We start from the raw sequence: 52,848 nt of genomic DNA, 5'->3' as shown, positions 1-52,848 counted from the left end.
TATAAAATAGAAGAATGTGGAAGATAGCTTTTCATTTTGCAGAGGCAAAGTATAATGTTAAAAAATCTTTCAAAAAAAAAGAGATGCTGGGGTGTTGGAGATTGTGCACCTCCATGCGTTAGTCTCTAATTTGATCATAATTTGATTAACTTTCAATTTTAAATATCTGATAATTTTAACAACTTTACACGTGACATATATATTTTAATTAAAACCTGAGAAAATATTCTCCCTTCTATCTTGATTTACTTAACTTTTGAGGATTTATCACCATGACATAACTGTCCCAGCAGAACACTTAGTAACCATGAAATGATAAAGAAAAAGTGAACTTTACATTTCACAAACCATTCATCTCATTCTCTCTTATTAATTATGCTTTCATAAACAGCGTTACATCTTAACTCAGTTGCTGACATGGTTTGGGGTTCCAGTCATCCCCATTACACTGGCTATGTTAACTGTGGTAATTATTGCTTTGTACACATTTATCATTACTTCTTGTACTCTGCACCTTTTTTTTATAAACCTCTAAACATTGTTGCTCCTTTGCATGGCTTTATCTATTGGCACTTGCACTTTCAGGGAATTATGTGTTTGTGCCCCTAGGCCTCTCTGTTCACCCACACTTTTCACCATTGTTCCATTGAGTTTGTTCTTGTTGAGATAGGGTTCCCATTTTGTGGGCACTCAGCCCTAGGTTACCTTTCCAATAATTCACTTGGCAGTCCCAATTGGGTATAACAAGGCTTTATTATAACATCAGCAGAATCATCAATACACACAGCATTTAAGCAACAACAACAGAATACATGGTTGGAATCACCTGGTTCCAAGTCCCCTGGACAGCAGCACAGCATGGTCGATCTTGTTCTCTTATGTTGTATTTAGATTTTTTTTGCTTTTTCATTTATACTTTTCCTTATACTTTTGTTGGATACGCCTGCTTTTTGCAATCGCTGAAACTCATCTAATATGCACAGACTGAGTGTGTTTGCTCAATTTGGCTTCAAATGGCTTATTTCATACAATGAAATAAGATTTCAAATAAAAATTGTTGGACTATAACTTGGTGTTGTAAAATTGTTTACAATTATTTCATACAAAGCTGTGTCTTTGTTTGTCTCAATTTGGGTGTGAATTTCCTCCCATCGACTGATCTCATGCAGATTACTGTGTCCTTGTTTAGAGTGAAGTGTGACTTCCCTGTACTTGATTGATCTTTCCCAGACTGATTGTCTTTGTTTGTTGTTTATCAAGTAACAAAGTCAAAGGCCCATAAAGTAATTTAACAGTTAACGGGATTATCTTTGTTTCCTTTATTTGATAAGACAGAGCTGGTCATACTTCTTATCTTATACTTTTTCTCGGGCAAACATGTGGTCTCGAATGACACCATTTGCATCTACACAATGGAAAGTCAATAGCTAGACACGGACATGTTTTGACTTCTTTGGTTTGACAATTACCTTGTACAGACTAACTACAAATTGCTTTGTATAGACTGACCGTCTCGGTGACATCTGTTCCCTGATCAATAGAGATCTCTTATCAGCAGAACTGCCAGTTCTTGTTTTTTACATTCCATTCTTCTATTTGACTCTTTGTGCGCTGGGCACTTTTTAGTATAAGCTAGCTAACTTTTATTCTTTTACATTTTTATCTTACATACGCCCACTCCTTGTTTTCCTTCCCAAAACGTATTGTGTTGACAGGAGGTTACCGGTTATGGTTATTGGCTTAGTACAAAGAGGAGAAGAGTCAATTCTCTCTTAACTCTTAATTCGCTTTATTCACGCCATTAGATCATATACATATAGCTTATACATCTGGTTAGATATAGACATGCAGTTTGCACCAGGTTATAAAGTTTTATACCTAAACTAGGATCTAAACGCACACCCACTAGGTTTCTCTGACACTCCCTGAGTGGTCACAGAATATAAAGGCTAATACCCGAAAAGGAGAGCTGATGCTGGCCAGGCGTTCCGTTCTCTCTCTCTCTCTCAATGTCGTCTCCACGTCCCTGATGTAGGTTCTTCCACTTCGGCGATGGTTGGTCTCCGGAGTCTTCGCTCTGGCTCCACGCCCCAGATTCTTCATTCTTATTCCGAATCTTATCTCTTCAAGCTGTGCTGTCTCTCTCTCCCATTGGTTTAGGCTTGCTCGCCTAGTCTGTGTCTTCTCCTCAATGGCTCTGTCCCAAAGACTTATGTAGCATTACCTCATTACTCCTTTTCTAAATAAGGACTTGTGTCTTATCACATCTCCTTTGTCTTTCACAAAACTTAGCTAATTCAAACCGGTTCCAGCCAGCTCAGGCCAGCGACTGAACTCAAGTTACTTCAGTTCAAAAGTTGATTTTGCCTGTGTGTCAGCAGCTCGGAATCTCAGTTTACTTCAGTTCAAAAGTTGCTTTTGCCTGTGTGTCAGCAGTTTGGAATAAACTCAGTAGTTTCTGCAGCCCCTGGCCAACAGTATTACCTCACACCTCTCCACATTAAATTGATATACGAACATACAAAAAAGATGGGACAGAGAAAGCTCAGCTGGTCCATTTAGTTATGTTGCAACTAAGCGTCATGATCTTGAATGATCCCACCTATAATATCCTGGGAGAGGCAAAAAACAGATCACAAAATAACCCTCGGCCAATTTAAAGGAATTCTGGTAATTTCCTCTCTGACCCCCTAAAGTGATCAAAACTAATCATGAGTTAAGCTATCGCCTTCCGGAGTAACTGCCTCACAATTAGGAATAGATTTTGAGGTTTCCCACCTGGTGGTAATGGGGTGGTAGTGCATTTACCACCCTGTTCCTGCCGTCACTGAAGTCACTGCAAATGTTCCCTGGTCCTACTGCTGTGCAGCTGGAGCGCCTGCCTGAGTCAGGCGGTGGGCCCTTTAAATATGAAAATCTTACTTCAAGCACTTTCGGTACTTGAAAGGAAAACATTTGCAGGGCTATGGGGAAAGGGCGGGGAGTGGGCCTAGCTGGATTGCTCTTGCATAGAGCCGGCGTGGACTCGATGGGCTGAATGGCCTCCTTCCATGCTGTAACCTTTCTATGATTCCATGATCCTGTGACGTACATGGCTCCCTGTTTGACATTTTAGGACAATGCTGAATGATACCGGGGCTAAAAGGGTTAAATTATGAGGACAGGTTGCATAGACTAGGCTTGTATTCCCTTGAGTTTAGAAGATTAAGGGATGATCTAATTGAGATGTTTACAATGATTAAAAGGAGTTGATAGGTTAGATAGAGAGAAATTATTTCCTCTGGTGGGGGAGTCCAGAATAAAGGGGCATAACCTTAAAATTAGAGCTAGGCCGTTCAGGGGTGATGTCAGGAAGCACTTCTTCACACAAAGGGTAGTAGAAATCTGGAACTCTCTCCCCAAAAAAGCTGTTGATGGTATTAAGAGATACGAAACCAAAGTGAGTAGATGGAGTTTAGATACAGGTCAGCCATGATCTAATTGAATGGCAGAAGATGCTCGAGGGGCTGAATGGCCTACTCCTGTTCCTATGTTCCTATGCTGGGCAGAGTGCACTCTGCGGATGCTCCGCCCAGAAACAGCTGGCGTCCAGGAGGAGCCGACATGGAAGTTTGTGGTTATTTTTGTGGGGCCGGGAAGAGCAGGAGTGTTCCTCTGGGCTTCATAGAACCAGCCTGGGCTGCTGTCGCTCTGGGTCCTGACACCTCCCCCACCCCCCATCCTGAGATCAAACCTCACTGCCCCCCTGCCCCCCCCCCCCCCCCCCCGATTAACATACCTTCTTGTACCTCAGAGGCCGGCAGGGCGGCCTGATGTTACGTTGGTCTGGAGCCGGTGGGCTGCCCCAGGGAGCTCCTTTTCCGCCCGCAGCCCACCTGCAGCATGCTAATCAGGCCCGGCCCTCAAAATGGATCGGGCCACCTGCCATAACTTTGGGCAGCTAACTGGTGCACCCTGCTGGCAGGCTGGTTGGCGCTTTCGCTGGCCGATTATCCAAAGTCCGCATGGGGAGAAAATCTCACCCCTGGCGTCACTAGTTATTAGACTGCTAGCTCGTGCAGTGAACACTGAACTCAGTTTGAAACATTTAAAAGAGTAATTTCTGATTCAGTAAAGAGTAAAGTAATATGGTTAGAAGGTTATCATCGCTGGGTTAAAATCCTGGAACTCCCTACTTAACAGCACTGTGGGAGAACCTTCACCGCATGGACTGCAGCGGTTCAAGAAGGCGGCTCACCACCACCTTCTCAAGGGCAATTAGGAATGGGCAATAAATGCTGGCCTTGCCAGTGATGCCCACATCCCAGGAGTGAATAAAAAAAAGGTAAAAAATGGGTAGATTAGGTCTGAAAAAAAGTTTTGCATATGTGAAGGTCTTTGCTCAGTTCTAATTCTTATATTCTTATAGTCTCTCTTTTGTCTGTCTGCCTCTTTCACTTGTTCTCTGTCTGGGACTTTCTCTCTGTCTCAGCTTTGGTTTGCCTTTCTCTTTCTTTCTTTGTCTGTTTCTCTGTCTTTCTCTCAGTCTCTCTTATCTCACTTCACTGACTGAAAAGACGTGATTTTCCCCCACCCCACAGTTTACTTATATTTAGCACATGTAATTACAGGCTCTGTGTGGGGTGTCCCTGTGCTTGTTTTTCAGATATTTGGCGAGCATTCTGCACAGGGAGGAGTTGTTTTATTGCACTAAATGCTGCCTTTCTGTTACACCTGTAATTGAGACTAATAACAGCCATACTAGGCCTCAAAATGAATTAAATTCAGGAAATTGTTACATTAGTATTCTTGCAACAAAAAAAATGCAGTTTGAATTTTAAGAACATAAGAACATAAGAAATAGGAGCAGGAGTAGGCCATACGGCCCCTTGAGCCTGCTCCGCCATTCAATAAGATCATGGCTGATCTTTGGCCTCAACTCCACTTTCCTGCCCGATCCCCATATCTCTTGATTCCCCTCGAGTCAAAAAATCTATCAATCTTAGCCTGGAATATACTCAAAGACTGAGCATCCACAGCCCCCTGGGATAGAGAATTCCAAAGATTCACAGCCCTCTGAATGAAGAAATTTCTCCTCATCTCTGCCTTAAATGGCCGACCCCCTTATCCTGAGACTATGCCCTTTAGTTCTAGATTCTCCAGCCAGGGAAACAGCCTTTCAGCATCTACCCCGTCAAGCGCTCTCAGAATCTTATATGTTTCAATCAGATCACCTTTCATTCTTTTAAACTCCAGAGAGTTTAGGCCCATTTTCTACTCAATCTCTCCTCATAAGACAACCCTCTCATCCCAGGAATCAATCTGGTGAACCTTTGTTGCACCACCTCTAAGGCAAGTATATCCTTCCTTAGGTAAGGAGACCAAAACTGTACACAGTACTCCCTCCAGGTGTGGTCTCACCAAAGCCCTGTACAATCGCAGAGAACTCCAACCATTACAACTTTAAACATTTTATAATCAATGACGTATGGACTGGGTTTCCTACATCGCAATTGTTGCAACAACCAAGCAGATTCAAAAAGTGAATCTTTGTGCCAACATTATTGAGCAAACACGAATAATAACATTATTAGTTTTGCAATAGGCCTCACTACAAAGGTCCTTTCTGTGTTTTCTATGGGCCTAGTATTCCACTGTACCCTGGTTAACTTTTACATCCAGCAATGTTCTTTCCTGACTCTGTCCATATTCTGTTTTACTCTTATTGCGTTTTGTGATACAATTCATAAAATCATAGGGTCGTAGATTCCTTACAGCACAGAAGGAGGGCCATTTGGCCTATCGAGCCTGTGACGGTTCTTTGTAAGAACAATCCAGATAGTCCTCTTTCCCCGTAGCCCTGCAAATTTTTTCTCTTCCTTTTATCCAATTCCTTTTTTGAAAGTCACAATTGATTCTGCTTCCACCATCCTTTCAGGCAGCTCATTCCAGATCATAACGCTGCGTAAAAAAGTTTTTCCTCACATCGTCTTTGGTTCTCTGTTAAATCTGTGTTTTCTGGTTCTTGACCCCTCCACCAATGGGAACAGTTTCTCTTTATTTACTTTATCTAAACCCGTCATGATTTTGAACACGTCTATCAAATCTTCTCTCAACCTTCTCTGCTCTAAGGAGAACAATCCCAGCTTCTCCAGTCTGTGAAAACGCTCCTAATTTTTTTTCCATCGAGGTTGAATTTGGCCTATAAAGTTTGAAGTTACTTTCTCCCCTTTTAACTTTCTTCCTACACCACACTCCATTCCCTTGCTGAGAAGGAAAGTGTGGAGACTGTTCCCACCACTTCACTAGCACCACACTGAATCTGGCTCCCAGGAAGGAGGTATTATTTTCCCCTCTCTTCCTGCAGGGAAGTCTCCAGTGTCTGCTCAGAACCTCACCACGATGCCACAGCAGTACCATGCAGTGGATTTCAGACTCCAGCGAGCTGGGCAATCTCTGACAAACCCAACCTGCGCAGTGGTGGTGGGAGTTGCAGTGACCTTACCTTTATTATTTTATTTATTCATCTGTATCTCACAGACCTTCTCTGGCCTTGATATTGCTTTTTGATCCATGTTTATAAAATGCAGGATTGTTACTGACTGTTGATTGTATTCATACCACCCAGCAGCACGGAATGCTACTTAGATCATCAGCCTGTTAACTGGTACGAAAATAAGTTTTTGTTAAAACACAGCACGTCATCAATGAACTTCACATTGTTCCTTTAACATTCAGTTTTGTCAGTAGGTTGTGGTTATAATGACTGCAGGAGTTCTCTTTTTGAATTCCTAGTGAATTGTGTATTCTTGTCTGGATGCGACTCCTTGTAGTGTAATGAAACAGGCTTCAATCAAAACCTAATCCAAATGCAAGTTCAGAAAAAAAAATGCAACTGTCGGCCTTACACCGTCTGTGGTTTGGTTTCAGTTATTCATTCTATAATAACTCAATTATCATTTGGGAACAAAAGCACTATTACAAAACAAACCCATTTACTGTACCTAAGACTCATCTGACCCATAACAATTGCCAGCTGGATGTTTAATTTTATCATACATTTGCTTTAATTTAAGCAATTTAATAGATAGGCTGTTAATTATTAACAATTTTTTTTCATACCTCATCGTGCTTTAGAAATGAATAGCGCTCAGTGGACTTATTGGTATTCTGATCAAGTGCTGTGTCACAAAATGGCTGTAACTATTCAGTTTCCCTTATTTTTGGCTCACATATATGTATGAAAGTAAAACTAAATAATCCTGCTATCATGTCATTCCATGTGTATGAACAAAACGACTCATCCAAACAATAAAATTACATTTAAGAGCCTTTTAAAAATGATAACTGCGCATTTCCCACAGGCCAGTTGGTGGGTCTACTGAGGATGGTGCGTAGGAGGAATGTAAAATTTGGTCTATACATTCAATGGTGCCGTGCCCGTTTCTCGGGTGCTAAATGGGTGCCTAAGCTTCCAATGTGGCAGGCAGGAAACGCACACTTATTAAAATCCTGAAGTGTGCCGGCCACCATATTGGTGTAGGCAAAAAATAGGCATCCAGGACCCAGGCCTGAAACAGGTGTTAGGCCCTTTGCACATGCATATGGGGCCTAACGCCTGTTTGCTGCCCGCTCCACAATATTGAATTGCCCAATCCCAGGCACTGCTAACCTCCCTATGAAATGGATTCACACACTTTCAGATGATCAGGAAGTAATTGAGAAAGAGCAGCTACAGTTCAGAGAAGCTTAGATAGAACTGAAGAAAGTTCAAAATTTCAGTCACATATAAGCAATTGTTTAAGTGTGTCACTTGTACCTAAGAGAAGCTTCCCTGAGAATAAGGGAAGTAAGATTTGAACTTGCTCCAGTCCAAATATAGCTACCAATGTGTAAGGTAGCCTAGCAGTAAAGGTACTGCACTAGCAACCCAGAGGCTGTGAATTTTAATCCCACCATGGTACATTGACTGACAATCATTATAAGGGAGTCACTGGAAACAAGGGAGATACATAGACTGAAAAAAGGCTAACATGATACACATATTCAAAATGGGTGACAATGCATTCATGGACTCATTAATCTTACTTCCAATGCATGTAAAATAATAGAATTTTTCAGAGGGAAATGTGATTATCTGCACAATAATAACCAAGTAAACTGCAAAATATGCAGATTCAGAGGAGAAGCTCCTACTTGACCAGCATCCTTGACTTCTTATGAGGAAGTGACAATCCAAATGGATTGTGGTAAGTCCTACGACATGGTGTAGCTCGATTTCCAATAGGCATTAGACAAAGTTCCACACAAAAGGCTATCAGTTAAACTTAAAGCTGTAGGGATTCAGGGTAAGCCCTGGGAATGGGTAAGAAATTGTCTGAATGGTAGAAAACAACAAGAGGAGTTATGTCAGGGTGGGGGGAAGGACTGAGTGGGGTGTCCCAAGGCTCAATGTTGGGATCATTACTGTTCATAATTTACATAAATGATTTGGATTCAGAAACTCAATGCAAAGTAATCCAATTTGCAGATGATGCCAAACGAGGAGAAGCAATGGATTCAGAGGAGGTAGCTCAGAAATTGCAAAATGAGTTGGATAAAATATGAAAGTGGGCAGAGCAACGGCCGCTGAAATTTAATGGCGTCAAGTGTAAAGTATTGCACATAGGAAAAAGTTAGTGACACATGTACTTCATGAATGGTGTTGAGTTTCATCGAGTTACATCGAAACTACAGCACAGAAACAGGCCATTTGGCCCAACTGGTCTATGCCGGCATTTATGCTCCACATGAGCCTCCTCCCTTCTGTTGGCCAGAGGCTGCAGAAACCTATTGAGCTTAATTCGAATTGCTGACAAAGACACTGACTTTTGAACTGAGGTGACCTGGAGTTCAGTCACTGGTCTGAACTGGCCAGAACCGGTTTGAATTCTTTCCGCTTCTTACAGGGACAAAGGAACTGTGATGAGACACCAGGCCTTATTTAGAAAAGGAGTAATGAGGTAATGCTACCTAGTCCCTTGGAACAGAGCCAATCAGGGGATGACACTGACCACTCAAGGAATTTTAAGCCAACCGGAGAAGACAGCATCATTCGAAAAGACAGACTTGGAGTTAAAACTGAAGAATTGCAGGCTTGGTGCTAGACAGTGTGTTTTTGAGGGAGACTCTGGAGACTAACCATCATGGAAGTAGAGACCCTACATCAGGGACATAGAGACGACGTCGAGAGAGAGAGAGAGAGAGAGAGCAAATTGCCTGGCCAGCATTATCTCTCCTTTCCGGGTAATATAATATCCTTTCTATTCTGTGACCACTCAGGGAGTGTTAGTCAGGGAAACCTAGTGAGTGTGCGTTTAAATCCTAGTTTGAGTATAGAACTGTACAACCTGCTGTAAACTGCATGCCTATATCTAACTAGACGTATAAGCGGTATGTACATGATCTAATAATGTTAATAAAGCGAATTGAGAATTAAGAGAGAATTGACTCTTCCTCTGTGTACTAAGCCAAAACCGTTAACCGGTGACTTCCGGTCAACATTTCCTACTTCATCTAACCATGTCAGGATACCCTTCTATTCCATTCTCCCTCATGTGCTTATCTAGCTTCTCCTTAAATTTGCCTCAACTACTCCTTGTGGTAGCGCATTCCACATCTTACCCCTCTTTGGGTATAGAAGTATTTCCTGAATTCCCTATTGGATTTATTAGCGACTATTTTATATTTATGACCTCTAGTTTTGGACTCACCCACAAGTGGAAACATTTTCTCTACGTCTACCCTAATAAATCCTATCATTATTTTAAAGACCTCTATCAGGTCATCCCTCAGCCTTCTCTTTTCTAGAGAAAAGAGTCCCAGCCTGTTCAGCCTTTCCTGATAAGGATATCCTCTCAGTTCTGGTATCGTCCTTGTAAATCTTTTTTACACCCTATCTGTTGTGGGAAAAAATCACCACTCGGAGTCAGACTTAAAGATTCAACATGCAGTTTATTGGACAAAGTACTTTGGGAGAAGGCGTCTTTCCCACAGTCACAGAATCCATTTTATTTAATAGTGTCCCTTTGTTAATAGAATCCATTTTGTTTTAATAGTGTCCATTTTATTAGTAGTCAAGTGTTATATTTAAGCCTTTAATTAAGGTTAGTCTAATCTACACAAAGCGCATTTCAATGTGGTTTTAGGGTAAATACCACTGTCGTGTACCCATTAGTCACTTCATCGTTGCCTTTAATTCAACAGTCCAAAATCCACGCTAACACTATCCAATGCTTCTATATCCTTTTTATAATATAGAGCATAATACTCTGTGTGGTCTAACCAAGGTTCTATACAAGTTTAACATAACTTCTTTGCTTTTCAATTCTATCCCTTTAGAAATGAACCCCAGTGCTTGATTTGCTTTTTTATGGCCTTATTAACCTGTGCTGCTACTTTTAGTGTTTTGTGTATCTGTACCCCTAGACCCCTTTGCTCCTCTACTCCATTTAGACTCTTATTATCCAAGCAGTATGTGCCTACCAAAATGCACCACCTCACATTTATCTATATTGAAATTCATTTTCCAATTACATGACCATTCTGCAGGTTTATTAATATCCTCTTGCATTTTGATGCATTCTTCCTTTGTATTAACCACACGCCCCAATTTGGTGTCTTCCGCAAATTTTGAAATTGTACTTCCAATTCCCGAATCCAAATCGTTAATGTAAATTGCGAAAAACAACGGTCTCAACACCGATCCCTGTGGAACGCCACTTCCCACCTTTTGCCAGTCTGAGTAGCTACCCTTAGCCCCTACTCTCTTTCCTATTTTGTAGCCAACTTGCTATCTATTCTGTTAACTCTCCTCTGACTCCACATGCTCTGACCTTAGCCATGAGTTTGCAATGAGGTACCTTTCCGAAGGCCTTTTGAAAATCCAAATATATTACATCTACTGCATTACCCTTGTCTACTCTTTCTGTTACTTCGTCAAAGAATTCAATAAGGTTGAAATAGCCAAGGATGGATCTGAGAGAGAACTAGAAGGCTGAGTGGACTCAATGCTTAACATGTCCAACCAAAGCAGAGCTTTGTTGAACAACATAGCCAAACCAGTACAATACAAGTCAAAGGAAGTCATGACCAAACTGTATAGCATTCTGGTCAGACCACACCCTGAGTACTGTCTCCATTTCTAGTTTCCAAGAAACAAGGGAGGCATTCAAGCACTAAAGTAGTGCACAGAAGAGCCACAAGGCTGATCCCTAGTGTCACAGGATTGAGTGATGAAGAAAGACTGGAAGGACTTGGACTTTTCAGCCTGGAAAGGAAGTGTCAAAGCAGTGATCTTATGGAAGGTAGTTAGGGGAATGGAATAGGTAAATCCAGAATATTACTTTAAATAAATAGTGAGAGTAGGACAAAAGGATACAATGTAAAAGATAAATTTAGGACTGATGTCAGGAAATTCTTCTTCACACAGCGTGATCAACATATGAAATAGACTTTAAGAAAGAGTATTGGAGGTGACCACTCTAGAATCTTTTAAGAAACAGTTGGATGATGAAATGGGGGGACTTTAGGATTTCTCTGGATGGATGTTAAGATGGGCCGAGTGGTTAGGATCTGGAATGCACTGCCTGAGGGGATGGTGGAGTCAGATTCAATCATGGCCTTCAAAAGGGAACTGGATAAGTATTTGAAAGGAAAAAAATTGGAGGGCTACGGGGAAAGGGTGGGGGAGTGGGACGAGCTGGATTGCTCTTGCATAGAGCCGGCGCGGACTCGATGGGCCGAATGGCCTCCTTCCGTGCTGTAACCTTTCTATGATTCTATGATTCAAATGCTTTTCCTTATCTGTAATTATCTTGTGTACAATTAACAGTTGGAGAAAGTATCATCTGGTTGATTAGTTCTAACAGCTTTCAGTCTTGTTGTAAAGGAGCCCTTAGGGAAGAGTGACCATAATATGATAGAATTCTTCATTAAGTTTGGAAGTGATGTAGTTCAATCCGAAACTAGGGTCTTAAATCTAAACAAAGGAAACTATGAAGGCATGAGGCGCAAGTTGGCTGTGGTTGATTGGGTATTAAAAGGTATGATGGTAGACAGGCAATGGCTAGCATTTAAAGAATTAGTATATAATTTGCAACAAATATATATTCCTTTAAGGTATAAAAACCCAACAGGGAAAGTGGTCCAACCGTGGTCAACAAGAGAAATTAAAGATAGTATTAAATCAAAGGAAGAGGCATATAAAGTTGCTAGAAAAAGCAGTAAGCCTGAGGATTGGGAGCATTTTAGAATTCAGCAAAGGAGGACCAAGAAATTGACAAAGAAAGGGAAAATAGAATATGAGAGTAAACTAGCGAGAAACATAAAAACAGGCTGTGAAAGCTTCTATAGGTATGGAAAAAGGAAAACACTGGCGAAGGCAAATGTGGGTCCCTTACAGACAGAAACAGGGTAATATATTATGGGGAATAAGGAAATGGCAGAGAAATTAAGCAAATACTTTTACGGAAGAAGACACAAAAAAACCTCCCAGAAATACTAGACAACCAAGGGTCTGGCGAGAATGAGGAACTGAAAGAAATTAGTATTAGTAAAAAAAAGTACTAGAGAAATTAATGGGACTGAAAGTTAATAAATCCCAAGGAGCTGATGATCTACATCCCTGGGTTTTGAAAGAGGTGTTTATGGAGATAGTGAATGCATTGGTTGTCATTTTCCAAAATTCTATAAATTCTGGAATGGTTCCTGCAGAATGGAGGGTAGTAAATGTAACCCCACCATTTAAGAAAGGAGGGAGAGAAAACAGGGAACTACAGACCTGTTAGCCTGACATTAGTAGTAGGGAAAATGCTAGAATCTATTGTAAAGGATAAGATAACAGGACACTTAGAAAATAATAATAGGAGTTGGCAAAGTCAACATGGATTTATGAAAGGGAAATCATGTTTGACAAACCTATTGGAGTTCTTTGAGGATGTAACTAGTAGAATAGATAAGGGGGAACCAGTGGATGTGGTGTATTTGGATTTTCAGAAGGCTTTCGACAAGGTCCCACACAGGAGATTGGTGAACAAAGTTAGAGCACATGGAATTGGGGGTAATATACTGGCATGGATTGAGAATTGGTCAACTGACAGAAAAGAGAGAGTAGGAATAAACGGGTCTTTTTCAGGTTGGCAGACTGTGACTAGTGGGGTAACGCAGGGATCGGTGCTTGGGCCCCAACTCTTCACAATCTATATCAATGATTTGGATGAGGGGACTAAATGTAATATTTCCAAGTTTGCTGATGACACAAAACTAGATGGGAATGTGAGTTGTGAGGAGGATGCAAAGAGGCTTCAAGAGGATATAGACAGGCTAAGTGAGTGGGCAAGAACACGGCAGATGGAATATAATGTGGAAAAATGTGAAGCTATCCACTTTGGTAGAAAAAACAGAAATGCAGGTTATTTTTCAAATGGTGAGAGATTGGGAAATGTTGATGTTCAAAGGGACCTGGGTGTCATTGTACATGAGTCACTGAAAGCTAACATGCAGGTGCAGCAAGCAATTAGGAAGGCAAATGGTATGTTGGCCTTTATAACAAGAGGATTTGAGTACAGGAATAATGATGTCTTACTGCAATTATATAGGGCCTTGGTGAGACCGTACCTGGAGTATTGTCTACAACTTTGGTCTCCTTACCTAAGAAAGGATATACTTGCCATTGAGGGAGTGCAATGAAAGTTCACCAGACTGATTCCTGGGGTGGCAGGATTGTCGTATGAGGAGAGATTGAGTAGATTAGGCCTGTATTCTCTAGAATTTAGAAGAATGAGAGGTGATCTCATTGAAACATACAAAATTCTTACACAGCTCGACAGGGTAGATGCAGGGAGGATGTTTCCCCTGGCTGGGGAGTCTAGAACCAGGGGCACAGTCTCAGAATAAGGGGTAGGCCATTTAGGACTGAGAGGAGGAGAAATTTCTTCACTCGGAGGGTGGTGAATATTTGGAATTCTCTCCTCCAGAGGGCTGTGGAGGCTCAGTCATTGAGTACATTCAAAACAGAGATCGATAGATTTCTAGATATTAAAGGCATCAAGGGATATGGGGATGGTGCGGGAAAATGACATTGAGGTAGAAGATCAGCCATGAGCTTGTCGAATGGCGGAGGAGTCTCGAGGAGCAGAATGGCCTACTCCTGCTCCTGTTTCTTATGTTCTTATGTTCCCCCATCTAACTAATCTGACTGGTTGATACTATCATGAAAAGAGCTGATTTTGCTTGTAAAATACGGACAAACTGACACATGGGAAAACCACTGATGTTGGCTGAAAAAGCTGAGGGTTTGCTTGTTAGTGTTTTTGATTTGAAATATATGCATATTATGGGAACCGCATCCTTCTCAACCTGTCTGCAGCCTTTGACACGGTTGACCACACCATACATGACCAACCAAGCTTCAAGAATTTCCTCCCCTCTTCCTCCTTTTCCCTGGCTCTGTACTTGCTCATAAACTGTTAAATCTCTAACTTTTTCCAGTTCTGATGAAAGGTCGACCTCAAACGTTAACTCCGTTTCTCACTCCACAGCTGCTGCCTGACCTGCTGAGTGCTTCCAGCATTTTCTGTTTTTATTTCAAGAATTTAGGACTTATGTATCATAGAATCATGCAGCACAGAAAGAGGTTATTCAACCCATCATGCCTGCACCAGCCCTTTGAAAGAGCTATCCAATTAGTCCTACTCTCCTGCTCTTTCCCCATAGCCCTGCAAATTTTTCCTTTTCAAGTGTATAATCCGAATTCCCTTTTGAAAGTTACTAATGAAGCTGCTTCCACCACCCTTTCAGGCAGTGCATTCCAGATCGTAACAACTCGTCGCGAAGCCTGCCAAGGTTTCAGGGTATGTAAGATGTGTGGCCTATGTAGGTAAATAAACAATCCAGAACTGGAAGGATAAGCTTGCACGGGCCAATGTTTTTTTTGATCTAGGACCCCTTAAAAAAAAATGTGGTGGGGGGATGGTTAAGATGTCACTTTATGTTTTAAAACACATCAAATCAAATAAACAGAGTCAAATAATAATTTTATTTTCTGGATTGACAATGCACTCCAGTCCCTGCAGCGCCCACCGATCGTGGAAAGCCGCTGCGTGCTCCTTCTCTAGGGCCACCCCAAAGATCAGGAGTATGGGACTGAAGTGCAGCTAGAACTTGAGGAGCAGCCCCATCAAATAGTGCATGGGCCAATGTTTTTTCCCCTCCTTTTTTTGTGTGTGTTTAGGCCCCCTTTTATAAGAAGTGGGGGGCGGGTTAGGGTGTGTTTTATTTTTTAAAAACCAAAATCAAAGTCAAATAATAATTTTATTATATTGATCAAGGTTGCACTCCAGTCCCTGCGGCGCCCACCGGTCGCAGAAAGCCTCAAGCGTACCGGCAGACAACATATACTCCTTCTCCAGGGCCACTCCAAAGATTAGGAGCATGGGACTGAAGTGCAGCCAGAATTGAAGGAGCAGCCCCATCAAATAGTGCATGGGCCAATGATCTTTTTTGTGTGTGTTTTAGGCCCCCTTTTATAAGGGGGGGGACGGTGTTAGGGTGTGTTTTATTTAAAATAAATCAAAAACCAAATAATAAGAGTCAAATAATAATTTTATTAGAACGATCCAGGATGCACTCCAGCCCCTGCGGTGCCCACCGGTCACGGAAAGCCTCAAGCAGACACCACGTGCTCCCTCTCCAGGGCCACCCGGGCGCGGAGAATTCCGCGGAAGAGAGGCAGACAGTCCAAGCGACCGCCTCCACAGGCCATGACCAACCTGGACCTGTGGATGGTCAGCTTGGACAGGCCCACAAGGACGTCCACCGACCTGCCCGCCCCCCTCCTCAGGCTAAAGATCAGGAGTGTGGGACTGAAGTGCAGCCAGAACTTGAGGAGCAGCCCCTCCAAATAATCAAACAGGGGCTGCAGTCTCCCACACCCGGTGAACAAATGAAACACCGACTCGTCCAGGCCACAGAAATTGCAGGCGGCCTGGGAGTCCGTGAAATGGGGTAATCGCCTATTGGACGCGACTGCTCCGTGCAACACTCTCCACCCCAGATCCCCAATGGCACACTGGAGTAGAGAGCCCTCCACTGGGGAGCCCCCGCCTCCACCGGACGGCAGGATGGTACGTCCGGGCGAGAGACGAGGGCGAGGAAGTGGAGAGTGTGCAGGAGCAGCTCGTACAGGAAATCCCTCCGCGCAGAGTGAAATGGCACAGAGGGAATTTCTGAGAGACGGCTCAAGTTGTGAGGCACAGCCCCCCGAGGGAGGTTTTGGGGCCTGGCGCCGATGAGGAATTCCAGGGCCAATGTTTTTTTTTGTTTGTTGTTTCTTTTTTTCTCTTTTTGTGTTTTTAGGAAGGGGGGGGTTTAGGGTGTGTTTATGTGCAAAAAAATCCCAAAGGAAACCAGAACAAGTATCAAATCAAAATTTTCAAGAGCCAATTTTTAAAAACTTTTTTTTAATATAGTTTTTGCCTCTGCTCTTCTGCTCAGAGCTCTGCTCTGACCTGACCTGTTTGCATCAATTTTTTTTTGTGTGTGTTTTTAGGCCCCCCTTTTATAAGTGGGGGGGGTTTAGGGTGTGTTTATGTAGAAAAAAACCCAAAGAGAACCAAAACCAGTGTCAAATCAACATTTTATTATTCTTGTCCAGGATGCATTCCAGCCCCTGCGGTGCCCACCGGTCGCGGAAACAAGGGCCAATGTTTTTTTTTCTTTTTTGTTTCTTTTTTAATTGTGTTGTATCAAAAACAGCTTTTTACTTTTTTCACCACTCCGCTCAGCTCAGGAGTGTGGGATGGAAGTGCAGCCAGGTTTTTTTCAGCGACTTTCTTTTTTTTTGTTTTTAGGCCCCCCCCCCTCCCCCTCCTTTTATAAGGGGGGTGGGGGGGTTTAGGGTGTGTTTATGTGTGAAAAACCCAAAGAAAAACCAAAACAAGTGTCAAATTATAATTTTATTATCCTGGTCCAGGATGCACTCCAGCCCCTGCGGTGCCCACCGCTGGAGGAAACAAGGGCCAATGTTTTGCAACCCTGGATGGTCCGTGCACGTGACACCACGTGGCCTTGTTTCCCTTTCTTCCTGCCCTGACGTCACGGCCTCCAGCCCCTCCCCCCTCCTCGCTCTGGGCACGAAGAACCGTCAGCGGCCGGAGCGAGTGCGCAGGCGCGCCGGGCGGGGCAGCGCAGCGCACTTCGGCAGGAGCGCGTGAGCGATGGTCGGTGCCGGGCTGCTGGGCGGCATTTTACTGGGTTTGATCAGCGAGGGAGCCCTCGGCGGCACCTCCTCCGGCGGACTCCCGTTCGAAGCTGCGGGTTTCAGCAGGAGTAAGGACGTCTCACCGACCCAAGGCCTGGCGTGGCGGGGCGGCGGCGAGGAGGTGGAGCCGGAGCCGGAGCCGCCACCGCCGGACGCGTACCGGGAGGATGGGCCTCTCTCCCGTCGGCTGCGGAGAGCCGGGGGCCCGCCTGCTTGGGACAGCGACCCCGCCTGGTGGCTGTCCTCGCCGTCGGTCTCGGAGGAGCTGTCGGTGGAGCTGTTGGTGAGCGAAAGTTGCCGGCACCTGCTGCGAGAGTTCGGCGAGATGTGCGCGTCCCTGGTGAACTGCACCGTGAGGAACGCGCGGCCGGTGCGGATCTGCGAGAAATGCATCCTGCAGTTTCACAGCTTCTGGGATACGTTCGACGACATCTCAGTACGTGCAAGGGGAGCGAGTGTTTCCTCGCCTCAAAAAGTTATACCAAGCCTTTCACTCTGTCTTCCCCCACCCCATACTTCTTTAGTTGCATCTGTATTGCACTACATCCACTGGATTATTATTGCATGTTATTGTGTATCTTTTGTTTAAAATGGTTGTGCATTTCGGGAAAGGAGTATGTAGTCCTGCTTCGCTTCTCCTCAGCCCACTCCTCCCCTTCCCCACCCCCCAGTCCTCGTACTGAGCCTTTCATCGCAAGATGCAAATAGCCTTGAAACTGAGGATGAGCACCAGATAGTAAACATTCTGAATGATTACATCCTCAAAGTATTTGCAAGGGAGACATGAACAACATGTTCTTTCCAAAAATAAGTGTCCCAAGGCAAAATTCAGGACTTTTGATATAAATGAGTCATAGACACACTGAGCACTTAAAACAAACAAAATCCCCAGTTGTATAGTATTTTATAGTGTTATCCCAGAGTGTTGAGATTAGTGTGGTACTAACAATCATTGAGGTAGTCAGTGAACACTAGGGAGGTAGAAGTAGGTTGGAAATATGATGCCCATATTCAAAAAGGATGACTAAATAGTCCCATACAGCTGCAGACTCATTAGTCTTACCACATTTCTGTGAGATTGTGGAATTGATTATCAGGATTAAACTTGAGGACTATCTACAGCAGCAGCATTCAAGGTGGCTTTGGAGGGAAAAGATCCTGATTGACCAACTGCCTTGATTCTTTTGAGGAAATGACATGCCAAGTCAACTGATTAAATCCTAGGACATTGAGTACTTAGACTTTCACAAGGCATTTCATAAAGTTCCACATGTAAGATTAAAGTCAAAGCTGTAGGGATTCAGGACAGAATGTGGGCACTGATCAGAAATTAGTCGAAAGGTAGAAAACAAGTAGTACTGGTTAGAGGGGTAATGTGGGGGAGGTCAAACATCTTACATTAAATATAGCAAATATACATATACTGAGTCAGGTGCTCCAGAGCTCATTGTTGGGATCACCAGTGTTTTTAATTTACATCAATGACTTTAGTTCAGAAATTCAATGCAAATTGGTCAAATTTGCCCTTGATACAAAATTAGGAGGGGTGGTGGAATTGAAACAGGCAGCCCAAAAATTACACAATATGTGCCACTGAATGATAGATGAAATTTAATGCAGTAGGAAGGAAAAGTGGACAATATACATATGAAAGAAAAGAAACTCAGTCCCAAATTGTTCAATAGCTAATTAGTTAGTTTTGAACTGTAGTCGCTGTTGTAATGTAGGCAAATGAGGCAGCCAATTTGCCCACAGCAAGGTCTCACAAACTGCAAATGAGATAAATGACCAGTCAGCCTGTTTGTGATGTTGCTTGAGTGATAAATGTTGACCAGAACACTAGGAGAATGCCCATGCCCTTCTTTGAATAGTGGTATGGGATCTTTTACGCCCACCTGAATAGGCAGATGGGGCCTTGGTTTAACATTTCATTGCAAAAATGACACTTCTGACAATGCAACACTCCCTCAGTACTGTACTGAAGCATCAGCCTAGATTATGTCGCTGCTGACCTATTTGACTTAGAGAGGGTGCAGAAGAGATTTACTAGAATGGTATCAGGGATGAGGGACTTCAGTTATGTGGAGAGGCTGGAGTTGTTCTCCTTAGAGCAGAGAAGGTTAAAAGGAGATTTGATAGAGGTGTTCAAAATCATTAATGGTTTTGATAGAGTAAACAAGGAGAAAGTGTTTCCAGTGGCAGGGGTCGGTGACCAGAGGATACAGATTTAAGATGATTAGCAAAAGAACAAGAGGCGACATGAGGAAACATTTTTTTACGCAGAGTGTTATTATGATCTCTGCGTAATGCACTGGCTGAAAGAGTGGTGGAAGCGGATTCAATAATAACTTTCAAAAGAGAATTGGATAAATACTTGAAGGAAAAAAATTGCAGGGCTATGGGGAAAGAGCAGGGGAGTGGGACTAATTGGATAGCTCTTGAAAGAGCCGGCACAGGCACAATGGATCAAATAGCCTCCTGTGCTGTAACATAATATGACACTATAAATGGTTTTAAATTAGCTAATGTAGAAGTTGAAAGAAATCTAAGAGTTTTATTACACTTAACGTTCAATACATCCTACAAAAGCAAATCAGCAAAGCCAATAGAATGTTGAACCACATAGCCTAAACTGTAGAATACAAGCCATGATGTGGAGATGCCGGTGATGGACTGGGGTGGACAAATGTAAGGAATCTTCCTTTTTATTTTAAAATCACAAGCTTTCGGAGATTATCCCCTTCGTCAGGTGAGTGAATCACTCGCCTGACGAAGGGGATAATCTCCGAAAGCTTGTGATTTTAAAATAAAATTGTTGGACTATAACCTGGTGTTGTGAGATTCCTTACATTTGTAGAATACAAGTCAGAGGAAGTTGTATTCAAACTGTACAGTGCCCTGGTCAGACCACACCTTGAATACTGTGCCCAGTCCTGGTCACTGAGAAGCAGGAGGGATATTCAAGTGCTGGAGCCAGTGTAGCAAAGAACCATAAAGTGGATCCCTAGTGACCAGGATCTGAGCAATGATGAAAGAATAGAGACTTGAGCATTTCAGGCTGGGATAGAGGTGATCTTGTAGAGGTATAAAAAATAGTAAATGGTATGAAAATGGTTAATCTGGAATATTACTTTAAATTAAATAGTGCGAGTAGGACAAAGACACACAAATTTAAACTAGTAAAAGGTGACAAAAGGACTGATGTCAGGAGGTTGTTCTTCATCACACATATTGTGATGAACTGGGCAGAGTGGTGGAGGTGAAACCTCTGGAATAATTTAACAGACAACTAGATTCAGCAGTGGGGTGAGTGTAGAGTTGTTCTGAAAGGATGAATGGGTCAATTGGCCTTCCTCATTCATAGTATTTTTTTGAGATCACAAAATACTTATCTTGACAAATATATTTGGTAGTTGTGATGGGTGCTGGCAATTGCCTAGTCTGAGCAGTGGGTGCTCAGACTAGGGTCTGTGGCATTTTATTTGTCCAGTTAAATCTTTCCTACCATACTACATATGTAAAACTAAATGGGTGAGCATGTAATTTCCATTCACACGTTTGAGCTAGTATTTATTAGAATCTCAGGTTAATATGGTGAGAATTAAATAGGCTAAATGAAGAGAAAGTCAGATCCTAATTTAATGTTGTATAGTAACTTTAACACGTTTTGTTTTCTTGCTTTGAATTACAAAAGCACAAGTAGAGAATTCATGTCCCAGTCCAGGTGCAGCAAGAATAGAAAGCAGTGTGTCCTGAATGTAGGCATGACCAGGGATGAGTTTGATGGCCTTTTTTTTAAAGCTTTTGTTTTCTGCTTTCCCCTATGTTAGTCTCTCTGAACATAAATTTAAAGGAGAATAATGAATGCTTGGGAGTGATTACAATGCAGTAATTGAATCGAACAGTTGAGAAAATTGTGAACAGAATGTGTTTTGAAACAAGTGGAATCTGATACTGTATTGATGCTGTATAATACTCTAGGGTGCATTTTGCTTTTAGATACTTGTATATCTCTTGTATATTAAATTTACCTGGTCAGTCTACTGATTGTGGGTGCCTGTACAGAGTCTTATTGCCAGTATTGTTCATTGTGATTGATCACACTAAATGCTTATTGAATATTGGGTAATTCTATAGCTGGTATCTGCAGTGATGAACGTGTGTGTGTGTGTATGTGTGTATATCTATCTCTTTCTATCCTGCATCTTTTTTCAATATGAGCCTGCTTATTACTATAGGTACAGACTTTCGTAATTATTGCTGTTGTGTTCAGAGCATATTCGTGCACTGATGTTCTGTATTGCAGAGTGGTCTGAAGTACGTTCTATTTCTCCCCATGCACCGTTCCCAATGTCACCTTTTATTGAGGAATGTTTCATCCCTGCAAGATCAAAGTAGGTTCTTGGGGTCAGTCAACAGGATGTATTGTAATGAAATCTTGTGGCTTTTGCCATCCAAACCCCTCAAATTGTGCTACAGCTTTGTACGGCTACAAAGCTAAATAATCTTATTAAATTTTCACTAAACTCAACTGATTTCTACTCTGGCAATTAATTATCCACCAAGTGTTTGGGGGAGTCTGAACTTTGGAGTATCTGTGGGCCTTGTGGGAATTATTTCAGGTGCTGTTTAGTCTGTTTCCGTTGATGATTTTTAACTCGTACATAGCTAGTAGTGCATAAAATTGATTGAAAAAGCAAATAATTGTTCTTGATAAATCCCTAGTTTAATTGCGCTCAGTAAATCCTTGAATTAGTTTTTAAGAGCCAGAATCCTTTTCACAAGTGGGCTTGCTGGGAATTGATGTGTTTGCCAATGATTCTGTACAAAGTCTATTCTTAAACATTTCTACTCTTCCCATGGGACAAAAACTTTGTTTGAAACTGGTTACTTTGGTCATTGGTTCACACAAAAGCAGGTTTGCTTTGTTGCCCTAGAGAGAGAATTGGAGTTAAAGGAAGGCACGTTTTCCCACATTATTTTCAAATGGTCACCTAGTTTCAGTTATAGTCTTGTTAGAATTAACTGTTGCGATAAACATCTGATATTTAAAAGCTAATTTGATTTATTCCAGAAATATGGACTTTTATTTCTTGGGATGTGAGCAACGTAGGCAAGTCTACATTTCTTGCCCATCCCAATCGCCCTAAGAAGGTGTTGGTGGGCTTCCTTCTTGAATAGTTTCAGTGCTCGTGGTGGGGCGGGCGGGGTGGCGGCGGTGTAAGGTGCTGTTGAAGTAATCTTGGTGAGCTGCTGCAGTGCATCCTGTAGATTGTTAGCTAAGATAGAAGCCCATGGAATCGAGGGAAAAGTATGTACTTGGTTAGGAAGTTGGCTGAGCGAAAGGCGACAGAGAGTAGGGATAATGGGTAAGTACTCACATTGGCAGGATGTGACTAGTGGAGTCCCGCAGGGATCTGTCTTGGGGCCTCAATTATTCACAATATTTATTAATGACTTAGATGAAGGCATAGAAAGTCTCATATCTAAGTTTGCCAATGACACAAAGATTGGTGGCATTGTAAGCAGTGTAGATGAAAACATAAAATTACAAAGCGATATTGTTAGATTAGGTGAATGGGCAGAACTGTGGCAAATGGAATTCAATGTAGACAAATGTGAGGTCATCCACTTTGGATCAAAAAAGGAAAGAACAGGGTACTTTCTAAATGGTAAAAAGTTAAAAACAGTGGATGTCCAAAGGGACTTAGGGGTACAGGTACATAGATCATTGAAGTGTCATGAACAGGTGCAGAAAATAATCAATAAGGCTAATGGAATGCTGGCCTTTATATCTGGAGTACAAGGGGGCAGGAGTTATGCTGCAGCTATACAAAACCCTGGTTAGACTGCACCTGGAGTACTGTGAGCAGTTCTGGGCACCGCACCTTCGGAAGGACATATTAGCCTTGGAGGGAGTGCAGCCTAGGTTTACTAGAATGATACCCGGACGTCACGGGTTAAGTTACGAGGAGAGATTACACAAATTGGGGTTGTATTCTCTGGAGTTTCGAAGGTTAAGGGGTGATCTGATCGAAGTTTATAAGATATTAAGGGGAACAGATAGGGTGGATAGAGAGAAACTATTTCCGCTGGTTGGGGATTTTAGGAGTGGGGGCACAGTCTTAAAAATTAGAGCCAGACCTTTCAGGAGTGAGATTAGAAAACATTTCTACACACAAAGGGTGGAACTCTCTTCTGCAAACGGCAATTGATACTAGCTCAATTGCTAAATTTAAATGTGAGATAGATAGCTTTTTGGCAATCAAAGGTATTAAGGGATATGGGCCAAAGGCAGGTCTCTGGAGTTAGATCACAGATCAGCCATGATCTTATCAAATGGCGGAGCAGGCACGCGGGGCTGAATGGCCTACTCCTGTTCCTATAATATGCACTATGTGTCAGTGGTGGAGGAGGTAGATATTGAGTTCAGAGGCAGGGATACTGATAAAGCAAATTGCTCTGTCTTGGCTGGTGTCAAGCTTCTTGAGTGTTGTTTAGCTACACCCATCCATGTGAGTGGTGAGTATTTCATCATACTCCTGACTTGAGCCTTGTAGACAGTGGAGAGGCTTTCCGGGTCAGGAGGTGAATCTCTTGTTGCAAAGTACCCAGCCTCTGCCGTGTTCTTGTAGCCACAGTGTTGCCATGGCTGGCCCAGTTAAGCTTCTAATCAATGATGACCACCCCAAGATGTTGATGGTGGGGCACTTGGCGATGGTGTTGTCATTCTCCTCCTCCAATGTCACTCCTCCATTTTCCAGCTTAGTGGGGTTGCCCTTGCTCGGTTCCACTTTTACCTATCCATTTGTAGCCAGAGCACCTCCAGCAGCGGCTTCTCTTCCTGTGCCCGTACCACTACCTCTGGAGTTCTATCTTTGGCCCCTTTCTCGTCCTTATCTACATGCTGCCCCTTGGTGACGTCTTCCACACATATGCTGATGACACCTAGCTCTATCTCTTCCCCCACCTGTCTCAACCCCTCTGCGTTGTCAAACAGCTTGACTGACATACAGTCTTGGACGAGCTGCAATTTGCTCCAATTAAATATTGGGATGACTGAAGTCATCATCTTCGGCACCCACCAAAAACTCTGTACCCTTCCTGTCAATTCCACCCCCCTCCCCAGGGTTGAACCAGACTGTTTGAAACCTTGGTGCCTGAGCTGAGCATTTGCCTCCATATCCTCTCTATCACCTCCATAGCCCCTCTTGCCATCTGCTGCTGAAACCCTCACCCATGCCCTTGTCACCTCCAGACTCGACTATTCCAGTGCTCTCCTGGGCAGCCTCCAGAATTCCACCCTCCATAAACTTCAGCTCATCCAAAACTCTGCTGCCTGTATTCTATCCTGCTCCTGCCCTGCTGACCCATCGCCCCTGTCTTTTCTGACCAACATTGGCTACCAATCTGCCGTTGCCTCCAACTTAAAATGCTCATCCCTTCATTGCCTCACTCCACCCTATCTCTGTAACCTCCAGTTGCAAGTTGTTGTTGTTTTAGGTCAAGGAGAGAGAGGCTGGACATTCTCTTGTTGGAGATGGTCATTTCCTGGCACAAATGTTACCTGCTGCTTGACAGCTTAAGTTTAGATATTATCCAGCTCTTGCTGTAGGCTGGCTTCATTATTAGAGAAGTTATTAATGGAGCTGAACACTGGAATTGTCAGCCTCACTCCTGACCCGATGAAGCAATGACTCCTTTCATTGATGTGGAGATGCTGGTGATGGACTGGGGTTGACAATTGTAAACAATTTTACAACACCAAGTTATAGTCCAACAATTTTATTTGAAATTCACAAGCTTTCGGAGGCTTCCTCCTTCCTCAGGTGAATGTGGAAATGAAATCCACATTGAAGCAGTGAAGATGGTTGGGGTGAGAGAGCTCCCTTGAGGAACTCCTGCACTGATGTTGTGGAGCATTGAATGCCGGCCTCTGACAACCCTAACCATCTTCTGTCCCAGAATGACTCCAACCACTGATTTTTTTTTTCCCCCACTTCCCCCATGCACTCAGTTTTGCTCGAGTTTCGTGGTGCTATATTCAGTTGAATGCTGCCTTGATGCCGAGGGCAGGGGTTATAGATGTCTTTGTCACTTTGAAAATGATTGCTAAATGCACAGGGATTTCTTAGGCATCTAAAGTCATTTTCTTTACAAAGTTGTTACCAACAACTTCCCTGACTTTGGCAGCAGAGCTGTTAAGTCAACAAGATAGCACTACTGAGTTTCAAAAAGTCAGATAAATAGGTGGTTTTCCAGATGCCTCTTGATGCAGAAACTATCATCTTTTCTGGCTGCGGATGCAATCGTACAGTAATGGCACAAATGCAGTTGTTCCAGTGCTCTCAAACTGCCTGGAGTTATAAGCAGGATGAATTTTATCGCATCAGGATGCTCAGACAATATAAGCAGTTCTACACTACAAGTAGGATGTTAGTCCATTTCACAAGAACAGGAGGAGAGACTTGAGGTCTTGCAGAGTACTTTTGAAATGGGTTGTCGTTCTCCATATGGTATACATTTAGCAACGGAACTGAAACAGTGTGACTGCCTTGATGCTCAGTGGTAGTATGCACTTGCATTCAGGAAGCTGCTTGCGAAGTTGGCAGGCCGTCTCCAGGGTTACATGTATTGCAATAATTACAGCAAGTACATTTTCAGTTTCTGTAATGTAGGCAAACCACATATTGTCTGCGGCTGGTTCTGGAGTTTTAATGTTGAGTTGTGCACTGACTGGTATTTCCACACACAAAAGCAGTCTCGTCCCAGAATGTTTTTGATGTTTACTGTGTACCTGCTGCATGTTAAGTGGAGAATTCCTGTCTGCCTACAGTACAGAAATAAATTACATTTCAATACTTGTGGTGTTAAACCTATTTTGGTAGCTACACTAAATAAACTTTGTCTTGTATTCATCCCATGTATATGTATATGACTTGCTGTCTATTTCTTGCTGTTAACCCTTTTTTCTTAATATTTTTCCAATTTTCCAGAAAAGTTCAGGGAACGTCAGCTGTTCAAAACAACTTTTGAGATCAGACCGTTTGCAAATAGTCCTGAAGATGCATAACTATCTGCAAAAAATTTGGATCGACTCCCAGTGTGATGGTATGTCTGCTTACTTTTAGTTGAATGTGGAACTCGCTACCACAAGGAGTAGTTGAGGCGACTAGCATAGATGCATTTGGGGGAAGCTAGATAAATACGTGAGGGAGAAAGAAATAGAAGGATATGCTGATAGGGTCAGATGAAGTAGGGAGGGAGGAGGCCCGTGTGGAGCATGAACACCGGCATGGACCTGTTGAACCGAATGGCCTGTTTCTGTGCTGTACGTTTTATGTAAGCTATGCAAGATTGTTGGTTTGTTTTAAGATGAGTAACATTGATGATCTAAATTTACAGCTACTTGCATCATTTGTGCCTCTCTTGTTTTTAAAAAAAAAAATGATATTTTGGGATTTCCAGTGCTTTTTGGTGCGTATAGTTGCAACATACTACATGTTGAATGTGGTATGACGTGTGTTTTTCCAGCTTTTTTGTTTGCTTTCTAACCTACCCATGCATTTAATGTGGTAACTCCCTTGCCTCAAAAGAATGGGAGCAGGTTAGAGTGGGTTAAGAGGGAGCCAGAAGTGCCAGTCACAAATGCTGTTTATTTACAATGAATCTTTCCATCATCGTCTTTCAAATCCCGCATTAACCCCTCCAATACACTTGTATCGGACATTAACCAAATTAGTTATGGTACAGGGTAGTTGCAGTAAAAAGCAAGCTGTCCTCTTTGATATTTCCCAATAAATGCTTTTCTGTTTCTCCTTTTATGTTAACCGTGGCTAGGCTTGCTTTGGCCTAATACTGAGGTCTATGGCATCCACCCTACTAATTATTTGGACTGTTGTGTGCTGTCCTGGCAGAGAAAATGGACTACTTAAATTTTTAAAAAAAAAAACATGACTATCTGCAATGCCCAGGGGTGCTAGTGGATGGTGGAGTGTGTTGATTTGGTAAACTCTTTGGACTGAGAAGCTGCCAACCTTCTGAACCTTAGTCATTGTCTCCATTTTATCTTGGGGTACTTGGACATCTTTGCTTGAGGTGGGGGACAGGGGGAGGATTTGGACAGCCACTTCTGTTATGCAGGTTTGTTTTGTTCTGCGGTCTCTTTAGCATGTTTGAGTTGAGTTAGTTTACTTCCTTTTTTGTAAGAGGAGGCGACAGTAATTCTTCACCATGTTGGATCTTATTTTGCCTTATTCATGGTCCATTCAACAATGCTCCATCATGTTGCTATTCATTCTGTCTTGGGCTGTGATTTTTCCTGAATACATATGTCTCTCTATGATGAACTTGCAGAGCTACATTGAATAAAATGTTAGATTTTGTACATGAAGTATTTTGTGGGTTCACAGTGCTACTAAAGTACTCTGGATTTAAAGTGTAGCTGCTTTCTGCTAGGGCAAGAAAGTGCTTTTCAAATTGCTTTGCTTAACTTTTTAACGGCTTTATTCTTGAATACTTAATACTGCATTGGCATAAAACAGCACAAGATTTTATTTTGGATTACAGCAGTTAAAGATGATGCAGTCCTTTTGTACAATCAATAAGCTGAGCCACTCATGTAGTTCACGGTACCAAACCTCCCATATCGGGGAAAAGCTTACAAGTTCTTTAGTATTTTTAAGGAAGTGATAATTACCCAGTAATTCAATGAGGACAGTTAGTTTTGGAAGATAGAACTTGTAAGCTTTCAAGATTGGTGGCATTGTAAGCAGTGTAGATGAAAACATAAAATTACAAAGGGATATTGATAGATTCGGTGAATGGGCAAAACTGTGGCAAATGGAATTCAGTGTAGACAAATGTGAGGTCATCCACTTTGGATCAAAAAAGGATAGAGCAGGGTACTTTCTAAATGGTAAAAAGTTAAAAACCGTGGATGTCCAAAGGGACTTAGGGGTTCAGGTACATAGATCATTGAAGTGTCATGAACAGGTGCAGAAAATAATCAATAAGGCTAATGGAATGCTGGCCTTTATATCTAGAGGACTGGAGTACAAGGGGGCAGGAGTTATGCTGCAGCTTTACAAAACCCTGGTTAGACCACACCTGGAGTACTGTGAGCAGTTCTGGGCATTGCACCTTCGGAAGGACATATTGGCCTTGGAGAGAGTGCAGCGTAGGTTTACTAGAATGATACCCGGACTTCAAGGGTTAAGTTACGAGGAGAGATTACACAAATTGGGGTTGTATTCTCTGGAGTTTCGAAGGTTAAGGGGTGATCTGATCGAAGTTTATAAGATATTAAGGGGAACAGATAGGGTGGATAGAGAGAAACTATTTCCACTGGTTGGGGATTTTAGGAGTAGGGGGCACAGTCTAAAAATTAGAGCCAGACCTTTCAGGAGTGAGATTAGAAAACATTTCTACACACACAGGGTGGTAGAAGTTTGGAACTCTCTTCCGCAAACGGCAATTGATACTAGCTTAATTGTGAGATAGATAGGTTTTCGGCAACCAATGGTATTAAGGGATATGGGCCAAAGGCAGGTATATGGAGTTAGATCACAGATCAGCCATGATCTTATCAAATGGCGGAGCAGGCACGAGGGGCTGAATGGCCTACTCCTGTTCCTAAGTTTGGGAGCTGGCTTCATAAACAACAAGGTTTTGACTTATTAACTGAAACTGTGGCCTGTTACTGTCCTTTGGTTTTTGAAGTGGAGATGCCGGTGATGGACTGGGGTTGACAATTGTAAACAATTTTACAACACCAAGTTATAGTCCAGCAATTTTATTTTAAATTCACAAGCTTTCGGAGGCTTCCCCCTTCGTCAGGTGAACGATGTGAGAGCTGGATAGTCTTTCCTCACATCGTTCACCTGACGAAGGGGGAAGCCTCCGAAAGCTTGTGAATTTAAAATAAAATTGCTGGACTATAACTTGGTGTTGTAAAATTGTTTACAATTGGTTTTTGAAGCTAGTGCTTAGTCTGTAGCTGTTTTGGGGCAAGGTCAAATACACTTTTTCCCTGTTCCCTAGTATTTATAGGGGATACTTAAAATTGAATGTACTAACATTTACAAATATTAACTTCTCTAAAAGAAGTATTGTAGGGTATGGTCCCACAGTTGTCTTCCTGGTTAATTGTTAAAAGTTTCTCCCATTTAGAGTCGTAAAGTATTTTTAAATTTACAAGTGGATATGGTATGCTTCTGTGGCATATGCGAAAGCTGATTTTTTAAAAAACACATATATTCCAACAGCCTATGTACTGATGACATTAAGATTGATTATATTTGTGAGCCTCGTATTATGAATTGCCAGTTATAAAGATGGGGTATTTTTTTTTCCCTATTTGCATTTGCCATTTCATAAAGGCAGGCAAGACAAATGGCTTTTATACATCACCTTTCATGTTGAAAAACTTTAAGGCACTTTGCAAAGAATGAATTTATTTTTGGAATTGCAGTGATTTTTGTTCAAATAATACCAGAGCAGTTCTGCATCAGCAACGTCCCACAAACAGCTATGGGATGAATGGCTGGTTAATCTGTTGGTGGTGATGGCTGAGGCAAGAATGTTGGGGTGGTCACTCGTGCCATGCAATCTTTAAATACAATATTTTGCAAGTTTTCTTTGGTCATTCCAATAAATGTCACAGGTTGTGTGCTGGATAGTCTTTCTAAGCCTATCCCTAATGCATTGTCACCAGTTGCTCCTGTAGCAGACCTCACAACCCCGATAATCCAGGGATCCTGCTACCCAGAATCTAGTTTAAACAATAGCATGACCTGGAGATCGTAACCAACAAAGTGTGTTCTCCTCTCTTTACGGAAGGTGAACTGAAAAGCATTCTATCAAGATGTGGTACAACATCAAACCAACATCTGGATTATTCTATATAAAATGCATGAATAAACAGAATACAGCTTTGACTGAAAACAATTTCATCTTCTCAGTTATGGAAAATGAATAAAGATTCCAACTTACTATCTCTCTAGATATAGGCCCATTTATCTACTAGGCTATTCTAAAACTGCCTGGTTTAGACTTTGTTGCTGAACGCTAGGGCAGAGCTCACCCTATATCCGAGACGGAGAGAGACCCCTCGCCCGCCAAGTCTGACATCGGGGGTTAGACCCACCAAGCTGTCAGTCAAAATCACCACCCTAATTGAAACACCTCCCGACTTCACTTTTCAATCAGACTCTGAAAATTAATGCCAGATTTTAAGGTTTTTAAATCACTGATGTCTTTTTAAAAAGTACAGCCATATGAACAGCTGAGACAAGAACTCCACCTATTGGTTTGGAAGAGTGACACAGAGATGAATTAAGCATCACAAGCAGCAGAGATATACATATCCATCTGGGATGGGAGTGGCGCACAGGTGTGGCAAGTTGTAAGTCGAGCTCCAGGGAATATAATTGTATGTGTTCCCTGAAGAAAGGAAAAGACATCTGCAGAATGAGAATCCTTCCACAGACACTGAATTGTGTCTCTTGTTTGATCAAGCCATAAGTGGCATTTAGTATGTTGCAGACTGTAGCCTGGGCTTACAATTAAATACAATATTATGAATGTATGGTTGCTAATTTTGACAATGTACCTATGAATTTCGTACACTGATCTAATGAGTACTACATCGAGCTCTTAAAATAGCATTTAGGAGCCAGAAGAGTGCTGCACTATGACCAAGGAGAAGTATTGGGAGTCTGTTGGTGAAGCGTGATAGAGTTTCTCTAGTGTGATGATTGCTGAAGTATTTTTCTTTAAGCTCCACCCTATTTAATAATCTGGTTACAAGTGCTAATCATTTTAGTTTAAGTTTAACTTTACATGACAAACTGCCTTACAGGGAGTGGTCAGATTGTTCATAAAGTTGGAAGTTGGGGAAAGCTTTGATTTGGGATTATTTTACGGCCTGGTTGTTGCTTTATGGATTATATATATTTTCGCATTGTTTTTAGATGTTCTGTCAGTATTGAAAGTTTAACATTTTCTGCAGTCTTCTAGGTACAGCACTACTAGCAAATTGTACCTTTTACTTACTAACCTGATATCTTTTTTTCCTTCAGCCTGTTTAAACGATAACAAAACATCACCATCAATGGACACTGTAATCTTTAAGAAGATGCTGAATGATTCTCTGAACTGTTTTGGACAATACTCTTCGGTAACTTGCATATTAAACAATCTTTGCTCTGCTTGTATCTATAGGGTTTGGTAATGAAAAGAATGGATCTGCAATCCTACTTAGCAATAAATGCATAAAATTTCTAAATTTAAAATTCAAATACATTTTGTTTTCCTGAGCCCTATGTCGCTAACTCACCTCTAATAACAATCAGCTTGACTACACTCGTTCCTAGACCAAGGTCTTGCAACTAACGCGTAGACATTGTTGCACCCAGGCCTAGCTTTTACTTCAGCTTTCTCTTCACTGCATTTCCAGATCTGTTTCTCTCTTTTCCTCCCGCCCCCCCCCTCCACTGCTGTGTACATGTATTTATTAGAAGCTGTGTGATGCCGTGCTCTAGAGCATTAGCTGCTCATTAGAGCTGCTACTGAAAGAAATTCTGTTTTTCCACTGCCAAGACTGGACCATAGATCACAAGCTTGTAGAAAACTAACTTGTTTTTATTCATCTGTGGGATGTGGGCGTCGCTGGCAAGGCCAGCATTTATTGCTCATCCCTAATTGCCCTTGAGAAGGTGGTGGTGAGCTGCCTTCTTGAACCGCTGCAGTCCGTGTGGTGAAGGTTCTCCCACAGTGCTGTTAGGAAGGGAGTTCCAGGATTTTGACCCAGGGACGATGAAGGAACGGCGATATATTTCCAAGTCAGGATAATGTGTGACTTGGAGGGGAACCTGTAAGGAGAAAGGGTGCAAGGCCTGTGAAATAAAAGAAAAAGAGAAATTAGAGCATTCAGAGAAGGGGGTGAAAGAAAAATATTTTTAAATTTGCAATATAACAGTCTGTCTATTCTAGTCCAGAAAATGAAACTAGATTGTGAAATTCTAAGGATGCTCATGTCTAATATTTGGTATTTAAATTTGCGACATTATGTACACTTTAATGGAACAGCTTTCAGAAAATACTTATGCTGTTTGTTTTGATGCCAAATGCAATCCATGTCATTAAAAATCCATTTTATTCAGCAGAGTGAAGTGGAGGTTGGCACTAAAATATTCATAAGCTGATTATAATGTATTTGTCCCAGCATGCAGGGGAGGAGTGATCTTGTATAGTGCAAGACATTCAGGATAGGATTTCTCTTTGTGTTTCCTTTATGTCAGTAACTATTATCCAAAATGGGCACCAATGCAATTGGAAGCCATTGCCTTGATGGGCTTGTTGAATAGCGGGGCATCTATGTGTGATGGCTGAAAGCAATGGGTCACTTTTATATTTAAAAAAAAAATGCAGCACAAGGACTTCTGGATTATACAAGATAATTATGGAAGAGGAAGGCCATTTGGGCCATCTTAATTCAGCCACCAAGAGATCCTGACAATCCCCCTTTGTAGCATCTAGTTGTTTCATAAATGATTCCAAGGCTTTTGCCTCCACTACTCCATCTGGAAGTTTATTCAACGCATAGATCACCGTGTGAAGAATTTCCTGAAATTACCTTTTATCGTTTGAACCTGTGTCCCCTAGTTCTGTCGCAGTTTAATTTAAATATCCTTAACAATCTTGTGCAGCTTTATAAGATCACCTCTCGGGCACCTCTTTCCAGGCTGAAAAGTCCAAATCTGTCCAGTCTTTTCTCATAACCCAAACCACTGACAGTGGGGACCAGCCTTGTGGCTCCTCACTGCATTGTCACTAGCATTTGAATATCTTGCTTGTTTCTGGGTGATCAGAATTAGATGCAGTATTCAAGGTATGGTCTAACGAGAGCACTGGTTTGATCATTACCTCCCATGATTTGTGTTCTACTGTTTTGGCTATGTAGTTCAACATCCAATAAGCTTTGTTAATTGCTCCTTAGCATTGGTTGGACGTGTTTAACATCAACTGTACTAAGACTCCTAGTCTCGTCCTATTCACAGCACCATTCTTTGCGTCTGCATGTCTAGTTTTTCTTCCTCTTTGTAGCACTTTACAGTTGTCGGCATTAAATTTCATGTCATTGTTTGGCCCACTTACATATTTTGTCCAACTCACTCTCTAATTTCTGGGCTATGTCTTCTGATTCCACTGCCCTCCTAGTTGGTATTATCTGCAAATGTGACCGCTTTGCATTGAGTTTTTGAATCCAGGTCATTTATGTAAATTGGAAACAGTACAAGTCCCAGAACCGAGCCCTGAGGCAACTCATTCAGTGTTCCCTCCAATCTGACATAATTCCTCTGAGGAGTACACGTCACTAAATCTCCGCAACTTTGAGTTAAATTAATAGCCTTCTTGTGGAGCTTTGTCAAAAGATTTTTGTATGTTGAAGTACCCCAGGTTAAAAGGGATGAGCCTTTGGCTTAGTATCATTTCCGCTTTTTGTGACAGAAGGTGCAGGGTTCGAACCCCACTCCAGACAGTCCCGGCAAGTGGAGACCGGAGCTCCAGCTCTAAATTACGGGTTGACATCTAGCGGGATACTTGGATCTGGTGGGTGTGGGTGGCCTCCCTCCTCCCCCTCACCGAATGGGTTGTAGGAGCCTAAAAAAACCCTCCATCCGTATGGGACTAACCATCCTATTGGCTGGCGTGAAGATGGTTACGGCCATGGAAGAAGCATTCATGTCATTGGCCTGTCAGATGGTTAATCAGCCTGCGAATCTTTCCGTTACGTCACGCTATCCTCCAAGGGAAGAGTATGAAGATATTAAAACAGTAACAACTGGGTCATGGAGCTTACCGCAGTCCACTTAGGTTATCGCTTCCTTAAAGAAGTCGAGGAGGTTGATCAGGATCCTCTCCTTCTGAATCCATGTTAACTGCTGGGTATTATTCTACAGATGATCTTCAGGTTCACTTTTGATAATCCCTTCCATTATTACATAGAATAGAAGTAAATTAATGGGTTTATAACTGCCCATATCCATTTTGTCACCATTTCTGAAAATGTGCACGATGTTAGTCTCTGCTTCCAATCTACTGGTACTTCTCAAATGTCCATTAACTCCCTCGTAATAATTGTCAGTGTCTCTGATGTCCTCTCTAGTCTCATCACTCTGGGATAAATACCATCTATCCCAGGGGATTTGTTTGTTTTGAGAGCCTATTTAGCCTGTCTAGGATTTCCAGCTCATTTGTAGTCCAGTCATCGATTATTCTTGGGATATCTTTGTTTAGGGAGGACACGGTAACCGTTTCAGGCAGGAGAAAATTTTCAGTCCATCCAGCCCACCTATCCACAGCATTCCCTGGTGCATTTCTAATAAAGTTGAATCCCATTTGTTGATGAGAACCTGTCTAGTTCCTCCTTAAAACTTATTATGATTTCTGGTTCCACCACCCATGCGAGTAATCTGATCCACGTACTTAACTGCCCTTTTAGTAAGCATGTTCCTCCTGCCTTTTCAATTCTCCTTAATTTGTTAATATGACCCTTGCACTTAAATTCTGTACACAGCAGAAAAGCTTACTTGGATTTAATTTGTGCAAATATTTAATAATTTTCAACACTTTTCTATCATATCCCCCCTCTTGGTCTTTCTTCAAGAGAAGAGAACCAGTGTAGTCCATCTTTCCTCATATGACATTCGCTTGAGTTCTGGGATCAACCGTATAGTCCTTCTGTGTTGTCCTCCAATAACTGAATATCCTTTATGAAATAGTGGGACCAAAACTACACCCAGTACTCCAGACATACTGGGTAAAGAAGCAGATGTGTATTACATCTACTAACACTCTAAACTACATGGGTTTTCACAGTTTAGATTAGGTTAATTGAACTTTTCCATTAAAATAACTTTCCTGTTCTTGCATATCCTTTCTATGTCTTCATAGAGCACATTGTTCTCCTCATTCTGACCAAGTGGTCAATAGTATACCTCTAATATATAAGCTTGGATTTTTTTTTTAGTATTCGTGATATCTAACCGGACTAGTTTCAACACGATTAACTTATTTATAACATGTCCTTGAAACATGGGGCTATGCCATCTCCTTTTTTTGTACACTGTCTTTTCTAAACACTCTCTATATCCCTAAATGTTGTATTCTTTTCCATTATCAGGATTTAGCCATGTTGCTGATAGTCCCATTACATTGTAATTCCCTACTACCAACACAGACACCAGTTCTGGCACCTTTATTTCTAATGCTTCTAGCATTTGTGTATAAACATCTTGTCTCCTGTCACGTTTCCCAGTGTCTGCGTATTCCTGATATCTGGTTCACGTGAGTCCATAACTCTTTGTTTACTACCTTCCACCCTATGATTGGTCTCATCTGAGATCCTGTTATCTTGAGTGTGTGTATGTGTGGTGCTTGTGTGGCGACTTGGTGGACTAACCTGTTGTGCCACAGAGTGAAATGCAATAATTAAAATTTTTGTTTTGTAGATATACCCTGATCATGGCAACCATTCTGATCTCTGCAATAAGTGTAAAGTTTCTTACAAGAATTTGACTGAATGGTACACTGGAATGGCAAACAAAAACAACCTGTGTATAGACATTGTTGATGCAGTAAGTACAGTGAGAACTATATAATACTCATCTTCTCTGCAATCCTGCCAAAACCCAGTAACAATCTAATTTTAAAGAGCCCCAGACTTCAATCTTTCTTGATAGGTACAACCCCTCAGTTCTGGTATCATCCTTGCAAATCTTTTTTGCACTTTCTTCAGTGCCTCTATAATCTTTTCTATAATATGGAGACCAGAATTGTTCACAGTATAGCTGTAATGTGTACTGCACTTTAGGCATCAGCTGCTATCGCGCAGGTCTGCCACAGCTAGGAGCTACATCCACATAAACTTCCCAAATTTATTTTAGACCTTGCCCACTTTTCCACTTGGCTTGTTGGAGTTAGGAAACGTGTTGCTGCAGTGACAGCAGCACATTTAAGTGGTGATGTTACGACGGATAGGCTTTTCTAATTATGTTCATAATAACTTCATGAAGCCACTGCTCCATGCATGTGTGGAATGTTGGGCCTGCACAGTGCAATCGATGTACAGGAAAATGGTTGTATATTAAAATGCTCGAGAGTGGCTCAGTTGCCTCGCTTTCCTGTGATCTTGGCTGCAAAGTAAAAACAGTCATAAAATGAATCATATCAGAAAAATTTCTTACATTGCCGTGTCCCCTTTGCATTGAACTGTGTGGTATCACTTATTTAATTACAGGCATGGTGACTGGAACTCATTTTTGAGTAAATGCTGTTGCCCATATTTATTTATTGAGAAAGATACTTTGGTTCCAGCATCCTTTCGTCAAAATGTTGGGATGCTGCATTCAAGCTGGCAAATGGATAGTACTGCTTTAAAGACCAACTCTCTCAAAAGCTTTACTTTGTAATGAGCTGTAGAAATCTGAAAAACCTTTTTTAAAAAAAAAATAAAGGGAATATGTATTGTACTTTTTTTAAAGGTCTCTGTTAGATTTGTCAGATTGGCTCAGTTGATGGCATTGTTGCCTCTGGGTCAGATGTTTATGTTAAAGATTGACATTCTAGTACAGTTCTGAAGGAGTGTTTACATATATTAAAACATTTTCTCAGGATGTGGGCGGGCTGGCAACACTGCATTCTCTCATTGCTATTTGTGGGGCATTGTTAGCTCAATGGGTGTTACATAAGAAATCACTGCACTTCAAAAGTGATTGCTTGTATCTGTGGAATCTTTTGTCATTTTGACATGAGACATTTTATAAATGCAGTTATCATTATTAAGTAATTTGAAAAGCTACCCAAATGGCCCAGTTGGTGAAAGCAAGATGTTGTAAAAGGCCAATACCAGTACAGACCAGTAATGCCCCAGATTTAATCCCTGGTCTTTGCTGAGTTAACTGATCTTAGCTGGGCAGCAGCACCCCCCTTGCCGGGCAGGGAGCAGAAGAGTTGGATAACGTTGCTCTTTGCTGTGACCACCTTCCCTCTCCAAACTGTAAATGGCTATGTGTGGACATCAGGTGAGGACAGGGTCAGTTGGCTTTAATGGCCACCAATGCTGTCAGAGTCAAATAGCCTATCTGGATATTGGTGACTGTGAAACTGTACCCAGCATGAGTTGGCATCTAAAAGTAAGTGTATAAAATAGGGGGAAAATGTTAAGAATCTGATTGAAGATCAATAACGGTGAATTGGTTGTGGTTTGAAGTCCACTGTGATCTTGAGTCATTTAACCTATTAGGATTTAATACATATGTATGAAAACCAATTGTTTGACGCCCTCATAAATGTTCTTTTGTTGTGTTTGATGCTTTCAGATGAACTTGACGCGGCAGCTGTGGAGCAAAAAGTATAACTGCACTGTTCCCTGCAGTGACACCATTCCAGTCATTGCAGTGTCAACTTTTCTTCTTTTCCTACCTGTCATCTTCTACCTCAGCAGTTTCCTTCACTCTGAGCAGAAGAAATGGAAGCTTATAGAGCGTGAGTACCTGGTGTTCTTGCTGCACTTTTAGAATTTGGGCCAATAAATGAGATTGAACTTGATAGTTATCAGCAGAAGCTAACTGCTACCAAATGTTTACTTATCTAGAGTATTTGATGGTGGAGTTCACACAGAAACATTGTCTTCCATACCATTTCCTATCCAAAAAGGGTGGTCAGACTTGGTTCTGCCAGTACTGTTCATGTGAACCTCCACGAATAGAGAAAGCCGCTTTCCTAACACCAAATTCTCTAGTGCTATCAGAAAGGTGCAGTCATCTATATCTTTTCTAAGGTTAAGGCCTTGACTTTGATGACAAAGTAATAATGTGAATGAGGAACAGAGCGCTACCTCTGAGGCAGCAACGCAGCCAATGGTAAATGTAAATGGCAGCCAGATATCAGATAGCGTCCTTTGGGGCTGCAGCCACACTGCTGGCAGGCCTTCCTCAGTGGAGAAATTTAGGCAGCCAGATGTCGCTGCCAGTGCTGTGAAGTCCACTCTAATATGAAGAGATCAGGTTGCACAGCATCAGGTGTCCCAACCTATGCCCCGTTGATTTGGCCTGCTGATGCAGACACAGAGTATTAAAAGTGAGAAAAGTGTTCCATTCCTCAATACCACTCTCCCAGCAGAGTACAGAAGTCACCCAAATACAACAGGTTTTCCAAAATAAGGCCATTTGTCAACCTTTTTGTTACTTGTGCTGTTGTCAGGATTTAAAATAACTAGCTGCATTAATTTGCTTTTATATTCATTTGTAGCTAAGCGCTTGAAGCCTTGCAGCAGTGCAGCGCATATTGAATGAAGACAGACCTTGCTGAACGTCTCCTAATATATTAATAAAAATATTGACCAGGATCATCATGTGGTGCAGAGACCAAAAGATGAGGAAATGTTACAGCAATAAGAATGTTGTCTTTGCACAATGCATCTTTACACTTTGTACCTTAATCACCCATCAGTATTTAAGAAACCACATCTACTGAAAATTTCCAGATTGGAGGTATGTTCTGATCATTTTTATGCTTGAGCTGTAGATCTTGTCCATACAAGATAGTATTTGTGCAAGTGAACAGCTTCAGATTGAATTCAAGCCAGATCAGGACTAAAACTATTCACTTCTCCAGCTCACTGATGGTGAAATTTTTTTTTGCCTCTGCAGTAAGTTTAATTCTGCTATTAAAGGAAAAATTCAAGCTTGAACCTGGTTCTATTGAACTGTCCCAAGTTTGGGTAGACCCCAACTTTTTCTCCAGACTTATGTTCATCCTTACTGTTTACATGTGAAAATAAAAGTCACTGCATTGACAGAATTGCATGCCTTTAAAATGGTAAACTATTTGGAATTTTTTTTTTGTGACGAATTGGTAACTTCAAAATGTAGCTTTGTGAAACATAGCGGAATTGAAGCACACTGGATGTTGTCCCAGGAATTATTTTTCTTTTCCTGGTTTGATGCTGCCTTCATATTTTAACCTTGCTTGATTTCAAGTGATGCACTAATTTTGCATAAAGTGGTAGTATAGTAGTTGTCTGTGTGACTTTTTTTATTAATTCAGCATTTAGATTGCTGATTTTATTTTAGATTTAGTAATTTAACAGTGTACAGCAATCAGGTACTTAAGAATGTAAACAATATATAAAGGTAGATTCAGAAAATGTCTTTAAATTAAACCAAGAAGTAGGACAAAAGTTCAAAAGAGTGAACAGCAAATTAGGATTGGTGACGAGATGTCCTTCACACAAAGAATGATAAACACATGGCACCGACTTCCAGGTAGTGATGCCTACAACATCCCTGGAATCATTTAAGAAACAATTGGATGCTGTGATGGAGGAGGAGGTTGGAGGACCTCTATGGAAGGCGGAGTGTGGATGCACCCGGTTGGCTTTTACTTATCTGTATTTACCTTGTGTTTTTGCAATCAATGCTTGTCTGAAAAATATATTTCTAATATTGTAAAAAGATCTATTGTGAGCTTACATTGAGGGCTTGTTAGGTTTGTTTCCATTTTCTATATTTGTGGTTTTGGGAATCACTATCTTAGGCGAGAATGAAGCATTCCATTAATTTTTTGTGTTCAGCTGCTGACTTGGAAATGACGTGAGGTTTTTTTTTGTGTCTCCACCTCCCCCGCCCCCAAGTTATTTAAGTAAACCTCATCATGTAAACAATGTTCTTTTTGTTAAAACTTATTGATGTATTGAAGCTGACCAATATGGTACATTTTCAATTAAAGTGTTTGGGTAATGTTGTCTGACTGGCTTTTTCTGGATCTTTCACTTTTTCCCTCTATATTCTAAATACATAGAGTTTGGTCTGAGGTTTCAGAATGGAGTGATGTTCACAACGACAACCATATTGCCTAAATAAAAACCAAGTGCTGGGAATGCTGGTCAGATCGGCATTTTTCTCTGATACTTATCTGACCTTGTGTTCATTTGTAACATTTTCAGATTTATTTCAGAAATTGCAGCACAAAAGGAGGCCATTTAGCCCATCGGGCCTGTGCTTTTCAACCGGAGTTATCCACAAATCCTATTGGTGAAGGTCTAAACTAGATAATTATGTAATGAACTTTGGAAGACCACAGATCATTATCAGATGGTTACATGTATATCCTTGCTTTATAAACTGATCTTGTTGATATTTTATTTATAGAGTACTTTAACATTTAAGCAAAAAAGTTTTATATATAGGATTTGTTGATTTGTTCACTGATGTTAAGACCTTGAAATAACAAAATTAAGCACTAGTGGCTATAGGCTACAGTGCTGTTCAGGCTAATCTGTAGCAATATCATTGGATGACTTAATGAATGTATTTTATGTTCTTGGGGCAGCCAGAGACAAATACAGTGAAGACATATGCCTCAGGGCATTGACCCAGCTGGTTGCTAATTGCCTATAAAGACCCTTGAGAATTTGCGCAGGCTGCCAATGGGCAAGCCAAAGCAGGAAAAATACAATTTTTCAACCCTGGTTCATCAAATGCTGGTCACTTCTGCATATAGTTTCAGGCGATAACTGTCGAGGAGAGCTCCCAGAGGCAAAGATCTGCTAATTGGTATGCATTTCCTTGATTGATTGCATAATATTTAGGTGGAGTTGCAGCAGCTCTTGCGTTCTTGGAGGTTCCGTTTAAATGCTAGCAATTAATAGATGAGAAGTCAAGTGGACTGCACAACGGGCATGCCCTCCATGCCCAGTGCTTCAACATGTGCTCCAGGCATGTGATGGTCTGTGCTGGGAATGCAAAAGTGGAAAAATGCACTTTAAAGAGCACAGGAACAATGTCTTATTTTATGAATGGGATAGGAACAGGAGTGGGCCATTTAGCCCCTTGAGCAGATCAGCCATTCGATGAGATCATGGCTGATCTGTGACCTAACTACATATCCCTTAATACCTTTAGTTAACAAAAATCTATCAATCTCAGCTTTAAAATTAACAGCTGAGCTCGCATCAACTGCCGTTTGCGGAAGAGAGTTCCAAACTTCTACCACCCTTTGTGTGCAGAAGTTTTCCCTAACTTCACTCCTTAAAGTCCTGGCTCTAATTTTTAGGCTATGTCCCCTAGTCCTAGACTCCCCAACCAGTGGAAATAGTTTTTCTCTATCTACCCTATCAGTTCCCCTTAATATCTTGAAAACTTCAATCAAATCACTCCTTAATCTTCTAAATTCCCAGGAATACAACCCTAGTTTGTGTAATCTCGCCTCATAATTTAACCCTTTGAGTCCAGGTATTATTCTAATAAATTTATGCTGCACTCCCTCCAAGGCCAATATATCCTTCCTACGGTGCGGTGCCCAGAACTGAACAGTACTCCAGGTGTAGTCTAACCAGGGCTTTATATAGCTGTAGCATAACTTCTACCCCCTTATATTCTAGTCCTCTAGTTATAAAGGCCAGCATTCCATTAGCCTTTTTGATTATTTTCTGGAGCTGTCCATGCCATTTTAATCTATGTACATGGACCCCCTAAGTCTCTTTGGACCTCCACTGTTTTGAGCTTTTCACCATTTAGAAAGTACTCTGATCTATCCTTTTTAGGTCCGAAGTGGATGACCTCACACTTGTCTACAATGAAATCCATTTGCCACAGTTTTGCCATTCACTTAATCTATTAACATCTCTCATGCTTCCATCTACACCGCTTACAATGCTGCCTATCTTTGTGTGATGGGCAAACTTGGATATGTGGCTCTCTATCCATCCTATCATCTAAGTCATTCGTAAATACAGTGAATAGTTGAGGTCCCAACACAGATCCCTGTGAGACACCACTGGTCACATCCTGTCAATTTGATTGCCTGCCCATTATCCCTACTCTCTTGTTTTCTGCCGCTCAGCCAATTTCCTAACTAGGCCAATAAATTGCCCTCCATTCCATGAGCTTCAACTTTAGCTAACTGTCTCTTATGAGGGACTTTATCGAATGCCTTCTGGAAGTCCATATAAACAACATCCATAGACATTCCCCTGTCCACTACTTTAGTCACCTCTTCAAAAAATTCATTCGGGTTTGTCAGGCATAACCTATCCTTTACAAATCCATGCTGGCTCTCTCTGATCAGCTGAAAATTTTCAAGATGTTCAGTCACTCGATCCTTAATTACAGACTCTAGTAATTTCCCGACAACAGATGTTAGGTTAACTGGTCTATAATCCCCTGGTTTCTCTCCCTCACCTTTCTTAAATAGCAGAGTGACATGTGCAATTTTCCAATCTAAAGGAACGGTTCCTGAATTGAGAGAACTTTGCAAGATTATAGTTAGGGCATCTGGAATGTTCTCACCTACTTCCTTTAAAACCGTAGGATTGAAACCATCTGGTCCATGGAATTTGTTGCTCTTTAGTGCCATTATTTTCTTCATTACTGTTAATTATGATGAGTCCCCGTCCCTAATTCAAAATTAGTTTCCTTGGGTGCTATCCTCTTTACTGTAAATAGTGATGCAAAGTAATTATTCAGCATGTCCGTCATTTCCTTATTTTCATTTACAATATCACCATTATCAGTTTTTAATGGGCCCGCATTGCTCTTGACCACCCTCTTTTTTTCCTAATATAATTGTAAAAATGTTTTCTGTTGATTTTGATGTTCCTTGCAAGTTTCTTTTCATTCTCCCTTTTTGTAGCTCTTTCTATCTGTTTTGTCATCCTTTGCTGTTCTTTGTATCTCCCAGTTGCCAGGATCTGTTATTTTTTGGATTTTTGTATGCTTTTTCTTTTAGTTTTATGTTGTCTTTTACCCCTTTTGTTGTCCATGGCTGCTTTTTAATGGCAAGTGGGGCACTTGCCCCTTAGGGGTATAAACTGGTTTTGTAAACATTAAATTCTTTTTTGAACTCTTCCCACTGATCTTCGGTCATTTTACCCATTAACAGATTTGCCCAGTTTACTGTGGACAGTCTCTGTCTCATCCCGTTGAAGTCGGCCTTACCTAAATTTAGAATCTTAGCAGCTGATACAGGTTTCTCCCTTTCAAACATTGTTGAACTCGATCAAAATATGATCGCTATTCGATAAATGTTCATGCACCGTTAGGTTGTTAACTAAATCTGTCTCATTACTCATTATTAAATCCAATATGTCCTGCCCCCTTGTTGGTTCTAGGACATATTGTTGCAGAAAGCTTTCCTGAACACTCAAGAAATTCGCTTTGTGTCTGACATGAGCTCGTCTGCTTATCCCAATCAATATAAAAGTTAAAACCACCCTGCCTTTGCTTCATGCTTGTCTAATCTCTGTATTTATACATTCTGCCACTTCACAGCTGCTATGAGGGGGCCCACACACAACTCCTACAACCATCTTAAATCCTTTTTGATTTCTTAATTCTAACCATAAAGTCTCCACTGCCTACTTACCCCTCATTATATCCTTTCTTATCATTGAAGAAATTTCATCCTTAATCACTAAGACTACTGTTACACATGAATTGTTATTAAATGGGTTTGGAGACAATCCAATGACCGTTCATCAGGATGAAGAGACTTGGCTACGATGAGACACTAAGTAAACTTGTTATACTCCTTAGTGATATTATGGGGTGATTTGATTGAGACATTTAAATAAATAAGGAAATTGATATGGCAGGTAGGAAACAATACTTCCCTTTTGAAGGGAATGGGAATGAAGAACAAGTGGGCATAATTCTTGGAATTTTAACTAAGATGGTTTAAAGTGAATTCTGGAAATACTTCTCCATACAAGAGATTATGAGAATGTAAAATGCACTGCTCCAACAGCCATATTTGTGAAATCAATTGAAGATGGATACTTATTTAGGAAGTAAGGATATTAGGGGACATGGACAAAGGGGGATTGCGGATGGAACTGTTAGGGTGAATGAGAGCCAAATGATCTAATGCAATCTGCTGCTGTGTTCTAATGCAATTTAACACAGGTATTCAACTGTTTTAAAAAGGGAAAGTTTCCTACCTACTATGTCAAATTGCTCAATCAAATCCCCCCCCTTAATTCCATTTTACTTCACCAGGAGCCCATTTCCCAAATCTGACAGCCCTCACTTTTGTTTATGCTTCAGTCCTGAGATGCCTGTGATTTACAATTGGCCTCTCTGATTCACCTTGGACCAGTGGAAGTCTTGTACCCTCTGTATAGTGAGTACTCATGGTGGTGATCTGGTACCTTATGTAAATTTCAAGTGCCTCACTTTGTTCTGATGTCTGTTACAACACACTTTTTGTAGTTGTGCTGCGGGTAGTGTGTTCTGTTGTGCTCTTAGTATGGCCAGCCTCATACTTCAATAAAGTGTTAGTGATTAACAAAGCTACATTTGTGTGTGTATATATATAATAATGAGTTAAAATCCTCATCTTGATCAGTGCAAGAATTCACCAAAACATTAGTGGGAAAAATCCACTGATTAGTATCCTCTCCAGCTCTGTATAATTTGGAGGCATTTGCAGTTTTAAAATATTCAGTATTGACTGAGTGGTGCTACATACTTGACCAGTACTATTTTCCAAAATAAGCTGCTTTTTCTTAAGACCTCCAAGAATAGAATAATTTGTAATCTGCCATTCCTATAGCTGAGTGAGACATTACAAAATGGGGAAGGGAGATAAAGATGTAACTAGGAGTATTCTCTGCAAAGTACGAGACTCTTAAACCGTTTCTTCACGTTATCTTGAAACCATTGTTCTTTTTCTCTCTCGCTTTCCTTCTCTTTCAATTCATCTAGTTACAATATCCAAATGGAAACTGTTCCTGGCTGTATTGTCGGCCTGAATGTAGTATCTATTGCACGAGGTTCCAACTACTTGAGTTAGTCTAAATGCATTAGAGTGAGAGGCTATCTCTAATGTCCCCTAAAAATATTGTAAGGGCAGATTTTTTGAGGCTGATTATGGAGGCGGTCATTGTTGTTAATATTTGGAATCCTAGAAACTACAGCACAGAAGACAATCATTTGGCCCCTCACACATATGTTAGTGCTAGGTCTTCAACTGGAGTGATCTAATTCTCGTACATGCCAAATGTTAGTATTTAAGCAGATAGTCAATGCTTCAACCCATCTCAGCATTTCACAAGTAAAATGAGCAATTTCCATTGGAATTGTAGGTTGTTAGATAAACCAGTCATAGCAGTTGAAAGGTAGGATTCAAATCTGTCAGAACTAATCAGATTGGTTAGAGGGTGGAACTTGAGCCCATTTGTTGGTTAATACCTTGTTTAAAATAATGGACAGTAGTGTTTTATGAGTTGCCAACAGTAATTTCTAGCCTTGTGCTTTAAGGTTTTAAAAACAGTTTGAAATACACAATAGGTGTAGTAGACTAGTGAAATGGGCGGACACATGAAGTTTAACGCAGGTAAGTGTGAAGTGATGTATTTTGGTAGGAAGAATGAGGAGAGGCAATATAAACTAAATTGTACAATTTTAAAGGAGGTGCAGGAACATAGAGACCTGGGGGTGTATGTACACAAATCTTTGAAGGTGGCAGGACAAGTTGAGAAGGCTGTTTTAAAAAAAAACATATGGAATCCTTGGCTTTATAAATAGAGGCATAGAGTACAAAAGCAAGGAACTTATGCTAAACGTTTACAAATCATAGGTTAGGCCTCAGCTGGAGTATTGTATTCAATTCTGGGCACCACACTTTAGGAAGGATACCAAGGCCTTAGAGAAGGTGCAGAAGAGATTTACTAGAATGGTACCAGGGATGTGGGACTTCAGTTACATGGAAAGACCAGTGAAGCTGGGGTTGCTCTCCTTAGAGCAGAGAAGTTTATGGGGAGGTTTATTAGAGGTGTTCAGAATCATGAAGGGTTTTGATAGAGCAAATAAGGAGAAACTGTTGCCAGTGGCAGAAGGGCCGGTAACCAAAGGACACAGATTTAAGGTAATTGGCAAAAGAACCAGAGGCAAGATGAGAATTTTTTTTGTGCAGAGTTGCTATGATTTGGAATGTATTGCCTGAAAGGGTGGTAGAAGCAGATTCAGTAATAACTTTCAAAAAGGAAATTGGATAAATACCTGAAGGGAAAACATTTGCAGGGCTATGGGGAAAGAGCAGGGGAATGGGACTAATTGGATAGCTCTTTCAAAGAGCCAGCACAGGCACGATGGGCTGATTGGCCTCCTTCTGTGCTGTATCATTCTATGATTCTATGAAAAGCAGCAATGTCGTGGGAAAACTATCACCTCCAAGTCACAGACTATCCTGGTGGCCATCAATCGCCCTTCATTGTTGCTGGGTCAGAATCCTGGCGTTCCCTACCTAACGCCATTGTGGGAGCACCATTGAAGCTGACCCCCACCTCCCCAAGGCAACTAGGGGTGGGCAATAAATCTGGCCTTGCCAGTGATGCCCACACCCTGAGAACAAGGAAAAATATATCAGGAATGAGAGTTTATAGTGACAAAGAAAGGCTTCAAAAATTGGAGCTTTCTTTTCACTGGAATAGGGAAGATTCAGGAGGGATCTAACAGAGGTTTTCAAGATTATGAAAGGTTAAATAGTGAAAAATTATTTCTATTGGTTGGTGAATTGGCAACTAGGGGCACAGATTTGGGATTATCACTAGAAGAACAAAGGGAAAATTAGAAGAACTTTATCCACACAGAGGGTTGTGAAACATGACAACAGGTGGCTACTGTCAGAAACTAAACCCTCTCTTAAATGGAAATTGATAAAGTATTTGAAGAAAAATGGGTAAGCACAGGGAAATAAGATTCAAACATGCCAACCTTGGAAACTAGTAAAAGCTGACCATGTCAAAAAAGCTATCAGCTGAAAAACAGCCCTGAATGTAGGCTAGATAATGAGGATCTTAAAGGAGGAAAGGGAGACGGAGAGGTTTAGGTAGGGAATTCCACAGCAAAGCTGAAGGTACGGCTGTCAATGGTGGGGTGAAAGGAGTGGGGGATGCCTAAGGCGCCAGAGTTGGAGGAATGCAGAGTTCTCGGAGGGTTTTAGATAAAGGGATTTAAGCACGATGATGAGAATTTTAAATTTGACGCGTTGGGGGACCAGAAGCCAAAGTAGGTCAGCGATGGGTGAACTAGACTTAGGTGCAATGTAGGATACGTGCAGCAGAGTTTTGGATGAGCTGAAGTTTATCGAGGGTGGAGGATGAGAGGCCGGCCAGGAGAGAATTGCAATAGTCAAGACTGGAGGTGACAAAGGTATGGATGAGGGTTTCGCCAGCAGATGGGCTAAGGCAGGAGCAGAGATGGGCAGTCTTATGGAATAGGAAGCAGGCGGTCTTTGAGATGGAGGATATGGGGTCAGAAGCTCAGCACGGGGCCACGTAGGACACTAAGGTTGCGAACAGTCTGTTTAAAGCTGAGTCTATAGCTGGGGAGGAGGAAGGAATTAGTGGTGAGGGTCTGGAGTTTTTGTAGGGGACTGAAGATGATTGTGGAAATTACAGCTCATCCAGGACTGGATGTTGGACCAGCTGTCTGATAATGAGGCAGTGGGGGGGTCGAGAAAGGTGGTGGAGAGGTAGAGCTGGGTGACTTCAGCGTACAAATATAGGTGGGTATATTCAACATCCACTGTCACTTCCAGTGGAAATTCTTGGAGCCATTGCGACAGCATCCCAAATGCATTTCCCACTAATTTAGAGGAATATTCTGCTCAATGTTCCTTAAAGCAGGGGATCAACATGTAGCAGTGGTGGAGAGATCCATGACAGAATAATTATACATGGACTCTGAATGGAGTAAGCTGAATGCCTTTTCCTCACTCTGGACTTTTTTTTTTACTTGAAATAACTTTGAGCAGTCTCAATTCAGTTCTTAATGGGAAGACAAAACTGGCCATAATTTGGTTCACATCCAGAGATGCACACTTTCCAGCAGCAGTCACTGAATTGTGACCAGGAGCAGGAACCCTGGCTGATTTTTTTTCTCTCTCTCGTTTAGGAGCATTGAAGCTATTTGCAGTTCTTACTGGTGCTCAATTCATCTTTGGTAGTTACAGCCTGGGGGAGGGACGGTGCTAGTAACCAGCATTACTGCCCTGGCACTCCAGGCTGATTGAGTCAACTTTGGTGAGTTGGTTTCATATTTAAGTTTCTTGTACAAGCGTCATAGGAATTAAGCAGCTGAGGAAAGTTAATTTTTGGAGGTGGGTGGGGGGGGAGTTAATGATGGTCAATGGTGTAAATGTTTAAGTATGATCTCTGGGGGAAGAAGTACATATTTGTACGAAGCACAGTAAATGTTCAGGAAATGTTTAAGCAGAATTTTAGTTCCCTCCCTAAAACCTATCTATTTGACCAAGCTTTTGGTCACCACTTGTAAAATCTCTTGCTTTGTGTCGCTGTCCATTTTTGCCTAATTAGCTTCTGGGAAGTGCCTTGGGACATGTTTATAAGTTAAAGGGACTATATAAACACAAGTTGTTGTTGTAGCGCTACCCCAGCTGAGATTAGCTAACTCAAAACAGACCAGGATTCACACCCGACACCTACCTGCAACTAGAATCTGAGAAGGGGGTAGCCCTGTGTCTCACCTTGATGACAAAATTTCACGCACTTGAAAACAAATTACTTTAACAAAGTTGGTATATTATACTGACAGAACAGTAATAAACCCCAGTTGAACCGAATGATTAATTTATAAGTTGGAGAGTGAGGGTGAAATCATAGATTATTGCTTCAAAAAAGAATGACATGCCATTCGGAATTTTTTGGTGGTTATTACTTTATAGACTACAATTGTTACCCATCACACCATGTCTAATAGCATTATGTGTATATCCTGCATCATATGATTTCAAGCCCCTGAAAGCCATCATTCATTCCTTCTGCTTAAGCCAGTTAACATGTTCAAGAATGACAGCTTTGATACTGTAAGCAGTGGCTTTTTGAACACGTTCATGTTAAGTAGGTCTGAAAGTCATTACATTACGTCTGTAAGTGGTGAAGAAAGCAGCTTTCCTTGCCTTAGTGCTTGCTAAGCCTGAAGAACATATTCATGTGACTTGAAACAAAAGTTCAAATGATAAAGCAACTCCATAGAAAAATTGAAAATAAATACTGGTAATTCTGCAATAAAGTATTGTTTAAATTCAACACATGCTTTTTTTGGTGGGGGGGGGGTGGGGAGAGGGTTAAACTCCCAGTTTTACAAGATATAGTAAACAACATGCTTTTTTGTGCATTTGTAAATAATCAAACTGAGACAATCAGTTCCTATAGTGTTGGATGTTGCATAACCATTACTCAGACCAACCTAGTTAATATTAACAGGGAGTTCATCTTGTAACAGCACAGGGACCTGAAAACAATTCCCATAAATAAGAATTAAAAACATTGCTTTTGGTGCTGTGCACAGCTAGAAGCAGGAGTCATTCGTTCCCGGTCCATTCATCTCACATTTGGAAGGCTTCACTCTCTTACGTTGGCTGAATATGAGTTTGAGAGGCCAGGCCCAATCATTTTCACAATTTGGTAAGGATATCAAAGGATATGGTGCCAAGGAGGGTAAATGGAGTTGAGGTATAGATCAGCCATGATCTAATTGAATGGTGGAGCAGGTTCGAGGGGCTGAAAGGCCTACTCCTGTTCCTACGTTCCTATTAAATGCGCAAACCCCAAACAATAGATACTATTTTCAAAGGTCTGAATTATAGTAAATTACCTGTAAATTGATTTCAAAATAAAATTGAAAAGATTTGCTTCGTTCTGACCTCTGACCAGTAACAGAAATGTTTCTTGCTCCACAGTAGTACCAGCACAGTTAGTATAAGGATAAGGCAATTACCAGGAGGAATCATTCCTAATGCGCTTCTTGGGCAGTGTTCCCACCTGTCTAATCTTTTTAAATTTCCATGAAAGAACTTTGAAACAGTATTGAGTACCCCTTTCCTAAATGAGAAATTATTTTTAAAAATTAATGTGACACTATAAACTGATTTAATGTGACAGCCTCATGTAGCATAATTAACTTATTAATATTAACTGTGCCAGAAGCTTGGCTGCATTATTAAAAGGAAGCAAGATTAACAACTGATTCTTGAATGTTGGGATTAGCAGGAAACTACCAGGGCCCAATTTTCCCATCCAAGTGCCCCTACAGTAATCAGTTAACTCAACGCGTACTGGGAGTTGAACTTGGGACCTTCTTGTTTGATTGGCTTTATAGATATTGGCTGTGAAATTATGCCGTTTGACAGTAGAAACAGATTCACTCGTATTTGCTTAAAATTCCTTTTTCTGCTATTATAGCAGAAGTGTTAACCCATTTAAAATAAATGAATGACCACCTCCATTTAAAAAGTGGAGACATTTCCGATCAATGCATTAAACATTTTTTAAAAATTCATTCTTGGGTGTCACTGTCAAGGCATTTATTGCATTTATTGACTATCCCTTGTTGCCCTGAGAAGATGGCGTCAGGCCTTATCCTTGAACTGCTGCTTGTAGCAGTTCGATACAACTGAGTAGCTTGCTATACCACTTCAGAGGGCAGTTAAGAGTCAACCACGATGGTGTGGGGCTATAGTCACATAATTGGCCAGACCGGGTAAGGATGGCAAGTTTCCTTCCCTAAAGGGCATTAGTTAACCAGTTGAGTTTCTAGTAATAAAAGTGACCATATCCAATGAGTAGTTATACCACACAGACCAGGAAGATCACAGGTTCAATCCCCACTCTGTGCTATGCTAATAAGGCTATTAAAAAAGCATTCAGGACTGTTGGCTTTATAAATAGAGGCATAGAGAACAAAAGCAAGGAAGTTATGCTAAACCTTTATGGTTTGGCCTCAGCTGGAATATTGTATTCAATTCTGGGCACCACACTTTAGGAAGGATATCAGGGCCTTGGAGAGTTAGCAGAGCAGATTTGCCAGAATGATACCAGGGATGAGGGACTTCAATTGTGTGGAGAGACTGGGGAACCTTGGATTGTTCGCCTTAGAGCATAGATGGTTAAGGGGGGATTTAATAGAGGTGTTCAAAATTATATGGGTTTTGATAGAGTAAATAGGGAGAAACTGTTTCCACTGGCAGGAGGGTCAGTAACCAGATGACACGGATTTAAGATCTTTGGCAAAAGAACCAGAGGCGAGATGAGGCGAATATTTTTTACACAAAATAGTTGTTATGATCTGGAATGCAATATCTGAAAAGGCAGTGGAAGCAGATTCAATAGCAACGTTCAAAAGGGAATTGGATAAATACCTGAAAAGGAAAAATTTGCAAGGCTATGGGGAAATAGCAGGGGGATGGGACTAATTGGATCATTCTTTCAAAGAACTGTCACAGGCATAGCCTCCTTCAGTGCTCGATGATTATATGTTGCTGAAACCAAGGGTATAAGGTGAGGGCGGTGGAAAGAAGGAGATGCAGTTTTTAAAAAGAAAGAAAACTAGAGTTGTTTTGTAATAGTTTATGAAAGGCAGTGAGTAAACCTGATGTGAAATAAGCAAAAGACTGTAATCTAATCTTGGGGTTCAAATGCTGTATTTTTAATTGTGAGATACACAGTGGATTGTTTTGAATATTCCATGTCCGGTATTATACACTTCAGACCACAAAATATGTCGGTAGGGACGCTGCTGCTTTTATACCAGGTTAAATCTGAAAAAATATGTTCCAGACTAAAACATCGAGAGGAGAAGGAGGAGTGGTGTCACATACAGTTATACCCTCTTCACAATTGCTCAGTACTGGTTGTTGGAAGATGCTGCGCGGCTCTGCGCTGACATAAAGTGCAGCTCCCAGTTACGTTTTGCAAAGGAGGCCAATTAGTTCCCTGTTCAGATCAGTTCCTAGCCGGCTGTTGCTGTTTTAGCTGCTTCCCCCTCACCTCCCTCCCTATCATAGTCTGAATGCATGAGAGAGGTCAGATGGTGCATTGAGTGTCGCTACCTTTCTCCCAGCAGCTCGGACCCACCCCCCCTCCCGGGAGCTGCACTCTGCGCCAGTTCAGTAAAGTGAGCTCCGCACACCGGGAGACCCGAGTGGATTGTCAGTGAAGAGTTTGTGCCGTGACACAGACAAAAGTCAGGCGCTCCAGGTTTTGACATACGATCTAACAGCTGCGGTGTCAGCAGCAGCTGACCTGTCATGGGATCTTAGCCTGGGGGCCACGGGGGGTCTTGCTTGTAATTTCCCAGCCTCCAACCCCCCTGGCTTTGGAAATAGAAAGCTTAGCACAAGAGAGGACATTTTAAATCAGTCGTTAATACCATAAGCTACAGCCCCACACATCTTGACCTGTGCAGATATAACGAGAGAAAGTTCATTTATTCAATTGCACATGCTGTAAAGCCACAGGAGCTTTGTATCTGAATAATCCAAAGCATATTACACTGAAACAAAGCGCCATATTCATTGGTAAAATCTGTTGCGGCAGTTTAAAACCTAAACATGCTCTCTTATTAGGGCAGTTAAACGATCCACATGCCAGGATGTGCTGTACGGATGTTGTAGAATCAATGCCACTAATATTTATTGGTTCGGAACAATGAGACTCACTAATACTTTTCTGGTCCACAATTAAAGGCACACCACTTCCATGA

The 52,848-nt window shown here is 41.4% G+C and overlaps 1 protein-coding gene across 2 annotated transcripts; it reads left to right on the top strand.

The window, feature by feature from the left end:
- The first annotated feature begins 17,160 nt into the window (after positions 1–17,160).
- Positions 17,161–40,088, top strand: ostm1 (osteoclastogenesis associated transmembrane protein 1). 2 transcript variants are annotated; one of them, XM_067984990.1, is made up of 6 exons: positions 17,161–17,561; positions 26,275–26,389; positions 31,360–31,457; positions 35,794–35,919; positions 37,663–37,828; positions 38,594–40,088. In XM_067984990.1, the coding sequence occupies exons 1-6, from the start codon at positions 17,235–17,237 to the stop codon at positions 38,635–38,637; spliced, it is 876 nt and encodes a 291-aa protein (XP_067841091.1). In that variant the 5' UTR covers positions 17,161–17,234; the 3' UTR covers positions 38,638–40,088. The 2 variants fall into 2 exon arrangements, with proteins under 2 accessions (XP_067841091.1, XP_067841090.1); XM_067984989.1 differs by having other exon boundaries at positions 17,162–17,714.
- Positions 40,089–52,848: the final 12,760 nt, after the last annotated feature.

Source organism: Heptranchias perlo, chromosome 5, assembly GCF_035084215.1.
Source record: "Heptranchias perlo isolate sHepPer1 chromosome 5, sHepPer1.hap1, whole genome shotgun sequence".
NCBI classification, from domain to species: Eukaryota; Metazoa; Chordata; class Chondrichthyes; order Hexanchiformes; family Hexanchidae; genus Heptranchias; species Heptranchias perlo.
The sequence above is the reverse complement of the archived record's forward strand: the minus strand, read 5'-3'. Positions and strand labels throughout refer to the sequence as shown.

Coding starts and splice junctions, on each gene's coding strand:
- ostm1 (XM_067984989.1), top strand. CDS start 17,235: ATGGTCGGTGCCGGGCTGCTGGGCGGCATTTTACTGGGTTTGATCAGC. Junction 26,390..31,359: donor GATCGACTCCCAGTGTGATG/GTATGTCTGCTT, acceptor TTTTTCCTTCAG/CCTGTTTAAACGATAACAAA. Junction 31,458..35,793: donor GTTTTGGACAATACTCTTCG/GTAACTTGCATA, acceptor TTTGTTTTGTAG/ATATACCCTGATCATGGCAA.